Here is a 72,089-nt window from a genome sequence, read left to right as displayed (position 1 = left end):
AATAACTTACAAAGTGAGATATTCAAATTTCAAAACCTTCATAATTTTAATCAAAGGAAAAATCATTTTATTATTTAAGCATACAAGTCATGTTTCAACAAGACGTCTTGAATGAACCGGATTCACAATAACTTATTGTGCACGGAAAACTATTTGGTATAATCAATTATTGAATGATATAATCACCTTTTGTGTGATATATATCAATTTTCTGATATAGTCAATTTGTGAATGACATAGTTGGTCTCTTTCTAATATAATTAGTTTTTTTGTAATAAAGTCAGTTTGAGTTCACAATAAGTTATATTAAACCACTAAACCCAATCTATTCTAGATTCTTTTAAATATTTCAATCTTTCTCATCCTAATTAATTTGCACATAACAATTTTACAACTTACAAGCATTGAGACAAGAAAAGGTTTGGAAATATATGGGTGAATAACCTCCTAAAAAATTCCCTATTATTGTGAGATGTATGATTTCCTAAGTACCAACCCCCTAAATATCAATTAGGCAAATACCATCTATACTAATATATTAAAAAAACGTTTCTAAATAAGGAATGATGCCACATGAGACTCTTCTTTAGGGTGTTTTACTCCATTAAATACATATAACTAGTTATTAGGCCCTTGCTATGCCCCGGGTAAGAAAAAATTCATTTATTAATATTGTACTTTGATACGATAGCACTAAATACAACTTGGTCTAGTGAAACTTTAGTACATGAACTTGAGGTCACGGGATCAAAACCTATACTATGCAGTTTCTAATTTTTTTTTATTGCACATGGATTACATGAACTAAAACTCCCTAGGGAGAGCGCCACGTGGCACTTTCATGAACTAAAACCTTTTAATATATTAGTATAGATTTTAAAAAAAAAACTAACGCATTGATAATAATTGATCTTATTACTTCAAATTTTATATACTTCATCCGTTTCAATTTAGTTGTGATACTTTCATTTTGGGTAATAATTTCTCTCTACCTCCGTTTCAATTTACTTGTGACACTTTCCATTTCAGAAAGTTTCAATTTAGTTGTGACACTTTTATTTTCGTTAATAACTTCTCTCTATCTCTCCCCTATTACATGGGACCATTTTATTTTCTTTCTTTATCTCTCTCCCCTTCAAAAATAAAAATCCGTGATTTTAAAAGTGTCACAACTTAATTGAAACGGAGGAAGTACTAAAATCTTAACCACGGTCCTGTAGTTGCTTCTGCCTTGATAGCGAACATTTTCCCAGGACCCTTGCTTGATTGACGATATGCGCCATCCTTGGGCTCCCTTGCCGCACTTGCTTCATTTCCCTTGATCATCAGGGCGCCTCCAGTCCTTGCAGCTCCCTCCATCACTTTTTGTGAAGCCCCCCATCGGGCACTCCTTGAGTCGATGCCCCATATTCTTGCATTTGAAACATACAATCTGCCCTGTGCAGCTCCTTCCAAAGTGTCGCTTGCCACATTTCTTGTTATGACTTGATTGCCTCTGGTATTATTTACTCAAAAGTGTGTATTTCGAGAAAACTTATATAATTTGCTAAAGTAAATGAATTTCAAACGAGATCTCTGCAAATGAGATGATTGAAATCAAATGCCTACAAGTTTGCCCCTTTTGCTCTTTGCTCCTTGATATTGCGAGTCAAGTCGAAGTAGAGATTTTCTTTGCTCCTTGATTTCGCGAATCAAGTTGAAGTAGAGAACCAAAAGATGATGGTAGAATGGAGGCTGGACGCCTAATATCTTATGACCTTGAGATTTTGGTTTTCAGAGAAAAATTGTTTGCAAGTTTCGAGGATGAAACTTTTGATAAGGGTGGTAGTATGTAACAGACTTGTTTTTAAAAGCGTTTATTTAAAAGCTAATCATAGTTGATAATTTAATTATTTTCCAGATACTCTTATTTTCTTTGAGTTGGAGTATGAATATTTATCTTATCGTATTTGTAATATATTTATTTGTTTAATTTTATGAAGTTATTTATATTATATATTTTGGATTTTAGTTATTTAAAATCATTTGAGTAGTATTTGTCGAAAGTTTCCAACTAAAGTTGGTTTATTTTAGATGAAACAAAACCCAGCCCCTCGAACTCCCTCTCTCGCCTGCGCTCTTGCCTCACCGGCGTTACCTAAGCTCGCCGGAGCTTGCTTCCTGTCCTTCTCTCTTCGTTGCGGTGCTGCTCACGAGCCACCGCGGCCCTGTGTTTCTCTCTCCTCGTCGCGCTTTTTGTTAGCGGTTGTGCTACCGCTCTCGACGCTGCTATTCGGTGGTAGCTTCTCCACCACCGCACGTTGTCGTTCTGCTACTGGTTGTGGTTGTGGTGCCGTCACGGTCAGTTTTTCCATCCCCTGCTCGCGTTGCTGCTGTTGGTTGTTGTTGTTGTGCCGCCGTGAGAAGTAGTCGAGCGAAAAGGGTACTTTTCCCCTTCTTATGCTGTGAGCTGTGTTATTGATGACCATGTTCATGTTGTTATATTATGCCTGATTTTGTATTGTTGTTGTATTGTTATTAGTTTCAAAGGATACTAAAGTATTAAATTGATTATTTGCAAAACAGAATGAGTTGCAGAATAGTTTGGGTATTGAAACCTAGCTGGATTAAATCAATTTTACCATCAAATAGTTATCAGATCAGTTTCTTGTTCGTTGAATAAGGTTATTAAGCTAAGATCAGTTGGTACTACTAGATGGTTGTTGTGGTGGTGTTATTATGGTGGTTTGTGTTGTGTGGTTATTGTTGTTATTGTCGGTTTTTGTTGTTGTTGTTATGTTGTTGGACTACAACTAATGAGTTCCGTTTATAAGGTTAATGTCACATATATTGGTCATGATTTTGCAATCCACTTAACCTTGTTTTGTATGTTTAGTTTGATTATTATAAGCTTCGCTCTAGTTACGACGAATAGTGAGTTATGGAAGTGGATAAATCGATTAGAGATTGTCGTTTAGATTTATGGAATGATTTGTATTAACTAAGTTAGTCGAAAGTTTACTTTTCGGAAATCAATGGGAATAGTTCCCGAGTATCTTTATTGTTGTGGTGTTGATGATTGTTAACTAAAGTAATTGAATAAGTTGAGTTATGTGAGTCATTGAAGTTAATAGAATTAGAAAGCTATGAGTTAGTTATGTTAGTTTAGTTAACTAAAGAAAGGAAAAGGATTAGTAAAATGTTGATAATACCAAGATTGTTAGACGTAAACTTTATTACGAGGTTTATCTACTAATATATTCGAATAAATGTGATGAAGAAATACCTTATAAACGATTTAATATAATAAAGTGATGTTGATTGATTAGAATTCACATAACTAAGTTGGTTTATGAGATCACTTAAATGAGTATAAGTTCGTAGATTACCTCCACGTAGGCTGGTCATATGGTCGTGTAATCCAACTAGAGTGGGGAAGATTGCTTTATATGGTTATGAGTATGTTCTGTAGATTGATTTTGTTATTGAATCCGTTATTTGGAATTCAACAAATGGTAGAGTATGAAATATATCCAATTATTTTCATCAATCAACTTTGGACTAATGAACCTTGAGAGTGGTGTTTAAGTTAACTCTCCTTAGTTAATTCTAAGAGAGAGACCTATGGTAATTGTTATTGGTGCTTGATAACGGTTGCTATCATTGTTGAGTTAAATGTCGATTAGTAATCATGAAGCATAAAGGGGGTATAAACTATTTACATACAATAGTATGAGTTAGTGCGTAAGTGGTTCAGGAACTCTCTTTAGTTAATTCTAAGAGAGAAACATAGGTATGGTAAGTGTTGCCAAGACTTGGTAACGAGTAATATTATCAAGATGAATATAGATTGATAACTACGAAAAGAGAAGTAGTATGAACTATCTATATGCAAAGGCAAGTGTTATGTGGAATTAGCTTAGTAACTCTCGTTAGTTAATTCTAATTGAGAGACCTAGTGATATTGTAGTGGATATCTCATCGACATGATTACTTACCATCAGTTGTGGCTCACAAGCTTAATGATTGGAATTGGAATGGAAAGCCATTTATGCATCAATTTGAAATATGTATTTATAAAAGTTATATGTTCAATGATTATAGTTATCTACGGGGGATATTACTTGGTTTGGTTCGTTATTAAGGATTACTAAATTATTGGATGAGTTATATGAATGATCTGATTGAGTTATGAACGATAATCGAAAGGAATCTAAGAGAGGAAAGTAGCCTCGTCTGAGTCGACGGATGAGGTGACATGAATAGTGCCCCATGGACTGTGAACCTTGGGGGCCCCACAAAGAAACCTGCCCATTTCTCTGTGGGGTGATAATCGGGCGTTATATCAGGAAATGTGAAACTTGTGGATGGCTGATGAAATCAGCGGAAAAATGTACTCCGGACTAGTCGCGATTATTGGCCAAAAGTAAAGCGAATGGTTGGGTGACGACCCCCACTGTCGGAGTGTAAGCTTTGTCTCCTCCGCTGCGTTCTCTTTCCCCCTGGTTAAAAAGGAATGTCATTTCAAAGTATGAAAGTTATCGATAATGGATTCCCGGTAAGGAATCGTATCGTGGTAAGTTGTTTCAATATCGGATTCCCGATAAGGAATCATATCAGGTAAGTAATGAATGTTTATTCAGTATATGAATATGAATATCGATATTGGTTTCCTGATAAGGAGGCATTTTATGGTAAGTGATACTAACGTTAGATTCCTGATAAGGAATCGTATCTTGTTATGTGGATTCCCGACAAGGAATCGTATCTCGTTATTGGATTCCCGAGAAGGAATCGTTATGATGAAAGTTATTATGTTATTTATTGCCTGATAAGGGTTTGTGTAGGACAGTTTAAAGGAATGTTTGATAGAGTATGAAAGCATAAGTTTGGATTCTGATAAGAAATCAATTAAAGGAAGTAAAATATATTGCTTATATCAAAGTTGGTAAACCCAGATTCCTTATAAGGGATCGTGATTGTAACAGCCCATTTTCCCAAGCTGCTAGGTAAATACACTTAAGATTCACTAATCACAATCAATGCTTAATAAGCCTCGAATTAAACATTTACTCGCAACGGAAACATAACCTAGAAAACGATCTTGGACTTGTGGGTTATTGGCCCACAAAACAAAATCCTTTATATAAGACTTCAATTACACCGATATCTCGACTAATATTCCCAAATATTGTATACAACGAAATATATCAGAAACTATTCCTTAATTGACTATCTAAAATACAAACTCAATCCATAAGCTACGACGACATCTTTATCTTGCTTCACTTCTGAATCCTGAGCTCACAACACCAAACCTGCAACAATGTTTGACTCTGCCACCCACCAAGTGACAGGCCACAGAAATGACAACACCATCAGCAAAGCTGAGTACACACTGTGTAATAGAAAATACAAGTTTAGGTGTATTTTGAAAACTAACACATAGTTATAGTACAGATAATCACACTCAACTTAGTTGATATATTTTCACAAAATCAGATCGTTGGCATGAACGCGAGTGGAGAGGGGTACCACGCAGTACCAGCTGTCTCCAAACTATTGAGGGTCGTCACCCAGCCTTTTATTGTTATGCTTGCAAGACTTACCCGGACATGTCCTATAACGCCAGGAATTCGCCCCTCCTGGAAGGCAACAGCTAGGGACTCTACCCGCCCTAACTCGGGGTGCCTATTCATGCCTCACTTTCATATTTATAAAATAAGATATTTAATGATTCATACTTGAATCCTCAATACTCATAACATAACACCATATTCGACTTATCTGGTCTTAACTCATATTTGAATCATTTCCTCATTATCATACCAAATCATATTTTGAGAAATATAGTATTTTCGAACGATTTCGATAATTGAACAAAATGATACTTTTATAACAATCCAATAGCAATTCACAACTAACTCACAGAGATGTATCTATAATCATGGCCATTACCACAAACGATATATGATATCCAAAATTCAATATAACGCCCACGGGAGCATTTAATATATTTTGCTGAACCCAAAGGTTACCTCAACTCTATAACAATTATACGAAACCTCCAAGCATCATAACTTGATTTCCCATATCATCTTGAATTATATACGTCTACATAGCCATTCTCCAACAACCATCTCACGATAACATCAATAATCAATAACCAAACTTAAACTAATTCCCAATTCACAAATTATCAACCTTTAACATTCTAATTTCCTTAATCCTTAATTAATATTATAACTTCGATGATATTAGCTACATCGACTTGCATCCCAATTCATAATCAAATTCCAAATTATATAACTAAACAAACTAAACATAACTCACAACTGTACCTAAATCAAGCACCTAATTGTGCTACCAACAATTATATTGAGAATATAAAGCTAGCTCGACTCGTAAATAAACCTCAATAAACTGATTTCTATGTTGCACTCAAATCCTTAACCAATATATCAATTCCAACATTATAATCTCCTTCATAATTCCGAATGATACTCCATTCCAAAATCATCCTCCAATAATCACCTCATAACAATAACATAATCAACAACCAATCTTAACTATTCTAATTATCTTCTTCTAACGCAACCATTATGCTAATAAAACTGAATCCCGCAAATAGAATTAATGAAGTCATTCCCATAACTCATAACTCGACTTCATACATATCAACTCCAACTACAATAATTATAACAGTTTCCCAATTCTAAGATTAGGACTTCCCTCGCATCATCAACAACGACTATCCAATAAGAACGATACAACAACAACAATAGGCAACAGCTTCACAGCAACTCCACCACAACCACAATGACAGAACAACAATAACCCAACAACACTACTACAACAGAGCAACAACAACAATAGCAACTCCACAACAACTTCACCACAACCACCACAACAACTCCACAACAACAATAACATAACAACTCCACCTTAATCATCATAATTACTCCACAAGTCCATGTACTAAACAATTCCATTAAGAAGCATAATCTAATACTTAGTGTATAAGTGTTGTTTAGGTCAAATAAAACATCTCTAATGAACCTTAGCATTATATCCATGTACAATACTCAATATACACATATAAAATACACATCAAAGTAAATTCATTTCATAAACATGCTTTACACTAGAAAGAAACAATCACCTAACTATAGGTATGGAAATCTCTAGGGTAAAACCAAACTAAGTGTGTACCTTAACTAAGGATGCTTAAAGCCACGAAATTCCTTAATCCACTTGGTTAACTATTCCTACAGCTTCCCCTGAATGTATAAAATGCTAAAGATTAGTTTCAACAAGCTTATAGATATGAAAAACTAAGCTTAAATACAAGAGGTGTAAACTGTTGAACTTACAGCAACTTATGTGATCTTTCAGCAAGGTTTTCTATATGAGTTTAAGGTCTAAAGATTGGAACCAAAGCTTGAACTACTTTGTATGGATGTCTAGAAGAGTTCTATGTAGAGAAAAGTGGGTGTCCAAGAGGAAGAATAAGAGAAAAGAGACGAAAACCAGAACAGGCTTTTATAGTGTTCTGGCGGTACCCCCAGGGAGGGAAACCTCTTCTGGGCAAGGTCGGTTTCTTGGATTTTTGGGTGATTCTTGCTTGAGGTGTTAGCCTAAGGTGTTGGCTTTCATGCATAAAAAGTTCTTTGAGAGATCGACACTTAAGTAGCTGCTAAGCAGCTTTCTTTGAGGATAGGTCTGAGCTGTAATTTCAGCTGGCCAGTTTTACATGTAAGCAATTTACCTTATTAAGCCACGTAATTCTTGGGCATAAATGACCATTTTAACCTTAAGACATCCCAAGCATGTCATATATCAAGTTTGGTTGGGTTCTGAGCTCGGATTCAATCCCAAAGGCTCTTTAACTGGAAGTTCATCGCTACCCGATAAAACAATCTCCAAACGATTTTCATAATCTTAATGTTTAAGGCTCTCAAGGACTTTCTAACTTATCTATTGGTTTCCAAAGCCTTATTAGCCAATAAGAATGATGGTTCTTATCCTCTTTGACCTTTCTTAACCATTAAGAATGATGATGCTTATCTACAAGCTTTCTTAACCATTAAGAATGATGATGCTTATCCACAAGCTTTCTTAACCACTAAGAATGATGATGCTTATCCACAAGCTTTCTTAACCATTAAGAATGATGATGCTTATCCACAAGCTTTCTTAACCATTAAGAATGATGCTTATCCACAAGCTTTCTTAACCATTAAGAATGATGATGCTTATCCACAAGCTTTCTTAACCATTAAGAATGATGATGCTTATCCACAATTTTCTTAACCACTAAGAATGATGATGCTTATCCACAAGCTTTCTTAACCATTAAGAATGATGATCTTATCCACTTTTAGCTTTTAAATAAAGGTTCTTAAAAACAGGGCTATTACAGTGATATGTTGAAAGGTTAACTAATTAGTTTCTATATGAGATATGTATCAATTACAAGATTGTTTGAAGTCACGTTGTTGGGTTTGCTGTTATGTGAATGATGATGTAGTAGAAAAGGAACAATCAGATAAAGATGTATAAGTATGTTGTCAACATGAGTTGATGTGATGCATGTTATGACAATGTGATTATGTTGACTGCCGACTCATTTTCAATGTGATACTTGCGCAGTTGTGAAATCTCGTTGTATGAAAATATGGGCTTAAAGTTGAATCTTTATATGATGATGAGTAACATGTATATACTGGTTCAAGTATAACATATGTGAATTTTTATTGCATGCATGTTGAATGATACATAATATTGGAAAAAAAACAAGTAAAGATACTAATGGATGAAAGATGGAATTTTTGTGTGATTTTGTGGTTTAGTTGGTATTTCATTATAAAAAAAAATTAGAACTTAGGACCCTAACCTACTGCATTTTAATATATAAACAAGGGTTAATGAGAATTAGGCTCATGAACCAAAGAGTGCAAACTTCATTTGTAAGATACTATATTTTTCCGAAACTTCGAATGTGATTTCACAAGATTCATAACATAATATTCAAGGGCCATCTTTTCTGTAATTTGTGAATTTAAGTATGACCATGATTGTAGGAATGAGAAACCTTTATCTATATTTAACAAGTAAAATTATAAGTAAAGTATATAAGAAATAGATGTTAGAAACAATGAAACGTTAACTTGTTATGCGTGATTACAAACTCCTAAGCTAGGAGAGTAGAGTTATTTTGAGAAGTAATGAAAGTAATAATAGATCTATTTTATAAAGGATATTGCTTGAGATGTTAGTTGCAAAAGATTTGAGTTTCATAGAAATGATAGGGGGAAGAAACTGCGTAAGCAGTGATGAACACACCATAAGGTGTGTGTATGAGAATAGATGATAGGACATGTCCTGGATTAAGTCTTGCAAACTGTACATATATTATAATGGGAAGACGTTCCCATGAGTTTAGAGTCGGCAGATTAGCCCTCTATTCGCGCCTCTTCTCCCCGGTTAAATGTATTAGTAAATAGATATAAAAGAGCCTGGATGGTAAAGTGCATTTCTTATACTCAATATTTGAAATATGGGAAGATCGCCCCACTGACACCTTGGGAAATCGTAACTCACATGTAATTAAGTAATGATTGCCTATGCTTAACTTATACAAAAATGAGCGTCATGAATGCCTCCTACAAGAATAAACATGAGAACTGAAGAATTTGTGTGTACCAGCTTTGCTGACTTAAATTGTTATTGTCATTTCCCAACTGCCCTTCTAGGCAGTGGTGGAATTTGCAGTGCTAGGTAAAGGGAGTTGTTTGGAATTACGTGATGCGCTTGCCACCGTGTTGTGAACTTAAATGTTTTGGCATTTTGCTACGTTTATAATACTTGAAATGTAAATATTATAATAGATTCCATGGCATGTATTTTTGTAGATCCATATGTAAATTTCCTTAAAAATATGGATTGTAATATTATATTAATATTTTAAGCAGGTGGTAAGATACTTCCAAGTCTTGTGGTTTCCTTAAGAAGGGAAACTGCAAGCTTGGGTAACGTCAGCTAATTAGCTACGATGCGATTATACTTCTAGTAGCTTTCATATAAGCAGCTTAATTGAATACATTTCTTTATCTAATGTTTATAAATAAAGTAGAACATTTATAGTTATTGTTGTGGAGGTAATTAGCAAGGTGATTATATAACTTACTAAATTAGAGTTATTTCCTATTCATTGGTTTCGACAAGAATAATATTAGCATTAAAATGAATGACGTAATTAGAGTCGGTTCAAGGGAATTAAGTTGAATTATGCTTCATCTGATTAGTATAGTGAGTACTTAGTAATGTTTATTAATGTTGTGGAGGTATATTGATTATTGATTAGAACTCTAAGTTGAATTGTTAATACTTCATGATGGTTCAAGTGATGCTTGCTTGTTAGTATCTAAAGACACATGAATATCGAATAGATTAATGTAAGAATGAACTTAATTTCAGAGTTTTGCTTTTCAAATTTGTTGGAACTTATTATTTGTTGCAAAGGGTGGCTTATTGAGTTATGGAAAATCAAATATGTAGTGTAGAGTAAGAAGTACAATTATGAGTTCATAGTTCTCGAAGGTCTTTATTACAATGATATGTAAACTAAGTGGGTGATTTTGTGATGACGGCCTAACTAAGAAAATGTTCTAAAGTTGTTTGAGTATTATTACAAGAAGATGATTAATTTGATGAAAGTCTACACTAGAGTGTATTCATGAGTTAATTTAATTAGTTTTCTCATATTAAGTTAGAAAGAGAATTAATTAGTCCTTGTTAGTAATGCTAAGAGTACTTGAGTTAGTTTTATTAGTTCTGAATTAAATCAGTGAAGTTGTGGTTAATAAAGTACGTATTTAGTTTGATAACTATAAATGGAATAAGATAATAAAGTTGGCTTATTTGACTAGCGATTTACTAAGTCCCAAAGGTAATTTCTCTTCCTTTGACAAAGAAAAGATTCTCAAACTTGCCTCTTTTTATCCCGAAGAATTTTCTAGTGTTGATGTGATGGCTCTTGAACTTCAACTTGATGTATTCATGGATAATATTCTAAGTGATGAAAGATTTTGTGGTTTGCAAGATCTTAATTCTCTTTCCATGATGCTTGTTGAAACAATGAGGCATGAGAATTTTCCACTTGTATATTTGCTCATCAAGTTGATGTTGATTCTTCCCGTTGCTACGGCGAGTGTTGAAAGGGTGTTTTCCGCAATGACATGTGTCAAAAATAAGTTGCGAAATAGCATGGGCGATCAATTTATGAATGATTGTTTGGTAACTTTTATTGAGAAGGAGGTGTTCTTACAAGTACCCGATGAAAAAATCATTGATCACTTTCAAAATATGAAGACCTGAAGGATGAATTTGTAATTTTTATTTTTAGTTTATTTTTTTTTTTTGTCTTTTTTCTTAGATTGTAATGCTATAAGCATTTTGGAAATTTGAATGTAAAAAATTTAGTATTAAACAATTTATGGTGTATTGTTTTTTTTTTACGTATTTTTTTCCGAATATTTGACGGTCGAATTTTGTCCCCCCACTTTGAGAATCCTGGCTCCGCCACTGAGTTTCTTTAGGAATAATTTTACTGTAAGTTTTAAGATTTTTAATATGTAGTTTACACATATTTGAGTATGTATTAGAATTCCATTTTCTTGAAATATTAGATATGCAACTGAATTATACCTCTGTTTTTAGAGGAGCAAAAGATGAAAAGATTTTTGGAAATTCTTTTATGCAGACAGCCACTTAGAGAATTTGCAAAATTTGGTTTAAGCTACATTTCAGGCCTTCATATATCATATATATGAAATAATTATCTTTCTTGATTTTTTTGTGGATTTAACTAACATTCATGATTACAAATTATTGGTTTTGCTACCTTTAAAACAATTCTAGATAATATTTAGCCAAGTATAGACCACCTTCTCATTTCATGGCATAATACCGCTTTGCACAGAACTTCAATCACAATTTGGCAAGTTTACATATGATTTAACTCAATGTACAGATAATTAAGCATAATTTTGTTTGAATTATACAATTAAAAGTAAATTGGAAGCCCCAATTTTGAAGAACCCTCAATTTCCTAAAAAATTCCCCAATCTTTAAGAACTCCTAATTTCCATTTTTTACTTGGGTTTTAGTGTAGATATTTTCTTCCATATAATTCAGCTCAACATACAACCGAATAAACATAAATGCATAATTCAATTCAAATTGTACCAATAAACAAGTAAATTGATATCCCTAATTTTGAGTATGTATTAGGATTCCATTTTCTTGAAATTATATTTCAGATTATTCCCCTTAGATATGCAACTGAATTATACCTCTGTTTTTAGAGGAGTAAAAGATGAAAAGATTTTTGGGAATTGTTTTATGTAATCAGTCAAGAATTTGCAAAATTTGGTTTAAGCTACATTTCAGGCTTTCATATATCATATGGGGATTCTTAAACATCGCCCATAAAATACTTAAAATCACCCAAAAATTATTTTTATAGACCAATTTACCCTTTCCTTTTTTCTACACTACCCACCACCCCCCACCACCACTGTCAGTTCACCTTCTCTTTTCCCCACCACCCACCACCCCACCACCACCTACCTTCCCACTACCACCGTCGACCTCCACCGCAAACTTGCTTCTTATCATTTTATGTGAGACTGAGTACAAATATATATATATATATATATATATATATATATATATATATATATATATATATATATATATATATATATATATATACAACATTGGAAATATCCATACATATATTCATTTTGATTAGTGGATCAATCGTACAAAAACACCATCGTTAAGCTTCATAACACAAATAACAAGTGATGGCATTGATCTATGCATTTACTTGTTCTTGTTCACATGGTTCATGATCCCAAATCCCTCTAGATTATTATTTCTTATCTTTCTGTTTACACATGTATAAATCAGTATTCCCACACTTGATCAACCACTTGCTCACTATTAAATCCTCTCCCATCAATTATAAAATTTTTAGTATTTAGATCAAGTGCACAGTCTCTAGAATGCTATCAGTGATCATATTCTGTTAAATGATACAACCAGTCGAAATTTTTTTTATACAGAACGTCCCGCCAGGACGTTCAATTCAGCCCATGGGTAGAACGTCCTGGCCGGACGATCGCCCCATGGGTAGAACGTCCTGGCCGGACGATCGCCCCATGGGCTGAACGTCCTGGTGGGACGTTCTGTATAAAAAAAAATTCGACTGGTTGTGTGCAACGTAATGCGAAGGTGGTGGGTTTTGTGCAACGTAATGCGAAGGTGGTGATGGTCGCTTTACTGTATCGTCTTCATAGTACGAATATTTTAGGAGTTTCCACGATGAACAGCTTCTCAAAATCATTACGGCGGGTTAGCAAATCATATGGCCGAGGGTGGTGGAGTGAGGTGCGTGGGTGGTGGTGGAAGGCAGGAGGTGAGGGAGATGGTGGTGGTGGTGGTGGCGCCAGGCAGGCAGGCAGGAGGTGAGGTGGATGGTGTTGATTTAAGAAAAAAGTGAGGAAGGTTATAAATGTAATTTCATTGTTTTTTTTGGGCGATATATAGAAGTTCAGATATCATATTCATATAATCATATATATGAATTAATTATCTTTTTTGATTTTTTGTGGATTTAACTAACATTCATGATTACAAATTATTGGTTTTGCTACCTTCAAAAACAATTCTTGATAATATTTAGCCAAGTATATGAAATAATTTTGTTTGAATTATACCATTAAGAGGGTGTTTGGTATGGTGAAATTTGACGTAGGAAACATATTCAAATAAGCGTTTCTATTTCTAATTGTTTGGTGTTATAACAGACGTGAGTGAGAAACAAATTATGAATGCAAAAAGCGATAAAAACAGACAACAGATTTACGTGGTTCACCAATTTGGCTACATCCACGGCAGAGAGAGGGAAAATATTTTATTATGTGAGGAAAACCAGATTACAGAGAGAAAAGAGACTAATTCGTAGTCTAAAACCCTAAGATATAAATAACCTATTTATACCCACAACAGAAAACGCTTTCCGCATTATTTTTCGTCCACCCGACCCGCGCCCGCAGCCAGCCATCCCCAGACTCACGAAAGTTCTGCCCGCCCGCGGGGTCGACCCTGCACCTGCGGGATTTCGGGCTGCTGCACATCGACGAATTCCTTCGCCCGCGGGATCGAGCCTGCGTCCGCGGGTTTTCGAGCCTGCGCTCTCACAACTTTTCTCTTGTGCATTTCGACAAACATCTTCTAAGCACAACAATTCAAGGCATCTTTTACAGATCTCCACCTTGACTTGAATTCTCTCACAATAACCAGAAAACCAGATGCATTGCTCACAACGCCCAGAATCTCCCAAACACCAGATTTGTCCCAAAAGAAAACCAGAACAGATTAGTCCCTAAGGACCCCATAATTGCCCCCATACCCAATCTCCCCAAGATCGCTGACCACTCATCATGAACGACCCAGTCTCACAGCCTATGAGACCCATGTTGCGCATTCACTCAAAGCCCAACTTATTACCAGTCGAAAATCAAATCGTCTTCACTGAACCGCAAACACACTAGCTCCACCTTAATTAAGACGAGCCAGTACCCTGCCAGTTGCTCCAACTAAAGCCATTTGCACTTACGTCTAAGTACCCAAAACAAATCACCCTTGGCACAGGGGAACTTCCGTCGAAGTTCTTCTATGCTCGCGCCGGAGCACTCCATCCCGTCCTCACTGGAACGCAGGCAACTCCTCCTGAAGTTCCAATCTAGCTACCTCTTGGTGACTTCTTGCAGAACCACCTCTCAACCCAACACTCCCTGGCAAAGACATGTCGCTCGAGACTCCATAGCTATAAGCTGGCACACAAGTATCGATGGAACCGAACCTTATCATACCAATCTGCTGCTGAGAGACCCTTGGTTGTTCTTCTTGATGACCCTTAGTTTCAACCAGTTGCGTTGAAGTTCCCACAAACTCTACCTCATTGTTGACACTCTCATCCTCAACCCAAGTATATCCCAAAGCCGGTTGTTGAACTCATTCCCGTTGACTCTGACCTCTCAACCTGTGAAGAAGCCCCCATAAGCTCCACCTCACACTCAAAACCATCACTTGTCAACTCATAATGCAGCTTCAACTCAGATAACGTAGACCCTTGTAACACATATAATGTCTCCCGTTTAACCCCTTTCAAGATCATCTTCGAACCCCTGTAGACATACAACCCTCCACCCTCACCTTTGAAACTGAACCCTTTCTTGTCTAACAGACTAAGTGAAATCATATTCTTTGTGACCTGTGGAACATGCCTAACATCATTCAAAGTACAAACTTTGCCATTACATGTCCTAATTCTGATGGACCCTATACCAACTGTCTTACAGACCTCACTGTTGGCCATAGTAACACTTCCATCAACCTGTTTATAGTTCATAAACCACTCCCTGCGCGAACACATATGACAAGATGCCCCAGAATCAAGAACCCACACATCTCTACAATGTGACTGACTATTAGCTACTAGGGCCAGATCTTCCTCAAAATCACCTCCAGTTTCTGCCAAAGCAGCAGAACCTTCATTCTTATCCTCCTGCTTCTTTTTCTTAGGACACTCCCTTTTCTAATGCCCCATTTCCTTACAGTAATTACAGACATCATTAGGTTTAGGACCCCTAGAAGACGATTTCCTGGATTTCTTCCCCAAATTCTCATGTCCATTACTACTGGCTACTAATCCAGCAGCCTGATCGACTGTACCTGTACCAGACGCCTTATAATGAATCTCTCTAGTATGCAGAGCAGATCTTACTTCTTCTAACGACTAACTATCTTTCCCAACAATAAAAGAATCCACAAAATTCTCATATGATAGAGGCAAAGATACCAACAATATTAAAGCAGCATCCTCATCATCTACTTTAACATCAATATTTCGCAGATCTAGCAAGATGATATTCAGTTTATCTAGATGATCCCTTAGAGACGTACCTTCCTACATACGCAGGTTGAACAGACGTTGCTTCATCATCAACTTGTTGGTTAGAGATTTTGTCATATACAAACTCTCCAATTTCAACCACAGACCAGATGCGGTTTCCTCCTCCGCGACTTCAGTGATTATATCATCTTCCAGACACAACATAATCGTTTAATGAGTCTTCTCCTCCAGAACGACCATATCAGCGGTGACTGAATCCATTGCTTTCTTTGCCAACGGTGCCCACAACCCTTGTTGCTTCAGTAACGCCCGCATCTTGATCTGCCACAGACTAAAACTATTCCTCCCAATAAATTTATCGATTTTGACATTCACCCCATACATCTTTCTCACACAGATCGATCACCAAAACTCTGATACTAATTTGTTATAACAGACGTGAGAGAGAAACAAATTATGAATGCAAAAAGCGATAAAAACAGACAAAAGATTTACGTAGTTCACCAATTTGGCTACATCCACGGCAGAGAGAGGGAGAATATTTTATTATGTGAGGAAAACCAGATTACAGAGAGAAAAAAGACTAATTTGTAGTCTAAAACCCTAAGATATAAATAACCTATTTATACCCACAATAGAAAACGCGTTTCCGCGTTATTTTTCGTCCGCCCGACCCGCGCCCGCAGCCAGCCATCCCTAGACTCACGAAAGTTCTGCCCACCTGCGGGGTCGACCCTGTGCCTGCGGTATTTCAGCCTGCTGCACATCGACGAATTCTTTCGCCCGCGGGATCGAGCCTGCGTCCGCGGGTTTTCGAGTCTGCGCCCTTACAACTTTTCTCTTGTGCATTTCGACGAACATCTTCTAAGCACAAAAATTCAAGGCATCTTTTACATTTGGTCTGAGTGTTAATAAGTAACAAATACCGTTTCAAGAGGGAAACATAATCCCCCCAGACCCGTTTATGAGATTTTGGAGGCCTAAGGGCGAACTCACATATTAAGGCCCTAATTAGGTCCAAATTTCTTTGAATGTTTGATTTTTGGTCCAGACCGAAAAATAAATATTTGGTCCGCATTTTTTAAAATTTTGATTTTTAGTACACCCCCACAAAGTCTTTATAGTTGTAGTCGAGTCCGTTTTTAACGGTGTTGAATTCAACTTAGAGTTGCTTTTTGTCAAGCAAAATGGCTATCATATAGCCCAAAAAATAACAGGGGAGTGGAAAGAAGTGAGAAAAAGCAAACTTCCTATACAAGGAGCAACAAGTTTGCATCATGATGGGAATTACAACAAATTCAAAGGGGCTTTACAAAATGCCAAAATCAAGGTCGGTAGTGCCTCTCTTCTAGAAAGCTTGTTTAGATGTTCAAGAGACAAGGCTAAGTTTGAAGATTTTGGAACTATCTGTGTACACTTCTCGGAGGCAGCAAGGTCGCCACTTGTCTTTGGACACATTAAACCTCACATTGACCCCATACTTTACTCGTTTAATGTGTTGCTAGATGTCTATCTTAAATCCGTCATAAGGTCGTGGAAGAAAAGAGGTATAACCATAGACAAATATCAAACGGCACTCGACAAATTTGAAGATGATGAGGATGATCAAGAGAAGAAAGAAGAGCTTTAAAAAGCAGAAAAATACATGCTTCCTTGGTGTGAAATCAAAACAGAAAATGGCATAATGAAAAGAGTAAGCCCCAACTTATTATGTAGTATGATTTTAAGAGTATGAAGACAACAACAAGAATACTATCAAGGAACTATTCTCTGTGAAAATTGTGCTGCTTCGAATTTCTATAAGTTTGGTGCTTTGAATTTTCGAGTGCTTGTGGTGAGGATGTAAGGAAGAAAAGGTTGACTTGCAAAAAAAAACATCGGAAAAGTATATATAGTAGCAGGCTAGAAACAAGAGTTGTATAGGGCTAGGAATCTTTGTTTCAATTTTGGGTTGGTTATACTCTACCAAGTTTGCTGCCTATTTTTGTTTTGTCTAATCTCCAATTTTGTTTAAAGCACCGAAAAAGTAGTAGCAGCAAGAGTTTTTGTTTAACAATTTTAGGTCAGTTATCAATAATCAATTTTTGAAGTTGGTTAGAAAAGATGCTGCTGTCTCAGTACTCTGATATTTTGGCAGAGAGGTATTTGAATTGCAATAGATTGAATAACAAGAAAGAACCGGGAGAATATAAAAAATAGTGGAGGATGGGTCTATTGGTTAAGCAAAAGGATATTTGGTGAATGAAATCTGGATAGCAGCTTCCTTCAAATGAAGCTATGCTTGTTTTCATTGTATATTCCTTGATCTAATTAATATAAGATTATCCCCTATTTGGTTCCATTTTTTGCTGTTAATTCTCTTTCTAGTGAATTCTTAGCACACCACAACAATAGCCAGAAAAATATTCCTTGTTACCCTTCACTGACTATAACCAATGCATAATGTCCAGTACAGGATGGTCTGAGTGTTAAGTAACAAATACCGTTTCAGGAGGAAAACATAATCCCCCGGGCCCGTTTATGAGATTTTGGAGGCCTAAGTGCGAACTCACATATTAAGGCCCTAATTAGGTCCAAATTTTTTTGAATGTTTGATTTTTGGTCCAGACCGAAAAAAAAATATTTGGTCCGCATTTTTTAAAATTTTGATTTTTAGTACACCCCCATAAAGTATAGTTGTAGTCGAGTTTTTTAACGGTGTTGAGTTCAACTTAGAGTTGCTTTTTGTCAATCAAAATAGCTATCATATAGCCCAAAAAATAACAGGGGAGTGGAAAGAAGTGAGAAAAAGCAAACTTCCTATACAATGAGCAACAAGTTTGCATCATGATGGGAATTACAACAAATTCAAAGGGGTTTAAAAATGCTAAAATCAAGGTCGGCAGTGCCTCTCTTCTAGAAAGCTTGTTTAGATCTTCAAGAGACAAGGCTAAGTTTGAAGATTTTGGAACTATCTGTGTACACTTCTCGGAGGCAGCAAGGTCGCCACTTGTCTTTGGACACATTAAACCTCACATTGACCCCACACTTTACTCGTTTAATGTGTTGCTAGATGTCTATCTTAAATCTGTCATAAGGTCGTGGAAGAAAAGAGGTATAACCATAGACAAATATCAAAAGGCACTCGACAAATTTGAAGATGATGAGGATGATCAAGAGAAGAAAGAAGAGCTTGAAAAAGCAGAAAAAGACATGTTTCCTTGGTGTGAAATCAAAACAGAAAATGGCATAATGAAAAGAGTAAGCCCCAACTTATTATGTAATATGATTTTAAGAGTATGAAGACAACAACAAGAATACTATCAAGGAAGTATTCTCTGTGAAAATTTTGCTGCTTCGAATTTTTAAAAGTTTGGTGCTTTGAATTTTCGAGTGCTTGTGGTGAGGTTGTAAGGAAGAAAAGGTTGCCTTGCAAAAAAAATAATCGAAAAAGTATATATAATAGCAGGCTATAAACAAGAGTTGTATAGGGCTAGGGATCTTTGTTTCAATTTTGGGTTGGTTATACTCTACCAAGTTTGTTGCCTATTTTTGTTTTGTCGAATCTCCAATTTTGTTTAAAGCACCGAAAAAATACTAGCAGCAAGAGTTTTTGTTTAACAATTTTAGGTCAGTCATCAATAATCAATTTTTGAAGTTGGTTAGAAAAGATGCTGCTGTCTCAGTACTCTGATATTTTGGCAGAGAGGTATTTGAATTGCAATAGAGTGAATAGCAAGAAAGAACCGGGAGAATATAAAAAATAGTGGAGGATGGGTCTATTGGTTAAGCAAAATGATATTTGGTGAGTGAAATCTGGATAGCAGCTTCCTTCAAATGAAGCTATGCTTGTATTCATTGTATATTCCTTGATCTAATTAATATAAGATTATCCCCTATTTGGTTCCATTTTTTGTTGTTAATTCTCTTTCTAGTGAATTCTTAGCACACCACATCAATAGCCAGAAAAAGATTCTTTGTTACCCTTTTGAATGTTTGATTTTTTGGTCCAAACCGAAAAAAAAATATTTGGTCCGCATTTTTTAAAATTTTGATTTTTAATACACCCCCACAAAGTCTTTATAGTTGTAGTCGAGTCCGTTTTTAACGGTGTTGAGTTCAACTTAGAGTTGCTTTTTGTCAAGCAAAATGGCTATCATATAGCCCAAAAAATAACAGGGGAGTGGAAAGAAGTGAGAAAAAGCAAACTTCCTATACAATGAGCAACAAGTTTGCATCATGATGGGAATTACAACAAATTCAAAGGGGCTTTACAAAATGCCAAAATCAAGATCGATAGTGCCTCTCTTCTAGAAAGCTTGTTTAGATGTTCAAGAGACAAGGCTAAGTTTGAAGATTTTGGAACTATATGTGTACACTTCTCGGAGGCAGCAAGGTCGCCACTTGTCTTTGGACACATTAAACCTCACATTGACCCCACACTTTACTCGTTTAATGTGTTGCTAGATGTCTATCTTAAATCTGTCATAAGGTCGTGGAAGAAAAGAGGTATAACCATAGACAAATATCAAAAGGCACTCGACAAATTTGAAGATGATGAGGATGATCAAGAAAAGAAAGAAGAGCTTGAAAAAGCAGAAAAAGACATGCTTCCTTGGTGTGAAATCAAAATAGAAAATGGCATAATGAAAAGAGTAAACCCCAACTTATTATGTAATATGATTTTAAGAGTATGAAGACAACAACAAGAATATGTTAAAGTATTAATCTAGAAAAATCTAGGCAAATATCTATAATATGTGTCAAGGTGTAGATTAGCTAGAAAACTCTAGATCTTTAATGCCTAGAATAATCTACAATACTACTACCTAGGCTAGCTAGAGTAATCTAGAAATAATGAAAAGAAAATCTTGCCTTAGTTGGTTGATGACTTGACCGACATACCAAGGCTATAAATAGCCACCTAATGTAATAGCAATATACAAGCAATAACAACAACAATATTACAAACCCAACTCACTCCCATTGCATCTCCATATTCAACTTCATCCATCAATCACTTATAAAATAAAATCAATCCCACTACACTTCTACATAAATATTTCCTACAGAATACTATCAAGGAAGTATTCTCTGTGAAAATTTTGCTGCTTCGAATTTTTATAAGTTTGGTGCTTTGAATTTTCGAGTGCTTGTGGTGAGGATGTAAGGAAGAAAAGGTTGACTTCCAAAAAAAACATCGGAAAAGTATATATAGTAGCAGGCTAGAAACAAGAGTTGTATAGGGCTAGGGATCTTTGTTTCAATTTTGGGTTGGTTATACTCTACCAAGTTTGCTGCCTATTTTTGTTTTGTCTAATCTCCAATTTTGTTTAAAGCACCGAAAAAGTAGTAGCAACAAGAGTTTCAACATTAGCAGTGGCTAAGCACATAATTTTGGAATAATATATACTAAAAGTTTGCTGAATGTACCACAAAAAATGGTCTGAACAAAAAATGTTCAGAAAATCTCATTTAGGCATTTCTCCTCGTTATACATAGCCAAAAAAAAACTCATGAAGAATAATTGTCTTTAGAGCCCGATTCAAATTCTACCAATTACTATCACTGATTAAACAGCGAAAAACTCTATTAAACAAGCAAACGATTACACTTTTTCCAGAAAAAAAAAATTATAGATTGTCATGAGATTCCCAGCGAAGGAGAAGAAGAGGGAATTGTTGTGAAACACAAACTAACCACATAAGATGCAAATGGAAAGATAGTAATAGAATATTGTGGCGAGGAATATGAAAAAAACGGGTATTTTGATGTCATTACTTTTTTAAGACTGAAGTATGTTGTAATGGTGCTAGGGGTGCTAATGAGCCACGGTGGCTCGCAAAGTATATGTATTCGGCTCGGTCAAAACTAGGTCCAAGCTCGACTCAAGATGGCTCGATTCGAGTACGAGTTCGGCTCGAGGCCTTAACGGGTCGAGCCTAGCTTGAGTCTAGTGGAGTTCGGCTCGAAAGCTCACAAACATGTTCGGTACATTTCAACATATTGTCTTATATATCTCTATTATATAAGGGAAGGGGGAGCAATGGTGTCCTCTTTTGAAACGCCTATTTTGCCCCCATTCTCATTCTAAATTACAAAAGGAATGTCAAAATCAAAATCGGCACTCAAAGAAAACTACCGAAAATAAATTTACAACACTCACTCACAAATCACTTAAAAGAAGAAACTTTACAAATCACCCACACAATTGAGAAAATCACGTTATAAAAATCACGCAAATCACTCAAATAATCAAAAAAACTTTATTAAAATTAACATACAAACTAAAACTAGCTAATAACCTAGAACGTCAATACATACAAAAACATTTACCAAAATTTACTTACAAATCACTATTCTCAAGAACCATTCACAATTAATGGTGGGTCGTGATAAAAAAATAGAGGTGTATATTTAGTGAAATCAGAATTTAGAAGTTAGACAAGAAAAAAAAATTATTTACTTTTTTATAGTGTTTTCTATATATATATAATGAAACTTTTACATATATTTGGACTTATTTTTTTCTATTATATAATAGCGATTAATTATCAAGGTAAAAAGGTAAAAAGGTAAAAAGGTTTATGTAAAATATCATTCAAGAATTAAAGTAAAACATATCTCTATTATATAAGGGAAGGGGGAAGCTATGGTGTCCCCGAATGAAGAGACTATGTTACCCCCTTCACATTCTAAATTACAAATTCACTTACAAATCAAAGGCGGTTTCAATTAAAAATATCAAAAATATAATTGTAACAATTACTCACAAGTCAACTAAAATCATAATAAAATTGCATAATTTATGTTACGCAAATCACTAAAATGAGAAAACTTTACAAAAACTTAAAAATTCACTTACAAACTACAACCTATGAAAAAATTGACTTGAAATCAAAGTGTCTATTTTCTTTACAATTTATGAAGTATTGTACTTAATTCAAAATCAACTAAAAAATTATAATATTAGAAATCATAAATAAATTCAATAACTTTTCTATTTTGTTCATAGAATTTAACTTTGAAAAGTAAAAAAAAAAAAATGGTGAGAGACTTGAGTGAGAGAAACTAAACCAATCAAATTTTGCAACTAAAACAATTATATACTTCGCATGTCTAATTAATGTTCAAATTTTGACTCTTATGCCGAAGCAAATCGAGTTTCTGTTTCGAAAAAAAAATTCAAGCACGCATCGCGTGCAAATAATTCTAGTTGATTATTATTCCAACTCGGATCATAAATTCACTCCAGCCCACAAAAAAAATACAAACCAAAAAATTTCCAAACGACCTAAAAATACAAAAACAAATACCTAAGTATAGAAAGGAATATCAACTTCCCAGCCGTTCAAGGGTTTTTATTTAGCTTCAACCCTAAATCCCTAATCTACCATTTGCACACTTGGGGGCTGAGACTTGGTGTGCCTCATAGTGCCGGCAAGAAGTGTGCGGCAAGCAGCAACATGCAAGCAACCAACTTTGTTTTGGTTGATGTCATCTCATGAATTACGTCTTTTTTGTTTTTCGTTTCTTCATCCTGAGTGCTTTCTCCTCCCTTTCTTATTTTTGTTTTTCTTTTACCTTTTATTTTATTTCCTCCTTTGATATATAAGTGTTGTAGGTGAATTTCTTTGAGTTAGCCAACTTTGTTTTGGCTAATTTCATCTACTATAGTCATGTATTCCTTTTTTTTGTTGTAGTCCTGTATTCCACAAAACAGTCTCGTCGAAATACATATAAATTTTTCTCGCGCTTTTTTTCGAGCCTAATAGTTCACAAACTTTCTCGAGCCGAGCTGGATTTTTTTGTTTCGAGCTCGAGCCGAGCCCATATTTTTGAGCCTGGTCCTGCCCCTTCTCGAGTCGAGCCTATTCAGGTTCGGCTCGTTAACACCCCTACACATAATCAAGAAGACTAAGTTTTTCCACATCAATACAACTACTTACGTTAAGCAATGCATGTCCCATTATTTAAAAAGGAGAAAGGGAAGAGAAGTTATACACCAGCACTACCTACCTCTCAATGCCAATAGAAACAAGAATATGACATATATGTATTCCTTAGGCAGGTGGTATTACAAGTAAGCAAATTCCATCACATATTACTTAAGATCTCATCCAAATAAGGGCAGAATTCGCATCAATTAGGGATCAATTCCCACACAAAAGATCACATTAGTCACAAAGATATTCCATCCAAGTAGCCTCACTAAGGGCACTTCTAGTTTATGTATTGTTAGGCTTCATAATACAATTAATTAGATAGTATTGAATCAACTTTTTTGAGGGGTCATTTGTATTAACCTTATTCTTCTCAAAGTTGTTGCTTTGGTTTATTTTAGACATCAAATCAGAGACACATCAAATGACAATATAAGATTAGGACCTGATATGATTCAAGTTAAATTCAAGGTCATCCACCTTTGCTTTTCAATCTCCAAAAAATAACCCCTAAAACAGAAGATAAAAAAAGACCCCACGATTTAAAATATCAATCACTCAAACAGATTAATCAAATACAACAAAATTTGCATAAAAAGGGATAAAAATTTATACCTTGACAACAAGCATTTAACCACCAAACATAAGAACACTCATCTGTAGAAGAAGCCTGAAAGAATCTTTAACATTATTAGACTAAACTCCTTAAAACTCTCAGCACAATCTCCACCTTGAAGTAAAAAAACTTTTCCCATCGCAGCTTGACCAATTCTTTCTTCAAGGCTTCTAGCTTCACCTGCACATACAATGGGTGGGAAAAATTCAAGTGTTTTAAGAACCAAATCCAACTCATTCGGGTCTGGGTATTCGGGTTGTTGAAGTGCTTTCTTTGATTTCCAACCTTCTAAGGACCGTTTTGGGTATGGGTTGCGGGTGTTGGTGCTATTTGTGGGAGATTTTGAAGATGATAAGGCTTTGATTGGAACGAGAGAGAAATTCAGTTAGAGGGGTTTTCGGGAATTGAATTCAGGAGTGTTGTTGAAGATCAACTTTGATGTACTCAGCCGTTTTAGATGAGTTTGAAGGCATGTGGATCTCAAATTTCAACCTCAGAACCAACCAAAGTACACCTTTAGATCCTGAACAAATGGGTTGAAGATCTTCATTATAGTCTAATTTATTGATAGAAACTCAAAAGGTAAGGAACAAAAAAAAAATAGAGCAATAAATAATAGTTAATTGAATAAGATAGTTTACCATCAAACAATTCTAATAAGAGGGAAAAAATGATGGCAACATAACTCAGAAGCCAAATGCAGGTAAGCACCAAATGCAATTCACCTTGCATGTTGCAGCTTCAACATTTCAATGCGAACACATGTATAAACACTCAACAAGAAACCACTACAGAGCCAGCTGGTTTCTACTAATATCCTCAAAAGAAAAAAAAAATGGTAGCTCACAAATCATTCAATTTCAAGCACGCAATATAGACTTCTTATGAAGCACCTCCAGTAACTCCCTTCGCCATATATATAACAATATCAAAATGTCCAATCATAACAATTAAATTTGATAACATCCACATAATTCTCCGAAAATTGAATTTCCTTTTTAAAAAGAAATTTGCTTGCAAATCAAGTCGACGATGATCGAAAAAATCAATTTAATACATATAAGATTGAATAATAGAACATCACAAACAAAAAAAAAACGAAGCAAAAAGTATAAAATCCAGATCTACCACTAGAAAAAGAGAGAAAGATATTGAACCTGCAAAGCCTTAACGAACATGGAAGCTTCATCGAAGGTCATAGGATTAGGTAGAGCTTTGATTTGGCGTAGAAGGAGAACCTAACCGAGAAATCACAAAAAATTGTATCAAAAACTAAAATCTATCAAAACCATGGTCACCCCTTCAATTCAAATTAGATCAAAGATTTTTAAAAGAAAAAAATTACAAAAATCGGAAAGAAAAATTAAGAACCCTAACTCAAAATATGACAATCACAAGAACTGAATTAGCATCGATAAAAAATCCAAAGCAAAACACAATACTACAAGTCATATTGAAGAGGAGAGCGAGATTCACCTTTAATGGCGCTCCATAACTCCATAGCAATAAAAAAAAAACTGAAAAAGAGGAGAGAGACAACTAATGAGGCAAGGAATAGAGAGAGGAGAGAGGATTGAGGAGACCGAATAGAGACGTGAAAAAGAGGAGAGAAATAAAAGAACGTGTGGCTCAGATGGAAGAACAGGTAAGGGTGGAGATTTGCCAATGCTTATCTATAGTGTATTTCAAGGAATCATCACCCATTTCACTATTGAATTCAACAATTCTAAAAGGTTTTATGGATTTTTTTTTTAAAAGAACAAAAGGAGTTGGCACATCCTCCCATTCCCCCTCAGCTATCCTCCTCCACCTTTTTGTACTCCATGTAAGCATTTTTTTCTGAAATACAAGCTCAATGCTACTCTCCAAAATGATGGTCCACGAATACATCAAAATGACAAAGTTTCAGACCTCTAGTACTTATATAGCCATCGAAACAAAGGCTGAAAGCAGTAGATGATAGTCTTCACTACCATTCAAGCAGCCACATCGCCCACAACTGGAATAGTAGCAGAATAAGGCTAAGCAAGCAAATTCTGAGCACATCAATATAGCATCAAGTATGCAAGGCCACAAAGATGTTACCTAGCTCTCTTTAATTTTCCCTTTCATCGAGTTCGCGAGAGTGTCACCTAGGTCATTCCCCAACAGCCACCACCACAAATCTTATATCCATTGGGCTAAATTGAATTATGATTCATCTACATTCCACATCGCTGTAGTACACAACCTGGTTCTATCACATTACTAAACGAAACCCTTGGATGAACACCAATTTAAGATGAGTAGTAAATTCTAGATGAAATGAGAGCTGGTTTTTGCTAAAAACAACCTGGTTTTAATTCTCTCATACATAGTGTTCACTCTTCAGCTTTGTTCCCTCTTCATCAAAGCTTACCATAAGTGACTCAAAGATAGTGTTTTCTCTCTCTCTCATTTCATGTCATCCTTAAAACACTCAAGAGTTGATATGGATTTTTATTAGTACCAGTAGGAGTCTTAAAATCCAACTCCAAGCAGTGGCAGTTGGGTTCGCATTAGTTCAATCTTTTGAACCACGAAGCAACCAGGTCATTGGGTCATCGGAAGATGCCAACTTTTTGCCATTTACAACTTTGGTGACTCTAATTATGATGGTGGTTGAGTCTCGGCTGCATTTGCACGTGTTAAAAACACGAAGACAAAGAAATCATACAAACCACAACAAATAGTCAACACAAGGTAATAATCCGAAGCAAGAGTAAATGAAGAAATCAAAAGAGAGAAGATAGAAAGAAATTCATATCTGCTGAAGGAAAAAAAGAGAAGAATAAGCTTGCCTGAAGTGGAAGTTATAATAAAAAAACATCATAATGAGCTAGCCTGAACACGGAAACAAGCTCCAAGCCTTGCTTGGCAGGAGCAATATTATCTTCTCACTGCAAGAATTTTGAATGAACAAAATGAGCATCAAAGAAAAAACAAACTCTTGTAAACTGCAATGCCATATACATAGAGGTCGAAAAGTGAACAAATTATTGTCTCATAGAATCAAATTATTCCAAGGACACTAAATTTGACCACCATATATAACTACAGAAAATGTAATATTAATAATACTCATGCATAGCTTAGTAAGGAGGTGTTTTAGCTTAACCATAGGTTTCGAGTTGGAACCTTGAGTTGGCGTTCTAGGCTCGAATTCGGATAGTCAGATTCTAATAGACTTTAGACTAATGCGTATTTATTTTAAAAAAAGACATGTATACAAATTTCAGGTTGTTATATGCAGTCAAAAGGTCATGAAACATGTACTTCGAACAAGCCTATTTATTGTTTAAATGAACTCTTTCTGGGGAAAGGCATCAAATAATTCAAACAAACCCATATTTCATAAGCAATAATCTAAAACAAATGCAAAAATAAAAACAAACAAACAGAAACTGGATCCAGAAATTCACACAATTTTAGTCTTAACTCCATGTATAACCAGAATCTTATGAGTTACTATTAAAGACAAAGCTGGATTTAAAAAGTAAATGCTTACACACAAACACAACTAATAAATATAAAACATTTAAAGATTGAAGGTCTACCTGGTAACAAGAGAATTAAGAAGCTGAAAAATAATGGGGCATATTGAAACGATAATACAATGTAAATTCGGTGATTTATTTAAGTTGAATAGCTTTCAAAATGTAACAAATTTACAAATGCGGAAACAAAAGGGGTCAAATTTTTCCACACCCACAAAAATTCACAAGAAGCCATAAAATGACATACTAAAATGGCTAAATTCAACTGAGAAGGAAGAAGAAAGGGAAATCTAAACAATTCAAACCTTAAATCCTAAAATTACGGGCAAAGAACATAATGTAAGAAATAGCAAACCTTGAATAGAGAAACTGGCGAAAGCATTGACTCTCTCCTTTACTTGGCTTGAGATGAGATGTGAAATGAGGAAGAAAGGATTGCAAAGAAGAAATGAAAACCTTTAACTATACCATCTTAATATGGAGGACATTAGCACGATTCAATCAATAACACAACATAATTGCAAGTAATCAAGGCATCTCAATGGGGCAATCATGTCTATAAGATGTTAATTGCAAACAAATGATTCTTAAAAGTCCCTCAAACTTCTTTTAAATGGGTGTTCATTATTAATCAATGGGGCACATAAAATGACTTAATATTTTATGGAAAAAAACCCAGAAAAACGAAAACATAATTACATACATAACATTCAAATAATGAGATACAGCAGCAAACAAATGATTCTAAAACCCTCAAAACATCAATAATTTCCCATTCATTATTAATCAATGGAGCACAGAAAACAATCAGACATAAAATCAAGAATAAATTTTCTCAAAAAAAAGAAGCAGTAAGGTCATCAATCATCAAACAGCTAACAAATGACTCTAAAAAACATTCAAACATCAATAATTTCTTAAAAAAAGAAGCAGTAAGGTCATCAAACAGCTAACAAATGAGTCTAAAAAACATTCAAACATCAATAATTTCCAATTTCTTTAAATGGGTATTCATTATTGTTGGAGTTAAGGCTTGGAAAAGCCTTGGCTCTTTTTGCTGCTTGTCCCACATTGCTTGTGGGAGGGAATTTCTTCATGTTTATATATTTCCTCCCTCCTTCCATCTATTGAGTTGTGACTAGAGATGCTTTTGTGGTTGGATGATATATTTCATGTTTTGACCGTTACATTATTCATGGCAATCCCTAATGAAACCAATCAGCTAACAATATTAACATAAGCTCCTAATAAATTGAAAAGGATAGTACCTTGGGACTTTCAAGGGTAATAGGGCGAAATCTAGTGGCAAAGGTATCAGCCAAAAGAATGGCTTGTAAAGGAACATTGGTAAGCTCCTCAGCATCTTCTGCAGGCCTGCTTGGTTTTCTCTGCACCATCTTCTTCTTCTTCAAGATTGTCCATTATTCGCAGCTCCCTTAACTCACATTCAAAATCTAAACTTAACCCAACAACAAAATCATCACAAGGAAATAAAAAAAAAATCTAAAATTACATATACAATCAAAACTATATAAAGGGTTTAAGGCAAACCCTTAAAAAATCACCAGAAGAAAGATCGAATGAAAACCCTAAATGCATACCATCTTAGACCGAAGGACATTAGTGGGATTCTGAGCTTTGGTGCGACCCTGAACAGCAGCGTTTAGGTTGCGTAAGAAGGCCTCATTTGATCTGTCATGTTCGCCGGAAGATCAGATTGAAAGAAATGCGAGAGAGAAAAGGGAAATGGTGTTGTTGTTGGGTTTTGGAGTTTGAGTTCCATGGGAGATGGAGGTAGATGGAGGTTGACAGGAAAATGAAATGAAAAGAGAGAGAGAAAGGAGATGACTGAAGTAAGGAGGAAATAAATTGCGTGGCTGAGATTTGAGAGAAGTTGGATGGCTGAGATTGCATATTGCTTAGGAATAGTGGATTTCAGGCTTTACAGACTCATAGCACTATTACTTTCAATAGTGAAAATATTGCCACTTTTAAAAGGTTATGGATTATGGATTATGGATTATGGATTATGGATATGGATTATAGATTATGGATATGGATTATGGATTATGGATTGTGGATTGTGGATTGTGGATTGTGGATTGTGGATTGTGGATTGTGGATTATGGATGGATGGATTTTAAATTCAGTGTAATTCAGTTGTAATAAGTTTCGTTCAATTGCAATCAGTTCAGTTCAATCATTTTTAATTTTCTAATAATAAAACAATGATAATAATTGAAATTATCATTATTATTATTATTATTATTATTATTATTATTATTATTATTATTATTATTATTATTATTATTATAAATATTAATATTATGATTACAATTTATTAGGAGTATTCTTAGTAGTATGCAGAACTATTGGGCTCATATCTTTCCCCTGCCCAATAAGCTCATCAAAACAGTTGAAATGATGTGTTGAAGATTCTTGTGGACAGGAAAAATTCTTGAATCTAAGAAAGCTCCAGTTGCTTGGCATAATTTCTTATCCTAAAGTTGCTGGTGGGTGAAACATGGTGAACATGACAAGCTGGAATCAAGCTGCCTTACTCAAGCTCTTATGAGCTATTGAGTTCAAGACTGATAAGCTTTGGGTGAAATGGATTGATGCTTATTACCTAAAGCATAATACAACTAACAACATTTCGTGGATTTTAAGGAAGATTATCAAAACTAGAGAGACATTAGAAGACATAGGTGGATGGGAGCATGTTGTTCATAATGGTCAGTTCAACATCAAGGGTCTGTTCTCCCCAGCTTATTTCCAGTTCAGTTCAGCTCCAATCAGTTCAGTTCACCTCCAATCAGTTCAGTTCAGTTCAGTTCAGCTCCAATCACTTCAATTCAGTTCAGATGAGTTCAGTTCATCTCCATTCTTTTATAACCATTTTGTTAAATATTATTATTATGTTGGTATAATTTATTTTACTAATTACTCTTATTATTATTATTATTTATTTTTATATCATTACTATTAAGTATTATTATTATTATTATTATTATTATTATTATTATTATAAATATTATTATTATTATTATTATTGTTATTATTATTATTATTTCTATATATTATTTTGTTTATTATAGCTTTACTCATTATTATTAGTATTATTACTAGGAGGAACATGGTTCAGGTCAAAGTGCAAATAACCCACGTTTTTTAGCCCATAAACCAATCAAATCGCGTCAAAACGATTTATGATGCAATTTTCGCGGTCCAATCCCATCATTATTTTAAATTTTTAAATATTATTATATTATTAAATCTAATTATTAAAATAGTAATATTAATTTACTTCTTAGATATTATTGTTACTATATACTCATCATCAAGTATTAATATATTAATACAAATAATATAAAATTATTATTATTAATTAATATTATCATTAATTACTATTATTATTATTAATTGATAATTATTAATATTTTTTATATATAACTATCATTAAAAATATCCAAAATACTATTATTTATTATTCATTATTATTACTTATCATTATAATTATTATTTAATATTCATATTATTATTATTATTTAAATATTATTTATATATTTATTACATTCAATTCAATTCAATTCAATTCAATTCAATTCAGTTCAGTTCAGTTCAGTTCAGTTCCAATAAGTTCAGTTCAATTCAGCTCCAATAAGTTCAGTTCAGTTCAGCTGTTTTATGCCGAAGAGAACATGCCCCAAGAAGGCTTACAAGATTATCCAGGGAGACTTTGAGGTTGTTAGTTGGAGGAAGCTCATTTGTAATAATAATGTCAGTCCTAAAAGCAAATTTATTCTATGACTTGCCCACCAAAACAGGCTGGCTACTTGTGATAGAACCAGCAAATGGATGTCTAGTTGTAATGTTATTTGATGTTTGTGTAATGCAGAATTAGAATCTGTTCAACATCTGTTCTTTCAGTGTAGATTTTCAGCTGGTATTTGGACTCATTTAATCCAACAGATCAGAAGTGTTCCTCTGGTGGCAGAGTTTGCTGAAGTTGCTAGAGTAATGCAGGAGAAAGCTCGAAGTAAGAAGAATGAAAATAGAGTGCGTGTGATACTTTTCATTGAGACTATTTACACTCTTTGAAAGTATAGAAATAGGAAGATTTTTGAACAATATAGTACTACTGATTTAGCTCTTATCAGGGACATTCTTTTAACACAGCTTGTAATAATAGCACTTAGAAGCAAAGACAACTTCTCATTTCAGTAGCTTGATAATTTTCCTATGCTCCTAAGGGATGCTGTCTGGTTGTTGTAGTTCAGTCCTTGTGTGGACTGTGGTGATGCTAGTTTAGGTTGTACTCTCACTAAAAAAAAAATTTTGGTTTTCAATAATAATTTTGAATTGCCAAAAAAAAAATTATGATTACAATTATTATTATTGTTATTATTACTCCTATTACTATTGCTTTTAATATTACTAGTCTTATATGCACGCTATGCGTGCGAAATTATAATCAAAATTAAATTAATTGGCATGATTTATAAAAAAAAAATTTACAAAGTTTTCCTAAAGATTATAAATTAATTTTGTTGTATTTAATTACAATTAACTTTTCCCCCTTAATAAGGAATTTATTGGTGGTTATATTTTTTAAATTACATGGTGATTTTTGAAGTTTTTTTTGTTCTTTGTTATATTGAGTGTAAATTAGAAATTTTAATATTTTGGTGTCCTACTCCTCTTCACATATAGAATAGAGATTATTATTATTATTATTATTATTATTATTATTATTATTATTATTATTATTATTATCATTATTATTATTATTATTTTCATATTGCTAATTATTATTTTGCTAATACTTTTTTTCTATATGATTCGGCTAATTATATTGAAATGATAATTTAAGCCTAAAAAGTACACATTGCAATAATATTTATCATTGTTCAAAGTACAAACTTTTTTAACAGATGACAACAATAATACTATTAACAATAACAACAATAATACTTTTCATTGTTGAAATGAAAAAAAAAAATACACATTTTGAGAGTTGGATTACCAGGCAAAATAATAGTACTATCGAACATTAACTAGTTTTCATAATCGGTTAATTATAATTTTATTTAAGAACATATTATTATTAATAAATCGTTATTATGAATTTATTATAATTAAATAATATTATATTATATTATTATCACTACTATTAGTTATAATATAATTCAGTTCAGTTGCAATAAGTTCAGTTAAGTTGCAATCAGTTCATTTCAGTTTAGTTCAGTTCAGTTGTTTTATGCCGAAGAGAATAGGCCCTTATTGTGTACACAAATTTTGTTATGAGTCTAAATATTATTATATATATACGATTATTATTGCTATGCTGTTCTCTCCATATTATTTTAAGTTCAGTTACAATCAGTTGGATTCAGGCTCCGTTTGGCAGGGTGTAAAATGTTTCCATGAAAAATAGTTTTCCTTTTCCTTTCATTTTCCGTTGTCTGGTTACTCTGGTATGCTTAAGGGGTCTAAAACAAGTATTCTAATATTCTATCAAAGTAGCTATAGGGGGAAATTATTTTCCTTTAGAAAAGAAGGGAAAATACACTTTTCTCCCTTCTCCTTAGCAGTCTTTTACTCTCCTCCTATCCATCATCTCCCTTCCCCTTCTATTTTTCTCTTTTTCATAACTTTTTTAGATTGAACCAAACAAAAAAATACTTCACAATTGGATTTTCCATGTAAAATGTTTTACATCCAACCAAACGGAGCCTTAGTTCCAAACATTTTTGTTCAGTTCCTAATTTATCTTTGTGATAATAAAGTAATGATAATTATTATATTATTGTTATTACTATTACAATTATGATTTTTTTATCATTTATTATTATTATCATCATCATTATTTTTGTTATTGTTCCTGTTACTATTACTATTGTTGTTACTATTACTGTTATTGTTAATGTCCTGTTACTGTTAGGGGTGTGCAAAAATACCCGATCCGAAAACTCGTCGACCCGATCAGAAATTTCGGATATCCGATCCAATTTAAAGATTTCGGATCGGGTATCCGGAAAAAATTCAGATTTTCGGATCGGATACGGATCGTGTTTTTTAAAAAATGCCAACGAACCCGATCCGAAAATCCGACATCCGATCCGAGAACCCGCCGATCCGATCCGAAAATTTCGGATCGCAATTCCTCCGATCCGAAATTTTCGGATCGGGTCGGATCCGATATCCGACATTTAACACCCCTAGTTACTGTCACTGTTACTGTTACTGTTACCGTTACTGTTACTGTTATTGTTACTGTTACTGTTACTATTCCTAATATTACAATTATTATTATTATGCTTATATATCTACCCTCTACTAAGAATTGTTATGCTCTAAGCATATTACAAGACTTATAAATATTTCTCTATTTAGTCGAAGTTGTTCTTTACACAAGTTATGATGGTCTGTCAACAATCTCTAGTGGAAAAAACCTTATATGTCACTTAGTAACAGATGCGGTTTTTGTAAAACCGCATCCAAACATCAACATTAAAAATGGGAGGAAAAGTTGGCAGAACAATCCGATGCGGTCCTCTTGTCGGCCGCATCAAATTAGATAAACTGTTGCGATTTTTTAACAATCTGATGCGGTTTGTTGGAGCGCATAAAAAAAACGGTTACTAACCCTCCTCCCCCCCCCCCAAGAAAAAATCTCGCGTTTCCATTCTTCCCTTATTCCCTCAACTCACTGCTTACTCCCTAGCTAGTTCAGCTTCACACCACTGCCACTGATTTCTCAGCTCCATGCACTACCACACCACACCGCCATCCACCTGAAGCTTGCGCACCAACACCGCCAACCACCTGAAGCTTGCGCACCACCTCTTCACACCTTACCTCCACTTTCTTCCTCATAAACAACTACATTCCTCCTCCACCCCTCCCTAAACTACATTCCTCCTCCACCTTTTCCTAGCTAGGTAACTAAAAGCTCATAACTTTATTGTATTCTCATATTTGAAGCTTCAAGTTTATAATTCATTGTAATTTTATGAGTAATTCTTAGTGAAATTAGGTTGTATAATAGTTAAAGGGTTTAAATGTTAAGTACATAAGGCGTTACAGCACTAGGACAATGACGCTCCCAACATTGCTCAATACCAAACGACACTATTCTAGCGAGGTTATGGGCAACAGAATTTTCATCCCTTCTAACATGAGAAAAAGAAACAGAAGAAAATGCATTACACATAGAAAGATATCCCCAAGTATAGCATCCAAATCTGTGAAGAAAATTGTTGCTTTTGTCAATCTTTTTGTAGCTACAAGAGAGTCGGACTCAAAAATCACATCGACATACCCATGAGCGTTGGCCTATCGGGTTGCCATATAAATGGCCTTACATTCAGCTACCTCAGGAGGCAAAGCACACCTTACCTTCCGAGTCACGGGCTATCACCCCAAGTCCCACCCAACCTTCATTGGCCAAGCATGCATCTGTGTTCAATTTAATAGCGCCAGCAGGGAGAGCGTACCATCGGGCTGGGCTCAGAGCCGTGATAGGCCGCATGCCACCATAAATCCTAACAACATAACAATTAAAGTCACCAATTTGTCTCATGATTCTCTGGCTCACAACAGTGGCAGGGTGGCTAGTATTCTACAAAAATTTCTTGTTTCTTTCACCCCACACATTCCAAAGGATATAACAATCCTTTTGAACCACATGTGCATCAATCTCGCTCCATCTGACGAGGGTATCATACATGGCTTCATCTTCCACCCCTTGCAATAACACATAACAACCCAGCTCTTCCCACAACTTTAGTGACATCGATCGGGCAGCTATAAAATATATGTGATTGCGTCTCATCCTCTTGGGCACAACAGGGCCAACAAGCTTCTTCGACGAGGTGACGTCGCTTAAGCACATCCCTTACCGGGAGTGAGCTTGTGTAGGCGCGCCACATGAAATGGCGAATCTTAAGCGACACATTTAAGCTCCATAAAATATTGTAAATACGCCCAATAGGTGCCATCCTTAGAGTACGACCAAGTTAATTCATCTTGTTAATACCTAGCGCTTAAAGGGATCGCCATAATACAATGTTGGTCTCGCTCATTGAAATGTCTGTCAATAAGTTTCGTATTCCATTCCCTTCTTTCCCCATCCATTTAATCCCCCACCACTTCTAGTCCCTCCACTCGAGCACTCTTGATAAATCTACCTTCTTTGTATCCCACCCATGGTGCACTCCATATGTCAATTTTCATGCCATCTCTCACCCTCCAAATCAGACCCTCCAATACCAAGCTCTTCGCACCCCCAAATACAAAGGTATATAGATATTCAAAAATTGTAACTTGATAAAATTGTAAAAGAATCAATCTTATCATAATATAATGTAGACAACGGGATAATAGTAAATATAATATATAACATTTGTAATTGCTTTCTTAATATATCTCATATGGTAAAAGAGATCTTTTGATGATATCCTATAGATATGATATTGTCTCAATATGATCAAAAGGTCTTGAGTCAAAATTGACTTACAAGAAACTTGAGCTGATGAGGTCATGTTCACTATGGGTTTATGTACAAAATGTTAAGCCTCTTCGATCAACAATAACATCACACAATATGTTTGTCAATCCTTGTAAATAATTATTGGGTGTAAATGATCTTAAGCACTCTATTTCATATAGTATGTTATAATATTTGTAACCATGCTAGGCTAATTAATTATTTTTGTAACATCATATAATATATTTGTACATAACCATGCTAGGCTAATTAATTATTTTTAGTAAGTAACAATATATAATTCATACGACGTCGTATAAAACATATGATCAACCTATATTTGATGAATCTTATCACATTGGATTTTGTTTGACAAATAATATCTTGATTTTGTGCTTGCTTGCAAATAGCTAGTATGATATATAAGTAGTACTATCTTGAATATAAAAGCAAGACAATAACCAGGCAAATGCATTAATATACATTAGTAAAAGGTAATTTTAAACAATCTTGTTACAAAAATTATCCCTCCCATATTCAAAGGCTTTTCAGTTCTATATTTGAAGCAATTAAGGGTTTTTAATTCTTAATTAATCGAACTCATTTAATTAAAATTATTAGAACAAGCTCCTAACAAACAAGCTTGGTTGGTAGTATCAAAGGGTAGCTGAACATGTTTTTCCTTCTACCATTCACTCATGCCTAATTAAGCTCCTTACTTAACTTGTTATATCTTTTGTAAATTTAAATGAGTTATTTCTTATAATGTAGTTTTATGTATTTTTCAGTTTTCAACATGTCCAAAATGGTCGAAGGTAATGGTAGCAATGAGGAGCAATATTCTGCTTTGGTTGTAGATGATAATGCATGTATCAGAAATGTTGCACAAATGTTACTTAATAAGTGCGGATTCAAAACTAAAGTTGCTGAACATGGCAAAGATGCGGTTGACATTTGTAGTGAGGGTAACGTTTTTGATGCTATTTTCATGGATATGGAAATGCCCGTGATGGATGGGATTCAGGTATTACAACAAATACAATCTCTTTTACATGATTTTTACTTTATTGTAGAAGTTAATTAGGATTTAGTAAAAAGTTACCATATATCCTTTCAAGTTTCATCGCACCTGGTGTTTTACTTAAGAGTGCAATTAATTACATGTTAAAAGAGAGAGAAACAGAGAGAGAGCAACTAATGATGTGAATTGTCAAAAAATATTTCATTACAAAGAGAAATGAAGAAAACAATGGAAAATTTTCTTTTCATATGGAAAAATAATAAACATTTAAAGTAACTTAAGTTACAATTTTGGCACGATATATTGATTTATAATGGTAAAGAAAAGGTCAATAGTTTAATTTGAAAGATAAAAATTAGAGTTTTTTTACATCGTATTTTGGGAGTTTTGATATTCTAAGTTGAATTGTACTCCAATAATTCATGGATACTTATAGTTGATTATACGTTCTTTGTAATTAGATAAACTAATGATGGGGTAAGTCACTATTGCTACATAGGAGTAACCGAGTAACTAACAAAATGCTTAAATCAAGTTGCTTGCGAGGGTACAGTTCAACCATATTTAAAAGTTTAAAAGTACAACTTGAAGCTTACTAACAACAACGGTACAACGTAGGATTCACAAGAATACAAGGTTACATCACTAAAAAATCCCAAAAATTTAATATATTTGATATTGTTTTTTTATTCTTTTAAAAGTTAGCAATGCTTGCTTATTGAGTAGACTAATAATTATTTTTTTCAACTGATTTATACCATTTTATGCATAGGCAACCAAGGAACTGCGAGCCATGGGTGTCAAAAGCTTAATTGTTGGTGTAACAGCTTGTGAGTCAAAGTCTAGTCTTCAAGCATTCGTCGAAGCTGGTTTAGACGAATACTTTGAGAAGCCCTTAAATGTTGCAAAAGTTGAAAACATACTCAAGCGACTCAAAAAGTAATAAGAAAATATGTAATCGATCTATGTTGTATACCACATCGATTCAAGTAATATCGTGCATGTAAAATTATGATAATTAATCGTGCATGTCAGTTATAATTAAATAGTTTGTTTATTATATATATTGATGTATTCGTTATCAGTTTTTACACCTACATAATAAAATATATAGAAGGCTTCATATCACTAAGGGTGCAATTAGAATCATGTCGACTCGAACATAATATGGACGAACACGAAGTACATCCTGGTCACTTACCTAATGGAAATTGGAATGTGCTCAAATCTAGAGCTTTATGAAGTATCGAACACGAGGCTGTCAACATGTGTTATAAATGTTTTCAACTTTTAAAACAATCAAATGTGTTATACTATTTTTATGTCAAGTAGCTAGTGCAAATAGTGTAAAGGTAATAATCTTTTTTTTGAAAAAAATTAGGTAGCACGTGACTCCGCCAGTGTGTGAGAGTCAATAATGATACTTTGATTACTTTGTATCTTAGCCCAAGTTTATTCCCATCCTACCTCAACAAGGATATTTTCTCTCTATCCCACCCATCAATTTTCTATCCTTATCTAGTTATCTCACTCTTTTATCCTCATAATCCTTACCCCTCATGCTAAACTCTTCGTAAGTACAATTCTTCTACTTAATTAAAGAGAAGAAAATAACAAAATTGAATCGTACCTAATTAAGGAGAAGACGCAAGTTCGACAGTTCTACTATTGCAAAATCGTATCGTACTTAATTAAATAGAAGATAACAAAATTGAATCGTACCTAATTAAGGAGAAGACGCAAGTTCGACAATTCTACTATTGCAAAATCATATCGTACTTTTTTGGGGGTACCCACTAGGGACCCCATGGTGAGATGAAACACTCTGCCAGATCGACACCTCTCGCAAGTTATCCGACTTGGGTTTGCAGACAGATACTTTGGAAGTGGAGGAAATGGTAAAGGAAAACTTTCTCCCAAAAAATACTTCTAATGGGGGATCGAAACCCCGATTTTGAAGTTGGCAAAATTCTTTCTTTATCACTAGACTAAATTTAGCTCGGTAAATCAAATTGTATTTGACTGGAAAGACTATGGTAATAGAATAGTACTCTTGATAAAATCCTATCGTTCTCAAATTTAGGCTCCAACCAAGGTTTAGAAGTTCTAACGTCAAACAATTTAAAAATTTGCAAGAAGATTGAGATCTTCACTCAATCAAATACACAAACATTAATCAGCCACGCTAAGCTAAGCCCAAGCAAACAAATACCTTCTTTTCTTCTCAATACTTGGTATTCCTTCCCCAAAAGGCCAAAACTACTCCACATTTTTCATACTTTCTCTCTCCTTCCTTTTGCACTAAGCTTCCTTCTCTTTCTCTCTCCAAAAACCCTAATTTTCCATATCTCTATATCTCTCCTCCAATTGCATGCTGCATTTCCGCCGGTAAATATGTCTCCGCCGGCGGTTTCGGTAGGTTTCCGACCTCCGTCGGAAAATGGCCCCACCGTTGAAGCTGCTGGGACCCACGCAGCTTACTCTTGTAGTTTCAATACCGGCTCTTCGTCTTCTTCAATGGGCCGGGCTTCGTCGGTCCGGCCCAAGCCCAGGTTGGTGAAGCAGAGGAGGAGCTCCAAAACGACGTCGTCTTTTTCGGCCTCGGTTGATGCTGGGATCAACCCTTTTCGTTCAGTAAGTTCTGAAACTGTTGATGATGTTGCCCTAAATTGTTCTAATAATTATAGTCAGTTTGAGAATGTGGGTTTTGTTTTTGGGGGTTTTAATTTGAGTAATAAAGTTGATGATGTTAATAATAATAATAATAATAATGTAGTGAAAGAAGCAGATTTTTTTGGGGTTAGGAGTAGTGGGAATAGTGATTTATTGAATAAAGTTGGTAATTTTAATGAGGGAGGGAAAAAAGAATGTAGTAGCACAGATGGTGTGGGGGTTAGTTTTAGTGGTACTGACAAGGATCAAATTGGTGTTAGTAGTGTAATATCTGGTGGAGACAAGGCCGAATTCGAGGTTTTGGATGGGTTGAAGAAATTGAATATTGAGAAGGGAAGATGTGTTGCAGAAGAAAATGGACATGGGTTGAATAGGGGAGATGTATTGAAAGGTGGGGATGGGTTTTTTGTGTTTAAGACTGGCGGTGGAGTTTCGGATGTGTGTGGTGGAAGTTCAATGCCTTTTAAAAGTGATGTGTGTGGTGCAAATTTGAATGGAGATGGGAAAGGTGTTAATGATGGGAAGATGGGTGGTTTTGGATCCCAATATGTTGATGATAGTGTTTTTGTGTTTGGGAATAGTGGGAAATTCAGTAAGATAGGTGATTGTAGTTCTCAATCATCTGTTTTTACAGCTGAAAATGATGGAGCAAGAGGGAAAGAAGATTTGGTTTCGTCGTCATTTTCTTTTTCAAGCTTAGATGCTGAAGCTGGTAATGCTAAACCCGAGGCATGCTCATCCTCGGGTGAGAGGAAGGTGGAATTCAGCTCTTCAGGTTTGCCTGAAAGGTGTGAGGCGTCTTTTTCGGATTTTAAATTACCCAATTTTGATGCCCCACTATCCTTCTCAGCAAATTTAGTTAGCGACTTAGGTAGAAAGCAGGAGTCTAACTTAAGAACTCGAGGTTTGAAGGATAGAAATTTGAAGAAAACGAAGGGAAAACTGAAACAGTCGAAACATACTAAGCTGCAACCTGGACAAAATCCGTCATCTAGTGAAGGCCTTACGGGAGGCCAAGAAGCATCTGAATGTTATTCTCCCATGGATTTTTCACCTTATGAGGATACTACAAATGATGATATTCCTCTTAGTGGAGCTAAGGTAACAAATGGAAATTCATCTGCTGTGCAGACAGAATCACAACTTAATGATTCTGATGCTTGTATTAGCTCAAAATTGAACAGCACTGGTGGTGATGCTGTCCGGCCTTCATTCAGTTCTGACAAGGCTAGTAGATGTGAGGAGAAATTTACATTCACGTCTTCAAGTTCTGCTCAAAATAATGTTTCATCCCCGAAACGCTTACAGAGAAGGAAGTATCGTATGAAAGCTGCTATATCTGTTAGTCCATCTATGGTTCCGGGTTCTTCCTTGGACAACAATCCTCTTCTCAGTAAATTGCAGGGGGTAGCTGGAAACATCTCCGCAAGCAAGGATAAGCATGATACTGAAGCAGGTGAAGAGTTGGTGTGTGAAGAATTCAGTTCTGCAGAAAAAGCCTGCGAGAAGTGGCGAAGGAGGTACTTATTTTGTTATATTGGTGTATACGTAATGGTTGTTTTATCGATCTATCTTTACAATATACTAAAGCGGAAACTAGAGACGAGACATGTCACTCTCTTCTTAGATATGTTCCTGCCTAAATTATTTGTAAGATGTTCTGGGAAATAAAATCTTCTATTAAAAAAGGTAGCTATTTTCGAACTGTAATTGATAAACTAATTTTGTTCAGATTTTGAAATAAGCATGAGTTAAATCAAAGTATGTAATTTTAATATGTAAAAAATCATTTTCTGATACTTATATAATATGACACTCTAAGCTCGTGCTGAAAACTTGTAATTATTTTATTTGTGGTGTTTCTTTCTTTTGGTGACACAGTTGTCAGTTTATTAATGGTGATTGTAGCTTGTGACAATTTATAATCATTTTCTCCAGGGGGAATGGAGCCTATGAAAAGGGGGAGCTCTCTAAAGCTGAGGACTTCTACACATGGGGGGTGAATTGCATTCCTCCAGGTGATGCATCAGGCGTTGCCTTTAAACCTCTTGTGCGTTGTTACAGTAACCGTGCTGCAACAAGAATGGCTCTTGGTAGGTTGAGAGAAGCCATACAAGATTGTCTTATGGCAGTTAAGCTTGATCCCACTTTCTTTAGAGCGCATATAAGAGCTGCAAAGTAAGTCTTATCTGTTTGAATTTTCTTTCGGACTTCTATAGTTCTATTTTTCCCCTTATGTGATTTTTGGATTTATTTTATTGTTTCTCTTATTAATATATGAACACAAGTATCAGTCTTGTTTGCATGTTTCAATATGTATGTAGCCTTTGCTCTAATCCGTTAAGACCAAGACCGGGGATCTTCCTTTTATTACCAACAGTCGTAATTAGTCGTAGTTTGTCACTAATAGCTATGATCTATTTTGTTCCTCATCAACAATCATTAATTATGATTGGTCATGATGTTGTTCTTCTTGTATTTCTTTCTTTTTGCTGGGTCATGTAGCTGTTGCCCAAAAATCTCCGTTTAGGCAATTACACCCTTCATGTAATAAGCACTTGATTGCTGAGCAGAAAGATTTACTTTCAGAAGGGAAAATAAATCTTTGTTTGCTTGGTGTACATTGTAGCTTTTACTAGAGATTGTGCTTGTTTGTTCAAAATCCTATGATTGTTATATCTACCCTAGGGCATTGGAGCTTATGAACAATGTTCTTTGAGCTACTTGCTTGAATTAAATGATTTGCTTTATAAAATATCTATTTGGTTTTCTTGGCAACTAGTTGCTAGTTTACTTGGCTTATCTGACCAGTTTGTTATATTAGCTTTTTATATTAACCGTTTTAGACTTTTAGTCACTAGAAGTGTATAGAGATTTTTGTAAAATATAGATGTTGTCTACGAACTGCTAATATGCAGCTTTTGATCAGAATAATCATTTAATTTTTGGAGAGCCAAAACTACAGATTAGCTTTTCAATTTTTGCTGAATTTTGCCATTTATCAAACATCTTTCTCCGTTGTCTGACTACGTTAATAGTTAAAAGTCAAAAGGTTGACTAAAATCCCTCTAACAAGGAAGCTTGACAGCTTGTCAATCTTGGTCATAATTTACTTGCCAGAACATACTCCCCCCTAAACATTTATGCATTGGAAGAATTTAGCCTTTAGATTATGAGTTGTCTATTGTTGATGACTCATTTCTATAATCTTTGACCCGCATTAAATTTACTTCTGTAAACATATGACTTGAATTTGTTATTGCTTTTAGATAAGTGGTGTTTAATTTAGGAGTTTTTATTTTTATTTTTTATTTTTTATATGGCTTGCACTATATCTTTAACCTTTGTATCAAATTCTGAGACACATCTCTTGTCGTACTTCTAACCTTTAAATTGTAGTTTACCATTGCAATACCATTAGCAAGAAACAAAGAGTGCCTCCCTACATCTGTCTGCATCTGTGTCGTAACCAGTCATTGAACAGCACTTCTGTCTAGATCTACATCTACCTACGTAAGACAAGATCTTGCGAGATTGCTTGCTGTTACCGATCTGTAGACAGTAAGCCCTTCGTTTCCCAACAGAAGATTTTGTTAGAAAAGGAACCTACATTTTTCTCCTCTTCATGTTCATCGGTAAATTGCAATGATTGAAAACCCATGCAACATTTTAGTGTGTGTATAGTTTACTAGGTCAGTTGTCATGCTTCTGCTTGGATTTTTCTTTTTCTCTTTTAAATCTTTTTTTTTTACCTCGACTTCGCTTTATGCTTTAATGGTCGTGTCTTTTACGTTTTAGTTGTGACCCATAAGATATGTCAAAGTTCTTATTGGCAAAATTCTTCTTACTCCTCACTTTTATCTTTGCCTCAGCTTTTGGTGTTAACTTTGGACTGGCTGCAACTTAACTAGATTTCATTTTATCGTTTGATTGTGTTTTTCTCATAATTGATTTATATTCTTATATATGGTGTCTCAGTTGCTATCTTCAGCTGGGAGAGGTGGAGGAGGCCATGCAATGTTTTGGCAAGTGCATGAGCTCTGGTAATGCTCTATGTCTGGATAGAAAGCTCGTTATTTCAGCCTCTGATGGGATTCAAAAGTCTCAGGTAGATTAGTTATCTTGTCTTGCTATAGATGTCTCACAATTTTTTTTGCTTCATTATCTATTATGTTCCTTGCAGTTAATTAGTTACGGTCTGTTAGAGGCAAAAGACACATGAGTAGGATGTGGTTTTTTAACAAAAGTCTATCTTGGCCTTCTCACTCCAAAGTCCAAACTATAAACAACAGTTTACTCATTATAATTACTATTCTTTTCTTTGGCTAATTTTGCTTATAAAATGGGAGTTATGCTTTTTTGATATACAAAAAAAGATTTCAAGACAAGCTACCTATATTAGAAAGCCAAATGCAGAGGAGCGTATGTGAAATAACAGAAATGATAAAATCTATGCATGAAAACACCCTATGTTGCTCGGACTTGGGTATCCATGTCCGGATACGTGTTCAAGTGTCCGACTCGGCTATTTTTTAGAACATTTTAATTTTTTTTGGCCCAAAGCGAAGTGTCCAAGTGTCCCACCCATGTCCCAGTGTCGAGGATCCATCACGGGTACTTGAGGTGAAATCAAGAGTCCGAGCAACATAGAATACATCTTGTATTTTATTGTGTTCTCAATTTTTATTGCTTGTGCCCTTGTCACCATACTTATCTGAACTCTGTAAATTTGATAGCTTTTTTGTCCTTTTGAACTATGTCTTTCCAATGTTCCATCTAATTGTGTCATTTTGCTGCAATATCTAAACCTTTCCTTGATTGGCAGAAAGTGGTCGAGTTCATCAGTCGTTCTGCTGAACTTTTGAAACTTAGGACATCTGAAGCTGCTGCTGAAGCCTTACAATATATTATTGAAGCAATGTCGACAAGTATATACTCTGAGAAACTAATTGAAATGAAAGCTCAGGCACTTTGCATAGTATGTGATGCAATTTTACATCTTTCCAAGTTGATGTTGTATCAAATAAATCTTGTGCCAACTTTTGGTCTTAGCAAATGCAATTTTTTGGTGTCGGTTTTCAGCTATCTAAGCATGAGGAAGCAATAACACTTTGCCAGAAGACACTTGATTTTGCTGAAAAGAACTCTACTGCTGTAGCGCCTGGAAATCACGAGGTTGATGCTTTTTCTTCATATATAAAAATGTGGAGGTACCGTACAAAATTGAAGTGCCACTTTCATCTTGGAAACCTTGAGGTGGCTCGTGATCTTCTAGAGAAGCAAGAGTGAGTAAAATCTGTCATGTTCTCTCATAGCAGATCTAACCTTGACACCTTTTAGATCATTATGAAATTCAAATCTATCAACGCCTTGAATTCTCAATTTGTTGCAGCTTTTCTTCCCTTCGTCTCCCCCTTTCTCCTTTTCCCCAATTTTGTTGTAGATTGTAAACTCCATTAATATACTTCTTTTTGTAGGTTCAGGAACAAAAAACAGGAACTATCAGACCCTTTAGCTATCATGATACATGAGCTGTTAAAGCAGAAGGTATTCGTGTACATACTTCCCTCTTATATTCGTGATATTGTGGTCATTTGTTGGTAACAGTTGAGCTGCATTGCCCCTGTGAAGTTAGGATGAATTTTAGGATTGGTGTATGATGAGGAATTTGGATTTCGTACATGTATGTGAAATTGTGAATGCTTTGTTCAGCTAAGCTTACTAGAAGAACCTTTCCGAGTTGTAAAGTATAGTGATAGATGGTATAAATACTAGACACTGTCCCCTCTTATTGTGTTGAATTTGAGGAATATGGAAGTATATCATTCAGCAAACCTTTTCGTTTGGAAGAGATTTCTAATTAGAGCAAAAGCCTTTACTCATGGGCATAGTTCAAAAATGTGGTTCCGGTCACGGTTGCAGTGACGGTGATGCGGGAACAGGGATGGGTGGTTGTTATACCGCCAATACCGGCTCATACCACGAGATAATATCCCTTTAACCCACCCAAAATGCTGTTTTTACACCTTTACGGTACCGGTAGATTTGAGAACCTTAACAACATGGGTGGTGCAGCCTTGTTTTGACACCATGCTCCTGGGGTCCTGTCTTTATCATGTAGCTGCTAATATGAAAAGAGTTGATCCTCTTAATCCTTCTGCTTCCTTTTTTTCACCAAGAAATCCTTTTTTGCTTCTTCACATGTCAGCACTTTCTGTTCTCAGTTATATTCGCTGTCTAATTGGTCTACGTCTATATCTGCTGAGATTACCAAGAGCTTAGAACTAGCACAGTGGCGATGGATTCAGTTGGAATCTCTTTTACATAGATGTTTTTATATTATTCTTCCTGTATAGTGGTTGTTGCAGGAAATTCTGAATCTTTCTCAGTACCTTTTACCTTGGGCTTTTGTGATCTTCATCTTCTGTAAAGTGTATTGCAGTCTAATTTCTGTTGGAGTCTGGCGACCCCGTTATATAGCTGTATATTACCCCAGGATTCTGGGTGTATATTTTCGTGGGGGTGGGGTGGGGGTGGGCGTGGAGACCATAGTTTTTCCATGATTTGCTTCCCAACTCTGTGCTTCTTTGCATCTTTATACTAGAAGACATCTTGGTTGGTTGAGGTTATTGGATATGAACTATATTTTGACATGGCAACTTTAATGATGTCTTGCTTTTCTTCCGCCTTCGTGTTTGAGCTTCCTTATCATGATATTTTAGAATAATTTGATGTTTTTTTTTTTTTCCGGCTGCAATATCTCCTTGTACATTGTAATGTGCTGTGAACGGTCTATGATTTACATTATTTTTGTTGCTTCTTGGCTGCAGAGTGCTGGGAATACTGCATTCAACTCTGGAAAACATGCAGAGGCTGTTGAACATTATACATCAGCAATACTGAGTAATATCGAATCTCGCCCATTTGCAGCAATCTGCTTTTGCAATCGTGCTGCTGCACATCAAGCTTTGGGTCAAATGACTGATGCAATATCTGATTGCAGCTTAGCAATTGCCCTCGATGAAAATTATGCCAAGGTCGGAATAGCTTCTCCAGTCTTTTGTTTTTGATCATCTTCATAAGAATTGTGCTGGCCAAGATCCTAGATTTAATATAGTCCTCTTGCTAGCATGTTATACACTCTCCTATGGGGAAGTGTGGCTCCCAAGGATTATATATGCGAAGAAGTGTAAGTGGAAAACTATAAATGACCGAAAAAAGACTGATTGATTTCATTATGAGCATAATATGAATCGGAAAAGTTACTTTGTATACATTGATACCGCACAATTGCAATGGTTAAGGTTTACCAGTGTTATTGTTAGATGTCACAGGAAATGAGCCCAAATTACCAAAGCACTTACAAATTTGAGTGAGTTGTTATCTCAGACCTGTTGACAAAGGGATAAGCACTGAAGCAACTTATATTGCCTGTATGCCTGCACAAGCTCATTTATACTCAAAGTGGGATGAAGTCTCACTCTTAGTCTTTTAATGTATGCTCATGTAAAGGCCCAAGCCAAACACATGATGCAGTAGATCTCATCATGTGATAGCCCAAACAGCAACAGGCTTTTGACCGTGATATACTTATGGAATGTGAGCCCAAACTGAATAAATAGATTATTAAATGCCAGTACAAGGTGCTATAATAACTATGAGGCATGTGGGACTATGTTTTGGCTAATCGATGCGAATTTAAGTGTGGGACAAACTCCAGCTGTTATAGTATACTTCAACAGTCACTTATCTTTGGCTTTAAAAGTTGAACTGGCAACAAAGCCCGCCCTGGAACACAGACCTGTTCTCTCCTTGATACTGTTCTTCTTGTAGACCTGGATGATCAAAATCTGCCTTTGCCTCTATATCTTCTCCTGGATGTAACTCGGATGTGTAAGGGGTGTGTTTAAAATTTTTTAAAATTTAGAATTGGAATGGTTTAGGTATTTTTTTAATTAATTGTTCAGACAGAGTAGTTGTATCCATTTAGAATTATAGCTTTATATTTGGACATGCTCTATATTGGTAATATTCTTGTATGATGGCCAGTGTCTTGTCAGCACATACGCAATTTGTCTGTTTTCTTGCAGTTTGCAGTGTACTAGAGTGCTTTTGATATATGTTACGAATGTGACATTGCTTTTCCTATGACTCTGGTATATGTTCTTTTCGGAAGTTGCTATACCGTAAATAGTGACTAGTAACTTATTTTTGAATTACATGCACCATTAATGTATAACCTTTTGTCATTGTAATCTTGCCTACAAGTAGTCTTACCAGAGACGCTGACAATTTCCGTTTCTTATAAGATTTACTGCTGCGCAACTTCTCATTGCTTCTTTCCCTCCTACAGGCTGTTTCTAGAAGAGCAACTTTGCATGAGATGATTAGAGACTACAGACAAGCGGCTTCTGATCTCCAGAGACTGTTGTCTCTTCTTCAGAAGCAATCTCTGGAAAAATCTAGACAATCTGGTTCTGGAAATGGGAAGGAGATCAGGCAAGTACAACAGCGGCTTTCTCTGATGGAGGAAGAAGCAAAAAGAGAAGTCCCATTGGATCTTTATCTCATTTTGTAAGTTCCTCAATTTATGCTTTGATAAGGACTTCAAACGGGATCTAAAACTGGAGCTTGTGTATATCTATTAATTCGATAGTGGTTAAAGTTTTGGAGTCATTGATTGGCTTGGGGTCAAACTTCCAAGAGACTCGTCATGGGGATTGTGACTTCCGCCTATAATTTCTGTCATTCCTTTTTACACCCAATCTGTTTTTTTCCTCTCTTTGAGGAAAACAAAGTTGGGATCTGGGGTTTGGGAGGCGTGTGGGGATAAGATTCGAGTTATATGAAGTTGTGTGCATTCAGATAAGCACATCCTCACATTCTGGGCTGTTGAGGAACTCTCTTCTTTGATTTCCGTTCTCTGTGAGATGGAAATGTTCCTTAGAATATCACAAGGTTATATGTCTGTAATTCTGTATAATCATCGTTTCTCCGTGTGGTTTGGTTGTTGGAGCAGTACTTATGGTTGAAGCTTGTGCAGTTTCATGTTATTGCTCTGCTTATGCCTCGGCTGGCTTATCTTAATTTTCTTAGAAGTGAGTCTTGATCATAAATGCTTATTTTCTTTGAACCTGTTTCTTTTCCACTGTGCTTCTCTTCGAGTTGATCATCTACAATTAAAGTAGATTTAATTTGTGCGTCGTCTTTGAACTTAATTGCTGCACGATATGCTTAAAGACTTTTGTGCTCTGCTGATGCCTGACAGAGAAGAGTTTAGTGTATCTTATAGCTCATTCAATGTCTCAAACTTAACGTCAAATTTCATTGCAGGGGAATCAAAAAAACTGACACAGTATCTGAAATTAAAAAGGCTTATAGGAAGGCAGCACTTAGACATCACCCTGACAAGGTATTGCAGTCTGCTTTTCTGATTCTGTTTTCGTGAGTCTAGGAATTCAGTAATTGAGAGGTCATAAGCGTTGTTTAGAAGAGTGATTTTTGGTGTTGTTAGTCCTTGCATGGAATTTATAGTTTTCATTCTTAACCGATGAGATATCGTCATAGAGAACTTTGGTTTTATTGATGTCCTGTATGAACGTAGGCTGCTCAGTCCCTAGTAAAAGCTGGTGAAATGGGAGAAGAAGGGCGTTATTGGAAGGACATTGCGGAGTTAGTTTACAAGGACTCAGACCGGCTTTTTAAAATGATTGGTGAGGCATATGCGGTGCTTTCAGATCCCACAAAGGTACCTATTTTTTTCTTGTCTAAGTTTTGACCTTTCGTATGTCCATTATGCTATATTATTAATAGGTGTTACCTTCTGTACTGGCTCACAAAGTCACAACATGGCATCCTACCCTTCATTTTGTACTGTTGAGTCACCTTTGACCATTAATCTTTTTAGTATCATCAATAGGTAAACTCAATTGTGGATCTTGGAGATAATTGAACTCATGATTCCATTGTTTGAAGGTGTAGTCTTTTGCCGCAATTTCAGTTAAGGAATTGGTGAACTATATGAAAAGCTGAAGTTAAAATGCCATAATAATTCCTAATTTTCGATTTTAAGATGTGGCTGAAAGAAGAATAACGTTACAATGTAGGCTTAACGGCTTTGAACAGGAAGCCAGAATAAAATAAAATAAAACACATTTCATGACAACGAACAATGATGTTATTTTCATAGATTTCCGATTGAATATGATTTTGGGAAGTATAGTTTATTGCATATCAACCCTTAAATTAATAATTTGATTTCCAATTGAATATGATTCCCAAGACGCGCTTGTATTCAACTCTACTAGGACTGACTGCCTATTTTCACAAGTCGTACGTTAACGTTTCTTGGGACTTTCCAACTGATTTTGTCTCTATAGCCATTTTATTGAATATCGTCCATCTTATTAGAATTCTTTTCGGAGTTGGTATGTAATCGATCTTCAGCATCTCAAACACCCTTTTTGTTTTTCCTTTTCTTATCTCAGCGTGAAGAGTATGATGATGGGGAGGATTTGAGAAAGGTGCTCAAGGAGACCAATAATATGAGAACAAATTCAAGGAGTCAAGGCTATCCATTTGAGAGGAGCAGCACCAGGCGTTATTGGCAAGATAATTATAAAACTTACTACCCACACAGAAGATAGCGTCGATATCGCATGTGGATTAGTTGAGCCTTTTGGTAAAGATGAGCCAGGTTCTTCTTACACTGGCATTCCTTCCCAAGATTTCAAATGTGTTTCTCTTGGCTGGCAACCGGAGTCTGCTGGTCATTGGAGAATGATATACATGAACTGTATATCTTGTTCATGGAAGACCCAAGAGTTCCTATACAGAGAGTTTGAGGTAATTGACCGACACACCGACTTTTGCGAGGTTTTGCTCATTGTTCCTTGGCTTGTACTGCGCTTTTGTGTTGGCGTGTATAACATGAGAAGATAGAAAATATGGGTTGTGGAAGGTGGCATTGGAAAGGTTAACTTAAAAGCTTCAGATTTTATTCACGAATATATGCATCGTTTTGTTGTAGGAGGCCAAGGGCTACGTCAATTGCAAGAATTGTAAAGATTGAAAAGAAAATAAAGGCGAGTTTGATGGCAAGAAAGCGAATAGAGCTGTGAGCCTGCGCTGCCAATTTTTTGTTGGTATAAAAATTATGCCTGTAAACCAATATACTCCCCATTTCCAGTTCACAATGGGGTATACATTTTTATCATGTCCATCCATAATTATTGAAGTTGTACAAAATTATATGCTACCATTTAGGGGGTTAATATATTTGACTTATAAAAGCATTTTTTTACATCTCTAGATTTAACCTGTTCACTTTACCTTCTAAGTAACCAAACTGAACTACTTTTTCCCGATCAAATTATGATTTTACTAATTAGACAAGAGGTGATCATGGGTTGGGTTTTGGTCAAAATTTTGTATCGAAAACTTGCTATTTCAGGCTAAAGAGTGGGGATTTCAGGCCAAAATTTAAATTGAAAAGTCATTTTCGACATGTCTAAAGCTAAAAAAAAAAAACATTTAATGACATTAATATTTCTGTTTTTGAAGACTTCAAATGCGCCTTGGTAAATAATCCAGGGCTTATTGTTCGAGATACGAACTAGTTTACTTTCTATAGTAATATTTTACTAATTGTAGTATTAAGTTAAAGTTAATTTTGCACCTCCATTTTATATTTTGTGAATCTGCCACTGCCTAATATTTATCTTATCTAGAATTACCTAATCTAGGTCTAAACATACTAAACCTCCACACCCACCTCAACCACATAAATTTGGTTATACCAAAATTATGATGTTATCAAATTTATTTCTCCATTTTATATTTTAACTTATGTAATATCTATTCAATTTATGTAACGTTATCATTAAATTTGTTTTCTTTTTTGCTTCAAATAAATAATTAGACCAATATGACGTTGACTAGAGGTTTAATTATACTTAGTATATTTTTTTTGAGGGGATAATTATGCTTAGAATTAAACAAAAAAAATTGTCAATTTAGTAATTTAGATCAAATTATAATAGATTGAGTCTAAAAAAAAGTAACTACACTAAATTAAACTAAATTAGACTGATAATTTTTTTTTACTTGTACATTAGGATTGTAACCCAAACAACAACATTGTTTGGTTGGATTCTTTCGTCAAAGTATCACTTGTTTAGCGACTATTGATTTAATCCAATAAATTTCCCGTTTATTTTCCCAAAAAAAACTTATAAACAAATTGAACATGAATTTTAATCTCAAATTTTTGAGTGTAAATTATTTATAACACTACATATTGAAACTCAAACCGCTACTCTAACCTCTACTATGCCAAATCCATACTTAGTGTTTTGACCTAGTCAAAAAACACTAAAAGCTAGTGCAAAAGCTATTGTCGAACATAGCCTTTGTCCAATAATAATAAACCAAGACTAGAGTAACATTGATCAAATTTACACCTTAACTCAAAACACACAATCAGTGAAACGACACCGTTCCTCATTCCTCATACCTATCTCTTTCACTCTCCTCACTCAATATTCTTTCCCCTCTCTCTCTCCTCTTCGTTGCTGTATTACAAACCCTAGAGAGCGGCGAAAGTAGCAAGCAGCAGCAACAACAATGGCGAACTACGACCTAACCCCGAGAATCGCGCCCCAACTCGACCGTCATCTCGTCTTTCCTCTCCTCGAATTTCTCCAAGAACGTCAGTTTTATCCAGAAGAACAACTTCTCAAGGCTAAGATCGAGCTTCTTAGCAAAACTAACATGGTCGACTACGCTATGGACATCCATAAGACTCTCTACCACACCGATGATGTTCCTCAAGGTCTGATTTTCTCTCTCCTAGGGTTTTGTTGTTTATGCGATTGATTGAATTTGAGTTTGATTGGGAATTTTTTTTTTTTTGAGTGTAGATATGGTGGGTAGGAGAGTTGAAGTTGTTGCGAGTTTGAAGGCGTTGGAGGAAGGTGCGGCTCCTTTGGTTATTTTTCTTCAGAATGAAGATAAAGTTCAGGAATTGCGAGCTGATAAACAGTATAATCTGCAGATGCTGCAAGAACGTTACCAGGTAATTTGCAATTTTTTCATGTTCTTATTGTTATAATTATAAAATGATGTGTGAATGATCGAAAGATTGTCATGTATTGTTGTTTTATGTTTGATTTGATTCACTTGAATGATAATTCTAGTTGCTTAGCTTGTTGATTTTTGTGTGTGTATAATTTGTTCTTATTCCCTGTACCGTTGGAATGAGGTGTGTGCTGCAATGGCGGAATATGATGTACTCAATAGTTTCTCACTATGTGAAGAGGAGATGTTTCTTTGACCGTTCTGTTTTTCGTGTTGCAGTAGACTTGGAAATTTAGATATTGGGGTTTTTAGTGGACTATCTGGCTAATTAGAAACAGACTTCTCGATTTAGAATTTTTTTTTCTGAAGTGTTGGTTTTATTTGATGTCGCTGGATAGTGAAATGGAGTTTTTATAGGTTTGCATCTAAGCTCAGTTTATTCTCTGACCAAGTAATATGGATAATATAGGCTCAGTTTATATGCTAACATACTGCCTTCCACGGTTCCACCTCATATGATTTGTGTGTGTATAATTCGTTCTTATTCCTTGTGCTGTTCGAATGAGGTGTGTGCTGCAATGGCGGAAACGACCTGCTTAATAATTTCTGACTCTGAAGAGGAGATATTTCTTTGACCTCTGTTTTTCGTGTTGCAGTAGACTTGGAAATATAGATATTGAGCATTTTGTACATGACACTTAAGCTCCGTTGCAGGCAAAGAAAGAATGTCAAACCTTTGATTTCTCATACCTGAGTCAACACCTTCATTGCATGAGTGTGCAGAGAAAATCCTTTTGACTGTGCAGCTCTTCCAAAAACACGTATTTCTTTTTGTAGAATTTGAAACATTTTACTTGTTTTCGACATTTGTTGATTATACTGGCTGATCAAGTGGGTTTTAGGAGTTAAATGTTTTAGTTTGAATGAGAACTCCATTTCATCCGGCCTACAAATGAACTTTTGGGAAGCCTTAAGTAATGTCTTGCTAATACTCAATCATGGCTGATCTTGGATAGCCCTATAAATTGAGTGTTTCTATCTCCTTTTGATTATTTTGTTCTGTTAGTTCCTGTTTTCATTGTTAGATTTGGTATTGTTGAAGGTTACAGAACTATATTTGACATTGTAAACAGAGGATCAATAATAGGAAGAAGCAACCTATGGTAAAAAATAGAAACTATTGCCCTACATAAAACCATAAAAATTCACAACCGGGAATCAATATGTGAACTTAACAAATTGCAGTCCTTGTCCAAGTCTTGTTCGTTCTAGCTTGGATTAATAAATAGTTGATTGCCTTGGCATTAGATCTTGTCCTCTATTCGTCTTCCATCATGCTGTGTGAAAAATGTGGAAATGTGATATTACCTTGCTTCCTCCGTTCTTTAATCACTAGATTACCCTTTTATAGAAGTTAAATTATCACTCTGCCTATTTTCTCTGTTACCTGGGCTCGGCAAAATTTGCCAAATACCAGTATCGGTACGACACGACACCGACATGGATACGATGTACGGGTCAGATCCTTCACTTTGCACTCGGTTACTACTAGATCTAGCAAGGGAGAAAAAGATGAAGAGAGAAAAGGGAATGGATTACCTAGTTCAGTGTACTTGGCATCAATTTTTAAGAGTTAGGGTTCATTGTAAACCCTAAATCAGATAATTTATGTCAAAATATACAGAATCTCTTCATAGTATGTTGGGGCTTTTGCTCGGGAAGTTTAGTCGTCTCCAATGGTTTGATTTTCTCCATCTGCCGTGGAGTGTTGCTGGCTTCTTCTCAAGCAACGGTGGAGGAGCGATGAAAACCTCTTTTTACTTCGAGAGGAAGAGATGAAAAGCTTTCTTACCTTTACTAATTAAAGGAAGGAGAGATGAAAAGCTTTCTTTCTCTCACTACTTTTTGGTAATTGAGATCACGTGGGAGGGATATTGGTATTTTCTTATACCATTTTCAGTTTATTTAACCTTTTTCTTATGAATTCCTTCAAATTTATACACCCAATCCTTAACACCAAAAAAATAATCGTACATGCGTCTAAATTTCGGATAGAGTCCCCTTGTTCTGAATTTTTGGAAGTGCCGCACCAGATATTCGGACTCATACCCATACGGCCATACCCGACACTCCTAGTCGAGTCCAGGTAACATAGCCTATTTTCAATAACTTTCCCTCTCATGTATCTACTTTTTGACATGGTATAGGGAACTAACTCCTACATTCTCAAATATCTCCCCCATTTTGCAACTACTTTGGAACAAAGGAGATATATCTTTTAAAGGGGGTGTTCTGGGAATTGCGAGCTTCTCATTAAGTGCTTTTACTATGAACATCCCCCCCCCCCCCAAAAAAAAAATCTTAGTGTAAGGTGTCAAGATTAACTCTATGGCGCGTTTTTGTTAGCTGATGCCCAAAGTATGATCATTTAACATTTAATTACTTTTCTATGAGTAGTTATCTAAAATTTCATTACTTCTGTGTAACTTCTGAAACTTTTCAAATGTTCTTTGAAGTTCTATGCTTTTGTTTAACTAGTTGACGGTTTGATTGTCAGACCGCCTTTAACAGGACTTTGCTTACAAGTGATGTTGAATTAAAATAGAAACTGAAGTTAGTTGAAGTTCTGATTAGATGGAACCATGTATAAGGCTTATCGTGGTGAATATATGACTGACAAAGCAGTTACCAGTTTTAGTGCTATTAAGCAATTGTTTATTTGTTAATCGTTGGCTATCATGCAATATGATTGTGATATTGGGCATATTCTTAGATCTCTTTGTTATTTTTAATCAGATCGGTCCAGAGCAGATTGAGGCATTGTATCAGTATGCAAAATTCCAGTTTGAATGTGGGAATTATTCTGGTGCGGCTGACTTTCTGTATCAGTACAGAGCTCTGTGCACCAATAGTGAAAGAAGTCTCAGTGCATTGTGGGGAAAGCTTGCAGCAGAAATTTTGATGCAAAACTGGGATATTGCTCTCGAGGAACTTAACCGTTTGAAAGAGATAATTGATTCAAAGGCCTGTTTCTTTAATCTTCTCTGTTTGTTTTGAATAGGATCTGTAGCATTCTTTATGTTGTTTGCTGATGATTGATTTGGTATGCAGGCTTTCACATCACCTCTGAATCAGGTACAGAATAGAATATGGCTGATGCACTGGAGCTTATTTATCTTTTTCAACCATGACAATGGCAGGACACAGATAATTGACCTGTTTAATCAGGACAAGTAAGTCTCTCTTTGTACTTGTGCTTCTTTTCTTATGTGTTTTTTTCCTCATTGTTTCGGTTTCCCCATGTGGTTTTGGGACCTTGCTGCTAAGAAAATTTTACTTTGAAATCATTGCTGATTCATTATGAGAAATGTGTATTGTCCAATTTCAGGTTCGAGGAGAAGTTTTGTTATTTCATGTTCTGTGCTTATTGTTTGTTTTACTTTGTTCTTTTGAGTACAGTAGAGAGCTCTTTATACGCCTTGGATAATATGGCAAAATAATCCCTGAAATGAATGAATTTTGCCTTTTGCAGGTATCTTAATGCTATTCAAACAAACGCTCCTCATCTTTTGCGTTATCTTGCAACTGCTTTCATTGTCAACAAAAGGAGAAGGCCTCAGTTTAAAGATTTTGTTAAGGTCATCCAACAGGAACAGAACTCTTACAAAGATCCTATCACAGAGTTTTTGGCATGTGTTTATGTTAATTATGACTTTGAAGGGGCACAAAAGAAGTTGAGGGAATGCGAAGAGGTAAGAATTTTCTTACTTTTGGACTAAACTTCATGCTGTATATCGCACATTCTCCTGTGGTTTTCTTTGGTTTAATTTCTCATCCTAGTTCGGAACGTTCAAGCATAAGTTTTTGAAAATGGAGTTTATAAAATGAACTGTACATGTTTGTTGATGCTTTTTTGTGGCTTCTGTCATACTTATGTTTTGTTCTCAGGTTCGTCTTCCCTAGAGCTGCCATCAGACAGTTTCTATTCCCTTATGTAGAAGTTACAACCTTATTTATGTGCTAGTATTCATATACTTCTTTGATATAGTAGGAAACGAGTTGGGTGCTCATGTATACTCAGTTCTATGCTATATTGTCCATGTTAATATTAGTCAATAGTATGTTATACTAGTGGGAATGAAGAGATTTTGATTTGTTCTGTATGCATATATCGAGTAAGGAGGGTTGTTTTATTGGGAATTTCCAAAGTAGTTAGGAGGACGATCACAATAAGCTGAGAGTGTGAAATGTCATTTGGTGGTTTGTACATGTGCCTTTCCTTTTTTCTCATTTATCCATGCAAAGTGCTGTGGAAATGAATGATAATGACCATGTTTCCAAACTAATTCATGTTCATTGTATTGGCTTTGCGCAAACAACATCTACATGAATTTCTACGTTCTTTCATGAGCATAGCGAGGGAGTCTGATTCAATTTGAGTTTTCATGGTCAAATTCACAGTAGCTTGTTGTAGTTAGAAAACAGACTTTTTAAGTATTTGCATTGGAGTTTAATCTAGATTAATTTTTTATGGTATTTACTTGCCCTATTTATTTCAGTGCTGCCTACACTTCTAATTTTATGCTCTTAATGCTTTGTCCAGGTCATACTAAATGATCCATTCCTTGGAAAACGAGTTGAGGAAGGCAGCTATACTACTGTTCCCTTAAGGGACGAATTCCTTGAAAATGCCCGGCTCTTCATTTGTGAAACATATTGCAAAATACATCAGCGCATAGACTTGGGGTATGTTCATGCTTTATGACTTGCCTATCATGTTATAGGAATATAATGATATGCGTGAGTCTTGACCTGTAATCTTTTGGTAGATGATAATTTTTACTAATCTTCAAAGGAGAGGGGAGGGTAATTTGCGGGAGTACACGACGTGGCTGGCTGCTTGACTTTGAAGTTTGTTGCAAACTTGCAGTACTTGATGATACTTAATGTTTTGGATGTGCTGTACACTACAGTGCAACAACAATCAGTGAATATGTTAAGTTATTGCTGCAGAATTCTGTTGTGTCGGCACTTTTTGCTTGCATTATATGAGTGTTGTATGGACTACCGTGATGAATAAATTATTTTGAAATTCTTTCTTCTGAGTAAATTTTTTATTTGTCAGGGTGCTTGCTGAGAAATTGAATTTGAGTTATGAGGAAGCAGAGAGGTGGATTATGACCCTCATACGCACTTCTAAGCTCGATGCGAAGATTGACTCTAAGTTGGGCACCATAGTGATGGAATCTAATTACCCTAATGTGTAAGAACAAAATCCCCTCCCCCCCCCCCCCCCCCCATTTTTATCGCCCCCTCTCATCCCTTTCTTTTTGTAGATTGTAGTTTTGTAATTTATATGTTCGTTGATTGACCTTTCAGGTATGAGCAGCTCATAGATCACACTAAAGGATTGTCGGGGCGTACATACAAATTAGTTGGCCAACTTCTTGAGCAAGGACAGCCACAAGTAGCGAGGTAGATTATCAATAGGGGAGCTGCTGTGGGGGTTTGTACTTGATTTTTGTGATCACTGATTGTTTCAGGTCAAAAAAGTTCGTGTAGATCTCATAAATTTGTTGCATTAGTTTTCTACCTTAGCAATACCTTCTTGAACTTGGAGAATTGGATATTGCCGGGAATAGCTCTCTGATTTTGTTAATGAGTCTCCTTTGGTTAATTTATGATGCTTACTGCAGTTTTGAGTTACAATTGGTTGTCCGGTATTTGTTCAATTCATGCGCACATTTTTTATAGCTGAAAAGTTTTGGGTACAAGATTATATCACTTCAAAAGGGCTTAAATTAAATTGATTTTTGAGTAGCAGGTTTGTGTGGATAGAAATAAGGTGGCAGAAGATTAATTTTTGCATATAGTAATACGCTTGATAATATGATGATGTTGACTGTGATCTCATACTAGTACTACTCCCTCCGTCTTATTAGTATTATTATTACATACTGTTTGTTTCTCTCTGTTGAGGTCATAATTTAAAAATCTTTGATCAAATATTTTCATAAATATATATAAGAAAAATACTAGATAGAATCTTGTTAGGTTCGCTATAATGTGTTTTTATAATATCAAATTTTCATATTTTCATTAATACGAAATTGAAAATATTGAAGGAAAAAAGTATATTTTGGAAATAGTCTAAAAAGAAAACAAATACTATATTAATTATATTAGGGGATGGAGGGAGTATAATAAAAAATGATCTTACACAAAATAAGTTGCTTAGCATTTCATCTAATGTGGTGCAACTAATTTACAATAAATAGTAATTTTTTTACATATACATGTTTTGAGTCTATTAACTTAAAGTGGTACAACTAATTTACAATAGTAATTCTTTTACATATACATGTTTTGAGCCTATTAACTTAATTACATAATCATATTAATTATTTTTTTCATCTACTTTATAATTACCACTTTTTTCACTCTATCTTGGGCCATGGTCCTGTCTACTGTACTTCTATCTACTTTTACCTCGCTGAAAAAGCGTGTAAACAGTAAACTTCTACTCCGTATGTAACAAGTAAATCTTAGATTATCGACGGAGTAGAAGATAGATAATTGGTCCCAAACTCCCAACCATGGAATAATTTGACTAGCTATATTCGAGATGAGTATTGGTCTACAAAGTTGATAAAAAATTTCTATGATATTGATGAACTAGATGCTACACCTTTTTATCATGATGAGGACAGAATCCTTGGTTATGGGGAATGATAGTGCCAAATGAATATTCTGTCGTCCATAATGTCTTCATTTAAGCTTTTAGGAAAATAATTGGTGTTTATCTTGAATACTCCATACATAAAATTATACCAAAACGTAGCAAAATTCGATATCTGTGGTCAGATTATATCAACACTACAGTCATTATCTATTTATTTTGTCATAATAAATATTATTAATGTATAATATAATCAGAATATATACTTTCTCAGCCTTTTTTTAATATACACACTTTACCATTTGATTGTATTAACATAAATAATTTTGATCATCATACGCGATTTATAATTATACATAAGAAAAGATATTGGCATGTACTATCTTGTTTGATTTGTATCTACATATATTTTCCAAATGTTTTTTTCTTTTCCTGTAAATTAGGAGCAAAGTTTTGTTACAAACCAGAGTTACAATTGTTAAATTTGATTACACAATATTCGGTCCATTATATTTTAATTTTCTTGGTTGAGTCACTAGAGAAAGTGATAAAAATAGAATTACGATCTCCGAATCTATGTTTTCTTGGTAAGTCTTGATTTAAAATGTACGGTTCAAATACAACTCTACCTTGTAGAGTTTCATTAAAACTCTAGAGGATTCGAACTCCACCTTTTATAAGATTTTACCAACTACGTCGATAAACCTCAGCTATATATGTACATTGTAATATTATTGCAATTACCTTCTCTTCCTTAAGTCAGAGAGCTCTATCACTTGAAGTGTTTTTTTTCAAGTGGCTTGGATTCCACCACTTTCACAACTTACATACTTCATAGCATCTCCTCCCACACCCTCCAAAGAAAAAGCACTTACTACCTTTTCATTTGCTATAAAAAGCTTGCATACTCATTTGGTCATTAGTCTGCAAACATCAAACCCACATCACCTTAAGCTCCCTTCTCCAAATTAAGAGGGAGAACACCCATAAAAAACAGAGAAAATGCAAGCTTACCGTCAAGGCTACTGCGAAGATGGATCCCAACAACAAATGTATGGATCATCATCAGCAGCATTAGCTCACGGTCGCCATTCTTCATCCATGCAGCACCAGCAGCATCAGTCCCTGCAGCACCAGCAGCATCAGTCCCTGCAACACCAGCAGAAGCATCAGGTGATGCAGCATCAGTCGAGCTCGATGCAGCGCCAGTCGTCGATGCAGCACCAGCAGCAGGCGATGGTGCACAGCAGCTCCTCCATGAAGATCCAGAAGGGGTCACAGTTTTCATCCGGCCAAGGTATGACAGTGTTTGGGCAGGATCCCTTCTGTGAGATCATGCCGTCGGCCTTCCCTCCAGGTACTGATCCTAAGGTCATTGAGTGCTACAATCGGATGGATAGAGATGGTAATGGTGTCATCGACGACATGGAGCTGCAGTCTGTGCTGTCTAACTGCAACCACAGCTTTGGCACTAAGACTGTCCACCTTCTCATGTATGAGTTCACCCACTCCAACAGGAGGATAATTGGTACATTTTTTCACTTATTTAGCTTCGTATTTTTTTTATATAGGCAAGATCAGAAGATAATTCAATCCTTAAAGAATACACTAGATGGGCTACAAGAAATAGCCTAAAGAAACCTATATCGAATCTAGCACAAGAACAAAATTTGGATCATCAATTAACTAGAGATGTTTAATGGATTTGGTCAAGTTCTGAATTAATTTTGCATTTGTTCCTTGGTTAAGCTATATTCATATTGTCTCTAATTAAACCTTGTTAATGAACATGTTGGCCCAATGGGTGTTAAGGCTTGAGTCATGTTAAAAGGGATTCTATTGAACATAATGGTCTTCAATGGACATGGATAGTCGCGAAGCCAGACTTGGTTGGGAGAGCTTAACAAAGAATTTTAAACATAGTTGTGGAGGTGGCCAGTTTACCAATAAAGCAAGATACAACTATTGATAACCATTGATTTTCTTCAAAGCTATGTTGAGGCCTGCGGAGGCCATGGCCCTCTTAGGCCCCAACATAGCCTCGCCACTGGACGTGGATATGTACTTTTACTTTTATTGGAACTAGGGTATGTAGAATTTTTGGTGTATATGATATGGTTAAGTTTCACGTGTGCTCATTCTTTCTCTAATGGAGTATCTCATAGTTATATCCTTATATTTTTATTGGCCCATTTATTATTGACCTACCATCCACATAACAGTTTACATGAGTACATGACCCGTTGTAAAAACACAATTAATAAGGTGATCCACTAATAACCCAATTTGTTATTGGTTTATAGTGAACTAAAATCACCTGCCTATCAACGAGATTTATGTCTTATGGGTTTTATATGAGGTTTTACGATAAAAAAAAGCATAACTTTTACAAATTTATGTTTAGTTATTAAGGCAAGTCTTTTTTGATAGGAATACTTTTTCCTTTTCCTTTTTTCTGAAATTGATTGGAATACTATATGTTTGAGATTATAAATTTTTGTTTTCGGAAAAATTGTGCTAATACCAATTGCTGGAAACAGGTCCTAAGGAATTCGTCCCATTGCTCAAGTGTCTCCAGACCTGGAGGGTAAGTTCAGAAAACTGACAACACTTTATGATTTATATATATAGTTATATTGAGTTAACCCAATAATAAGCTATATTAAATTTTAATCATTGTACTATAAATTTTGTAGTAAAAAGAGAGCACGTAAATGTAATTATTAATATTCTCTAAAAAAATGTAATTATTAATGCATGACCACTTCTGATCCTCCCAAGTCTCAACCATGCTTTAATTTCTCACTTTATACATACTTAATGATAAGTACATCCAATTAACCAGGTTCGAATCTCCGACCTCTAGTTTAAAAGTTGAATCCTTAACCATTATCTCTACAAATGTCAATGCTAATTCAATTAGTTGCCTCAATATTTTAAGTAATTGTGGTCTATAACAATATTATCGATATAGTGGCCTCAATATTTCAATAAGTTGTATTACATCAACTAATGGCGCGACATATAAATATTTCAACTAATTGATACTTAAGTGCCTCATGAAAACCAAAAATAAGGTTGTTTTCCAATTTTTAGTGGGGAGGAGTTTATGCTCGAATTTAGCCTTTTTTTGTGGTATTAGAAACTTTCCATCACAAAAAAAATCTAAATAAACTTTTTCTTTCTACTATAAAGAATCTAATTTAATGGTTGTTATTTATATCAAGATTCGGGCACCCACCTCTCAAAAAAAAAAAAAAAAAAAAAAGATTCGGGCACCCATTTATTCTTTCCCCCAAAGTCTTATTTCCTTCGGTTTTTTATTTATTAATTAACCTATTTTTTTAGAAACACGAGATACTAATTTGAATCGTAATATTTTTGATTATTAATAAAAAAAATTACATAAAAAATAATATTTTGAAAGGAAATATTAAGACGAATTTAACAAGATTTCACATAATACATTACTATATTTTTGCTAAACACAAATTACAAAAAAATAGTCAAACTATCAAAATCATGTATATAAATAATATCAAAACCAAAATGAGTCATCTAATAAAAAGCGGACGAAGAATATCACATCACATATGTTACGTTGCCTCAGGAAGTAATTTACGCAAGTTATAATAATCATACGTGCGTGGCTAAAAAATACAGGCAATGTTCCAAAGATTTGATAGGGACAGAAATGGGAGCATTGATTCATCAGAGCTGGGTCAAGCTCTAAGCAGCTTGGGTTATCGTGTTCCTCCAATCATTGTTAATCTTCTTGTTTCTAAGTTTAGCAAATCTGCAAAGTGCACTCTTCGATATGATAGCTTCATTGAGTACGTCCTTCTTTTCCCCCTTTTTTTCTTCATTTCTTCTATATTTCTTCTTTCATTCTCTTCAATTTTATTACTAATAATTAATAATTAATACTACTATCTCATTAAGCTAAGTATTAATGTATTTAATTTCATTGGGGTCTAACTGACATGATTTATTGTTTTCCCCTTTCTTTTATATTTATTTTTCTTGTAGGTGCTGCCTCACTGTCAAGGTACTTACTTCCTTCGTATATTTTTTCATGTTTATAAGAAAGTACTTTTCGTGAAGAAATTATAACATATTTGAATCATACAGGCAGAATTTTAACTTTTACACTTGTCAATACTTTACTTTGATTAGTAAAAATGTTATTAACATAATAATGTTAATAATTCAGGGCATCGCGTAGGACTAAAAACTAGTTTGATTAGTTAAAATTGCAAAAAGTTGATAATATACATGGATATTAATTGAACAACATATTACATGATAACCTTTATCTAGTCTATATATAATAGCAAAAATATTCAAAAAGTTTTTTTTTAACCGAAAACGTCAAATTTACTATATGAATAATGTAAAAGTTAAATTGCTGCAATTACATATAAAAGAAAGGAAGATGTAATTACTAATGCTGATATAATAACAGGGTTTAAGTGAGACATTCCATGCAAAAGCTGATTGTGGCAAAGCAGTTTTCGGCTATGAGGAGTTCCTGCTCAACGTTCTCCCTTTCGTCATTGCGTAGATTACAAACTAGTGATTTGAATTGCATCTACTATATTACAAATTAAAGCTGTTGTTATGTAATAAATAACACAAAAACACAATGCTCATTTTCAATTTAACTATGTATGTTCGAGTTAAACCTTGGATGTGTGATGCTTTATTTTATTCATGAATATTGTACTGTGTATCGTATCCTTTTTATTATTATGCACATCATATTAAGTTAATCATTTCTATCTAGCAATAGCGCAATTCTAGCTTTTGATCTTGGAGATGATATGTATACATACAGTTTGCACTCTTACATATGAGTATTATTCTTCTTGGTTGCTATCTCTTTCAAGTCTACTCATAATAACTACTCATTTTAAACCTAACATTCTATAACGCCTCTCAAATAAACTCCGTGGAGATTTGATTCTATGACCTTCGTACTCGAGCTTGAGGAGGAGGGAACTTGAGCTAGTTCCACATTTTGAGTTCATACATTTATGTAGTTATCAGTTAGGATTGTATATAGTGAGTTGGAGACTATAACTTGGAAATGGGGCCGGATTTACAGCTTGAGATCAGATCACCTTGGGGCTCATAGAAATATATTACAGCTTGAGATCATATCATCTTGGGGTCAATCTTTGAATGTGTCAAAGAAAATACTTCGAAGCCTAACACATTTGAATACAATATAGGAACATGATAGATATGGTAAACAAATGAAGATACTATATTAGAAAAGTCTCAACACGAGTAAGTAGAATGATTAAGTTGACCGTGTTCATTTTTTTAATACATCTTAAATTGTTATGTATCAAGTATTGTGATAGAGGATCAAGGTTGGCCTATTTGTTTGAGACTCTCTTTCCGCTTCTGTGATAGGGTTCGATTTTCACTCCTTACAAGAAGGATCTTAATATCTCCCCTTAAGTTCAGATAAAGGCATAAGGCATTTTAATTTTTAGATTATTCGAAAATGAGCCTAGGTAATCTAATAAGGAGGAGGAGGAGAGTTTAGCCCACTTACAAGCTAGGAGGTTCCATCCTAAAACCAATTGGTGATAGGAGAAGTAACTCCTCATCTTAATTATAAATTGTGGTTTATTCTTTTCTCTTTCTCCAATGTAGAACACCCACAAGTGAACTTTTAATGGGTTTCAACAGACATACTTGGTAGTTGCTAGCAACTTATTGCAAAGCGCCTAAGCAAACAGAAAGCACAAAATCAGAGAGGATTAGATACTAGCAAGTAGCAACCATAATTATATAAAAAAAAATTAGCTACCATATATATATGGATCACATTATTATTATTTTTTAAAGAAGATATTCTTCATATCATGACTCAACTTGCTTTGTAGTGCAATTCAAATTTACATACTCAAAAGCCAAAATTAGAATTCGATACACTCTATTATCCAGAAATCTATCTATCACATTATTTTAAACCTAATAACAAAGGTTATAAATATAAATATACAATGCAAGTTGCTAAAAGATAGTTGGATCATTCCTACATACTCATTAAATAATTAAAAATTCTCAAACAACCAATTCAATCACTAACCACTGCCACTATATGATGCCAAGTACCTTAATTGCTAAAGAATTGACATACTATTTTCTTCCAAATAAACACAATACAATCCTTCCATATATAACCCCAAGAAAAATAAAGGGTATCTTGGAGAACCAAATTCGGTCAAAAAGGATCCTAAATTTATAGGATTAGTCACAAAGTATTTGGCTACGTCATGTAATATACTTCCTCCGTTTCATTTTAAATGCAATAAATGAATATTTTTTATTTCTTAAATAATGTCCTTTGTTGCATTTAAAACAGAACAGAGGAAGTATAATATGTTTTTAGGCTTTAAAAGCGTAATATCAAAGATCCGGGATGACGGGTTCTAAATTCAGGTCAAATCCCACCAATACCATCATATCACATGCGACATTATTTTTTTTCATACATCCTAAATTATTCATTCTAAGGGAAGGATTAGGGTTTTTTTCTTTCCTTTTGAGAGGAGATCTAGACAAGGATTACTAATTAGTTTGTTACTCCAACGAAACTAATTAAAAATGGCCACGATGTTTCAAATGATCAGACATGTATTGAACCTGACGCTTAACTTCAGGTGGTACACTTTCATCATCTAAGAAATTAGGAGATGTATCAACTTCACCATTTGCATCTACTTCATACCACCAATTATTTGCATGTCCATTGTACGTTTTTTGCCCTTGTCCACGGTACACTATAGGCACCTTAGACCACGATGGTGCGTTACTAGTGGTTAATTCGATGGGCGGGATGGTGGGTGTAGTGGCACTAAAGTCGTTAGAGAAGTCAGGGATCCGGGCCAGCGAAGATGGTGACGGGTCCCTCCTATTGATCTCGGGTGTGGTAAACGGGTCGTCCTCGGAAATCGGGTCATCGTTGAGCCCTACGGCATCGTCTTGTGGGTCTACGTCTACAACTTCGAATATCGGTCTAGCAATAGACAAGACTAAGAAGTTGCATGAAGCATAAATAACAAAAGCACAAAGAAATGTTTGTTTGATCATCATTTTTCAAAAAGTTGTGTGTACGTTGAAGTTAATTTGATTATGTAGGTGAAGTTTAGAGGAGAATAAAAGTTGTTAAAAAATAATTTACTCAATGTTGATGATAGATGTTAAAAATAACTAGATAATTAGTGAACTAAACAAAGAAATAAGAAAATCCGTGAGAATTTGAGGCTCCCATAATAATTCGGATTCATAGCACAATATATAATCAGAAATTTCCTAGCATATAGGAAGGAAAAGATCAAAGCATGTTTTATGTTATTATTAGCCAACAAATTGTACTTCATATGATTGCATGTTATGCACGGATTGTTGTACTTTTTTTTTTGAATTAACGGTTTGTCTTATTCTTAACATAATTAGTTGACTTAATATCGAAGAACAAATAAATGAATTTGAAGTCATGTATTCAAATTTATATGAAATTTACTTAATTTTATATATTCTGTTATCTAATTTGTTGGGCTCAAACGATTTCTCTGGTAATCTAATAAGTCAAACATGATATATTGTTTTGAGTTGATAATTTGATATGTTATCGCAAGCATAAGTTATAGAATATAGATTGTTGGTTTAGCAATAACTTACAAAGTGAGATATTCAAATTTCAAAACCTCCATAATTTTAATAAAAGAAAACATCATTTTATTATATAACCATACAAGTCATGTTTCAACAAAACGTCCTAAATGAACCGGGTTCACAATAACTTATTGTGCACCGAAAACTATTTGATATAGTCCGTTGTTGTATGATATAATCACCTTTTGTATGATATATATCAATTTTCTGATATAGTCAATTTGTGAATGATATAGTCGGTCTTCTCTAATATAATTAGTATTTGTGTAACAAAGTCAGTTTGTGTTCACAATAAGTTATAGTAAACCACTAAACCCAATTTGTTCAAGATTTTTTTAAATATTTCAATCTTTCTCATCCTAATTAATTTGCACATAACAATTTTACAACTTACAAGCATTGAGACAAGAAAAAAGTTTGGAAATATATGGGTGAATAACCTCCTAAAAAATTCCCTATTATTGTGAGATGTATGATTTCCTAAGTACCAACCCCCTAAATACCAATTAGGCAAATACCATCTATACTAATATATTAAAAAACGTTTCTAAACAAGAAATGGTGCCACATGACACTCTTCTTTAGGGTGTTTTACTCCATTTAATACACATAGTATAAAAATAAACTAACCCATTGATAATAATTGATCTTATGACTTCAAATTTATATACTTCCTCCGTCTCAATTTAGTTGTGCACTTTCTATTTTAGGAAGTTTCATTTTAGTTGTGACACTTTCATTTTGGGTAACAAAAATTATTTAAAAAGACGGTCTAATTTTAATATAAAAGTAGACCTAGTTACTAAATGGATTAAACTAGTCATCAGAAGAAATTAATCTAGTCACTATTGAGCTAATTCTCTTTTTAATATTGAGCTTACCATTGCCTAATTTTAATCTAAAAGTAGACGGTCTCTCACAAGACAAACACTTTGGGTAATAACTTCTCTCTACCTCCGTTTCAATTTAGTTGTGACACTTTCATTTTCATTAATAACTTCTCTCTATCTCTCCCCTATTACAGGGGACCATTTTATTTTATTTTTCTATTTCTTTCCTCTTCAAAAAATTGTCTAAGAGTCCGTAATTTTAAAAGTGTCACACCAAAATTGAAACGGAGGAAGTACTAAAATCTTAACTAATGTTAACCAAGTAATATTTGATGTTATCAGTTTATGTAAAACATTTTGCCATAAACAAAATATATAAGTATTCTAGGTGTTGTCCAAACCTTAAAAGTGTCACACCTAAATTGAAAAGGTGCCACTCTGAACTTCCTGGACTATCTTGTAAGGTCCTTCCCAGTTTGGAGTGAGTTTACCCATTTCTTTGGCCCGGTCGAGTGCTTCCATTTTTCTTAGGACGAGATCTCCCTCCTTCAGTGGCCGCCTAGCCATTCTTTTGTTAAATTTTCGAGCCATTCTTAATTTATAGAGTTGCATCCTCAACAGAGCATTTCCCCTTATTTCAGGAACCTGATCTAATGTCGTCCGGAGAGCAGCCTAATTGGCATCTTCTGAATAAAGCATGACTCGCAGAGTTGGTTCTTCAATTTTAATAGGGAGGACGCCCTCTGAGCCATAGATGAGCATAAACGGAGTTTCTCCAGTTGAGTTCTTGGCCGTTGTTCTGATCGACCAGAGAACCAACTGTAACTCTTTTACCCATAATCCTTTTGCATTGTCTAGCTTCTTTTTAATTCCTGCTGATAAAATCTTGTTGAAGGCTTCAACTTGTCTATTTGCCTGGGATGGGCAACAACAGCAAAGTGGGCTTTAATGCCCTGATCGGCCAGCCATTCACGAAGCTTGGGCGTTTCAAACTGTGGTCCATTGTCAAAAACAATAGACTGAGGCATCCCAAACCTTGTAATAAGGTTCTTCCAAACGAACCCCTTCACATCATTGGTGGTGATTCCTCTCATTGCTTCATCCTCCACCCATTTTGTGAAGTAGTCTACTGCTCCTATAACAAATTTTTTTTGGCCGGCTGCTACAGGCAATGGCCCAAGAATATCCGTTCCCCATTCGGCAAAGGGAAGGGGAAAATCTAGCTGCTTGCTGATCTCCATATAAGGATCCAATTTTCCCTCCATTGCACTCGAATTTCATAAGCATTAGATGGGTTACTATAATAGCTTTGTTGTGGTTCAAGGTGGGTCGTCCGAGGATGACATTATAAGCTGTCAAATCTCGTACCACCAAGAACTTAACAAAGAGCGTTCAGGCGGCCGCCTTGCCTCCTACCCTGACGGGTAAAGTGGCAGTCCCCATGGGATGAATGATTCCTCCTCCGAATCCAATGATAGGATGATTGACTGGTACCAGATTATTTTCCTCAAACTTCAATCTTGACAGACAATCCGCACTGATGATATCGGTAGAACTTCCTGTATCAATCAGGATCTGTCTTACCCTGAGATTGTTATTTTCATCTCTACCACCAGTGGGTCATCATGGGGTGTTCTTATCTTTCCGCGATCCAGTTCGCTGACCACAATTTTGGGGAAAGGATCAGATTCTGCCTGGTTGGTAAGCATTACCTGGCTGAGTTCCCGCAAAATAATTCTTGTGGCCGCAATTTCTAAGACCCCCTGCTGCGAATCCTCCAGAAATCACTAGCACTACATCTTCGTCAGTGCTTTCATCATCTTTTCTTCTCCCCTGACGATTATCCTTCTTCTGGAATTTTCTACTTGTTTGAGGTAGATAATAATTCATCTTACCCTTGCGAGCTAAGTCTTCTAAAGCTATTTTCAGATGCTTACATTCGTTCGTCTCATGACCACAATCTTTGTGGAAATGGCAGTACTTGCTTTTATCCCTGTTTCTGTAGGGCGTCTTCATTTCTGCTGGCGCTTTTAGCTCATATTGATCTTTGATCTCCATGAGAATGGAGTACTGATCTTTGCTGAACTCTATAGGCTCAGCTGATGATGCTGGTTTAGATCTTTTGCTTCGTCTAGATGAAGTTGTCATTGAAGTCACCGCCCAAGTTTCAGCTTTCTTGGGGATGCTCTTTTTTGGCTGAATGGTTTCTTCAATTTTCTTTGTCTCTAGATGTTTTGCTTCCGCACAAACTTCTGTAGCATGGATAGATGCCTCGGCCTCCTGAAGGGCATCAGTTAGGGTGGATATCTTCTTCTTCACCAAATCGAAGTTAAAACTTCCGGGTCTTAGATCCAGGATGAAAGCGTCAAATGCCACTCCCGCATTCAGATCATGGGTCTGCAATGCTTCCAGGTTAAATCTCTTCACATAGCTTCTCAGGGCTTCTTTAGGCCCTTGGATGACCTTGCCCAAATGCATGCTGGTCTTTTGCTCCTGCCGATTTGCTACAAAATGGCTAGTAAATAAGATACTAAGCTGAGTGAAATTATTCACCGAGTTAGGAGGAAGATTGTTAAACCATTTTTTAGCTACCCCTTTCAGCGTGGCTGGAAAGTTCTTACACCACGTAGCATCATCAACCGCCTGAACGTACATCTCATGTTTGTATGCTGATAAATGATCATCTGGATCCGTAGTGACGTTGAAAGATCGATCGTCGGGAGCTTAACCTTTGGGAATGGGGGGGGGGCTCCATGATTCTGACCGAAAAAGGAGTCGGCCAAATAATCTTGAGTGCCCCAGCATGTCCCTTAGTGGGTATGTGCTCCCGGCGATATTCTTTCAGTACTGGATTTGAGGAGGTATTAGCTAAGGCTTGACGCCTGTACACCATAGGTTGTAAAATCGTTTTTTGTTTCCTTGGTTGAACAGCCGAAGGTCTTTGACTTCTTCCTTCTGTTCTGGACGGAATTCTCAATGGAGGATCCTTCATGTAAGGAGTAGACCCTGAGGCTGTACGCTGAAGAGCAGCTTCCCTCTTGGCTTCCAAGTACTCCCTAGCATCCGTCTCCATCTTGTGACCACTAGGAGGAATGTTATCTCCTGGACGGATGATAAGTGTGTTTCAGACGTACTTTATGGACTCCTTTTAGCTCATTTTGATCCTCTTTCTCCCCTTTCTTCCCTCTTTATTCTCCCTTTCCCCTTCTATTTCATTCACTTGGTCATACTTGATCATAGTGATATTTTGCTAGATTTTTAGTCATTTTTGACCGAATTTCTAGTACATTTGCTTTCACCTTGTTTTGCCATGTTCTTGATATAGGTGAAACTACTAAGATGGCTACGATTTGTAAAGTTGGAAAAGGTAGCAATGAAAACAAAGCACACATTGATAAATGGTGCGTTGCACCATTCCCCATGTCCGCTCGCACAAAGGAGCACATTGCACAATGAAATCTTGAATGGAGAACTTCAAATGGACATAACTTCCAAACCATAAATCGGATGAAGGTAATTCCAGTTGGAGGTGAAATCTCGTTTCGATATCTTTCCAACGACTGGTCATAAGCTTGATTTGGATATAAAACGAAGAAGTTATGC

At 35.2% G+C, this 72,089-nt stretch overlaps 4 protein-coding genes and 1 long non-coding RNA gene across 10 annotated transcripts; 4 read left to right on the top strand and 1 right to left on the bottom strand.

Moving 5' to 3' along the window:
* Positions 1-23,130: 23,130 nt before the first annotated feature.
* Positions 23,131-29,904, bottom strand: LOC125496109 (uncharacterized). 5 transcript variants are annotated; one of them, XR_007272808.2, is made up of 7 exons: positions 29,622-29,903; positions 29,289-29,474; positions 28,376-28,422; positions 26,591-27,423; positions 25,663-26,504; positions 24,505-25,028; positions 23,131-23,844 (listed from the first exon to the last, which is right to left on the bottom strand). It is a non-coding gene; the product is annotated as an uncharacterized LOC125496109 (long non-coding RNA). The 5 variants fall into 5 exon arrangements; XR_007272807.2 differs by having other exon boundaries at positions 25,663-25,743; positions 25,982-27,423; positions 29,622-29,901; XR_007272804.2 differs by having other exon boundaries at positions 25,663-27,423; positions 29,622-29,902.
* Positions 29,905-37,316: 7,412 nt separating this feature from the next.
* Positions 37,317-38,475, top strand: LOC104889404 (two-component response regulator 24). Its single transcript, XM_010674615.3, has 2 exons — positions 37,317-37,535; positions 38,305-38,475. The coding sequence occupies exons 1-2, from the start codon at positions 37,317-37,319 to the stop codon at positions 38,473-38,475; spliced, it is 390 nt and encodes a 129-aa protein (XP_010672917.2).
* A 1,188-nt stretch (positions 38,476-39,663) lies between these two features.
* LOC104889402 (hypothetical protein) lies at positions 39,664-51,515 on the top strand. Of its 2 annotated transcripts, XR_789558.3 has the most exons (12): positions 39,664-41,725; positions 42,144-42,383; positions 44,184-44,313; positions 45,031-45,183; positions 45,288-45,490; positions 45,683-45,752; positions 47,036-47,242; positions 48,559-48,779; positions 49,539-49,617; positions 49,810-49,953; positions 50,693-51,050; positions 51,235-51,515. XR_789558.3 is itself a non-coding variant. In XM_010674614.3 (11 exons), the coding sequence occupies exons 1-11, from the start codon at positions 39,927-39,929 to the stop codon at positions 50,849-50,851; spliced, it is 3,405 nt and encodes a 1,134-aa protein (XP_010672916.1). In that variant the 5' UTR covers positions 39,664-39,926; the 3' UTR covers positions 50,852-51,515. The 2 variants fall into 2 exon arrangements, 1 of the variants encoding a protein (XP_010672916.1); XM_010674614.3 differs by having other exon boundaries at positions 50,693-51,515.
* Positions 51,516-52,705: 1,190 nt separating this feature from the next.
* On the top strand, positions 52,706-58,991 carry LOC104889401 (eukaryotic translation initiation factor 3 subunit E). Its single transcript, XM_057393170.1, has 8 exons — positions 52,706-53,037; positions 53,126-53,280; positions 56,079-56,308; positions 56,396-56,515; positions 56,815-57,034; positions 57,886-58,028; positions 58,408-58,545; positions 58,662-58,991. The coding sequence occupies exons 1-8, from the start codon at positions 52,830-52,832 to the stop codon at positions 58,759-58,761; spliced, it is 1,314 nt and encodes a 437-aa protein (XP_057249153.1). The 5' UTR covers positions 52,706-52,829; the 3' UTR covers positions 58,762-58,991.
* Positions 58,992-60,742: 1,751 nt separating this feature from the next.
* LOC104889400 (calcium-binding protein CBP) lies at positions 60,743-64,746 on the top strand. Its single transcript, XM_010674612.4, has 5 exons — positions 60,743-61,489; positions 62,502-62,548; positions 63,625-63,794; positions 63,991-64,009; positions 64,427-64,746. The coding sequence occupies exons 1-5, from the start codon at positions 60,964-60,966 to the stop codon at positions 64,523-64,525; spliced, it is 861 nt and encodes a 286-aa protein (XP_010672914.1). The 5' UTR covers positions 60,743-60,963; the 3' UTR covers positions 64,526-64,746.
* Positions 64,747-72,089: the final 7,343 nt, after the last annotated feature.

This window comes from Beta vulgaris, chromosome 3 (genome assembly GCF_026745355.1).
Source record: "Beta vulgaris subsp. vulgaris cultivar EL10 chromosome 3, EL10.2, whole genome shotgun sequence".
Taxonomy (NCBI): domain Eukaryota; kingdom Viridiplantae; phylum Streptophyta; class Magnoliopsida; order Caryophyllales; family Amaranthaceae; genus Beta; species Beta vulgaris.
Note: the sequence above shows the minus strand (reverse complement) of the source record. Positions and strands in the feature narration are given on the sequence as shown.

Excerpts from the sequence above, each read along its gene's own strand:
- LOC104889401 (XM_057393170.1), top strand. The coding sequence starts at position 52,830 with ATGGCGAACTACGACCTAACCCCGAGAATCGCGCCCCAACTCGACCGT. Across the intron at positions 57,035-57,885 it reads AGTTGAGGGAATGCGAAGAG|GTCATACTAAATGATCCATT; the intron begins GTAAGAATTTTC and ends TGCTTTGTCCAG. Across the intron at positions 58,546-58,661 it reads GAATCTAATTACCCTAATGT|GTATGAGCAGCTCATAGATC; the intron begins GTAAGAACAAAA and ends TTGACCTTTCAG.
- LOC104889400 (XM_010674612.4), top strand. The coding sequence starts at position 60,964 with ATGCAAGCTTACCGTCAAGGCTACTGCGAAGATGGATCCCAACAACAA. Across the intron at positions 61,490-62,501 it reads CTCCAACAGGAGGATAATTG|GTCCTAAGGAATTCGTCCCA; the intron begins GTACATTTTTTC and ends TGCTGGAAACAG. Across the intron at positions 62,549-63,624 it reads AGTGTCTCCAGACCTGGAGG|GCAATGTTCCAAAGATTTGA; the intron begins GTAAGTTCAGAA and ends TAAAAAATACAG.
- LOC104889404 (XM_010674615.3), top strand. The coding sequence starts at position 37,317 with ATGGTCGAAGGTAATGGTAGCAATGAGGAGCAATATTCTGCTTTGGTT. Across the intron at positions 37,536-38,304 it reads CCGTGATGGATGGGATTCAG|GCAACCAAGGAACTGCGAGC; the intron begins GTATTACAACAA and ends TTTTATGCATAG.
- LOC104889402 (XM_010674614.3), top strand. The coding sequence starts at position 39,927 with ATGTCTCCGCCGGCGGTTTCGGTAGGTTTCCGACCTCCGTCGGAAAAT. Across the intron at positions 45,184-45,287 it reads AAGCTCAGGCACTTTGCATA|CTATCTAAGCATGAGGAAGC; the intron begins GTATGTGATGCA and ends GTCGGTTTTCAG. Across the intron at positions 45,753-47,035 it reads ATGAGCTGTTAAAGCAGAAG|AGTGCTGGGAATACTGCATT; the intron begins GTATTCGTGTAC and ends TCTTGGCTGCAG.